The sequence below is a fragment of the Papaver somniferum genome, chromosome 7, assembly GCF_003573695.1.
Source record: "Papaver somniferum cultivar HN1 chromosome 7, ASM357369v1, whole genome shotgun sequence".
NCBI classification, from domain to species: Eukaryota; Viridiplantae; Streptophyta; class Magnoliopsida; order Ranunculales; family Papaveraceae; genus Papaver; species Papaver somniferum.
The window spans coordinates 237,740,146-237,803,325 of record NC_039364.1 but is presented as its reverse complement, the minus strand read 5'-3'; the positions used below and the strand labels follow the sequence as shown (position 1 = coordinate 237,803,325).

The 63,180-nt window shown below is 39.2% G+C and overlaps 1 protein-coding gene across 1 annotated transcript; it reads right to left on the bottom strand.

The window, feature by feature from the left end:
- Positions 1 to 9,409: 9,409 nt before the first annotated feature.
- LOC113296202 lies at positions 9,410 to 21,354 on the bottom strand. The gene is made up of 6 exons (XM_026544528.1): positions 21,296 to 21,354; positions 10,179 to 10,338; positions 10,001 to 10,072; positions 9,872 to 9,907; positions 9,677 to 9,760; positions 9,410 to 9,481 (listed from the first exon to the last, which is right to left on the bottom strand). The coding sequence occupies exons 1-6, from the start codon at positions 21,352 to 21,354 to the stop codon at positions 9,410 to 9,412; spliced, it is 483 nt and encodes a 160-aa protein (XP_026400313.1).
- Between the last annotated feature and the right edge of the window lie 41,826 nt (positions 21,355 to 63,180).

Sequence of the window (63,180 nt, the reverse complement as noted above, 5' to 3'; positions counted from 1 at the left end):
AAGTACAAAAATGAGCACTAAAAATATATAGAATCGAGACAAATTAGACACAAAAATGTGCCTATCAAATACCCCAAACCTATTATTGCTAGTCCTCGAGCAAAAATAAAATAAAATAAAATCCTAACTCACTAACGCAGGCATCGTCGATTGCATTTAGCGTATGCAATAAGCCTTTAAACCCCTAGGTGGCCCTAGTGGACGAGTTATAGTCTCGGGAGGGCTTACCAGAGGTATACCCACAAAACCTTTATACTCCAGACCCTAACTATCTACGCATAACCTTGGAAGGCACTAAAGAATCTCCTTGGTCGGCATACTTATTGACTACAAGAGGAAGTACCCTGATGCGAAATTCCAATTGATGTACACGTGTTTGCACTCAAGCATACTAAAATTCATATATAAGTGACAGATCTCTACTCAGATAGTCGCACTATGGACATCAATATCCGGAGTCAACAAATCACATGGATAGATTAAGAGATGGATATATAAAAATATAGATGGTTTTGATGTTTACTAGGTGAACGGTGTTTCCCAAATCTGTCTGAAGGCCACTACTAGGATGAACCTATCCTAATGGACTGAGATACCGGTCTGACTAATATCAACACAACTGGCATATACAAGAGAACCAGCTGGTGATAATCCTAACTCTAGGTCGACACAACTGGCATATACAAGGGTACCAGTGGTCGACTTTATTGAATTTATTCCAGTTGGTCTATGATAGACACATTTTTGTGTCTAATTTGTCCTCAATGTTCTGTATTGTTAGTACTCGATTTCGTACTTATTATGGTGTTTTATGTTTTTATAGATGTTTTTGGAAAAATAAGCTCTTGCGGCAACATTGACTCGAAAAGTGGTGTTTTACACCCCATGGTGAAGTACTAAAGGCACCCCCGAAATGTGTTAAAGGCACCCCAGAAATGCGCTGAAGGAATCCCAGAAAAATTACTATTTACGCCCAAAAATACTATTTACACCCCATGGCAAGTGCTAAAGGGACACCCGTACAGGATTAGGGGGAGGACATTTTCTTCCCAAAATTCAAAAATGAAAAAAGGCGGGAAAAATGGCAGCAACAATGGCAGAGATTTCGATCGGATTTTGGAGGAGTCTTTGTGTGATTCAATTGCTGAAACTTCATGGGTAGTTGTGATATGTCCTAACAAAGCTATTATGGGTGTTTGTTTCGATCGAATTTGGCTGAAAATCCGTGAGAAGAAAACAGGGCAGCACGTAGACGGAAGAAAATATTCACGGGATTACAACGAGTTAGACGTGTGCTGCTCGTGTTTGGAAGAACCTAACCACTATTTGGAGTATGAAGAAGTTAAATATGGCAATATGGAAGCTTCAGAACGCGTGAAAATCAACATCAGCGATAAAAATGAAAAGAAAATAATCCGAGTAAATGAATATTATTTGGAGTTAATGGAGGAGATTCAATATCGCAATCACGTATAAATATGTTCACAAGGTATCATAGAACAGGTGTCGAGAGTATGGGGGGCTGAGGAGAGCCAGAGAAGAAGAAATTCGAGTTTTCCCAAACTCGGTTTCTGCTGTTGCTGCTGCTGATGAATATGAGGAACACGAAGAACAGACTCTCCAGGACAGTCGTTTTCCAACAGTGAGAACGACACACAGGCGTGGGTCGTAGAGATACTGCATCTATGACCATTACTATTTATCGTTTATTCTGTAACGCCTTTTGTGCATCGCAGACTACAGTTTCACACCATTTTCTCTTTTTCTCTCCATTGTAAGCACCATTTGAGCTATAAATAAATCTTTTGAGCGTGTTTCATCATGATGAGCTAAACCCAACGCTGGGACGACGGAGGAAACCAAAATTCATCATGCGGTAAATTCATTTAATTCTTTATTTGACTATTTGCATTAAATCAAAATTAAAAAAAAAAATTCTTAATTAATTGTCATTTCGTTCGATGGTTTATGCTTAGGATTAATTCTTTTGATATGCCATGCTTAAGATTTACAACTAATATTTTAAGAATCTATCTTAGGCAAAGAAATATAGTCAAAATATTTGTTGAATGAGCTATAATGGTTTAGAATAAATAGGTGAATCGCATGAATTTGAATATTTGATGGAATCCTAGTCCCAGTACCTCTCGCCCACTTTGTTAACATTATTTGTATATTTATTGTTATTAAATTTAAAAATCGAACCTTCACAAGTCTTGAACGAACTTTACTACTACAACAACTTTGAAATCACATCAAATTTTTGGCGCCGCCGACGCGGATTAGTGCTTAGGTAGAATTTTTAGGTTTTTTTTATTTCATTTGTTCTTTTTACGTTTCTTTGGGTGTGTCTTTGTATACAGGTTTGAAGTTGGATACTAAAGACTTGGAATGAAAGCTTAAAGCTAAAAGAGAAGGAAAAAGACAAAGAAAAAAAAAAGCGAAAGAAAAAATTAGAAAAAAAAGAGAGAATTTATTTTATTTTTTTAGAGACCTTCCATTTTTTGTAATTGTTATTATTATTTATTTTATTTTTTTATTTCTTTTCTTTTGCACTTTATTTGGACTTTGGACTTGGACAATTATTATTTATTTTTATTTTTTTAAACCCTAAGGAAGGGTACATTAAATATAAAACTGTTTGCAGGGAAGGACGACGATTATAATGTCGTCTCGGCCCCTCGGGTTCGCACATGACATAGGAGTCGTGGCCCGAGTCGACTTCAGCGGTTCTGCGCCCTTCTGTTACGGGAGGTAATCTTTCGAAACACCCGCGAATTCCATGTCAGCGGTTTTATTGTATGCATTAAGGTGAATATATGCTGAGGATTTGAATACGGTTGTTTTGATTTCCTAGCAAAGGGCAAGGTCTGGCCAAATTAAGATAAGGACTCGGATTTCATCACCGTTTCCTTCTTGCCCGCCTTAGGAAAATGAAACCAAACGCGAACCTAAGCTTAAAATTTTGATTAGAACGAGACCTATAGGGTAACGAGCTTAATAGGAAAGTCGTTCGAAAAATATTGGTTACTCTTTTGAGCATACTTTAAAGTTCATGATGGTTTCTGCGAGTTGAATGCGTGACTGCGCCGCCTTATAATACCGGTGAGACCTTGGGTATCAAATCTCCTCGCAGCTTCCCTCGTCTCAATTCAACTTACTTAAACTCGGATTGATTCCAGAGAGGTTTGCTCAGATTATAACGAATTCCTTTTCGAAAGATTAGAAGCTGGTCTAGAAACAATCTAAGTGGAGCCATCATGCTTTTTGTTTGCTAGAAATCTTTAGGTTTGTTTTGGTGGAGTCAGCCTGTTGTGTGTTTGCTTAGAACCCCCCTTCCTTTAGGATTTTTTTTTTCTAGTGTATGCCCGAAAGGGCTTGGAAAATAAATACTTTTGGCCGTTTGATTAGTGACGAGCCTAGAAGTTCTTCTTGTGAAAGCGGGGAGCTCGAAGACTCTTCTTTTGAGAGCCCTGTTTTTGGAAACTTTAGTTTTGAGAATCCTTCTCTTCGTGAGGAAAGTACCCTAGTACTTCTGTTGTGCCAGTGATGGCAACTTTGAAAGATTACATGTTCCCTACTAGGTCTACCCGAGCCTCTTGCATTAAATTTCCAGCCATTACGTCTAATTTCGAGATAAAACCTAGTATTCTTCAGATGATCCCTATGTTCTTAGGGAAAGATGATGAGAACCCTTATTTTTATATTAGGGACTTTGAAGAAATTTGCGGGACAATTAGAATAAAAGACCTTACTGATGAAGTCTTGAAACTTAAGATATTTCCCTTTTCCTTGAGAGATAAAGCCAAGACCTGGCTGAACAACCTATCATTCGAATCCATTGAAACATGGCAGGAACTTGTTGCTGCTTTCTATATGAAATTCTACCCTAAGCATAAAACTGCAGTTGTTAGGCAGAAAATTAGTTCCAGTGTGCAACAAGAGGGAGAGTCTCTTTATAGGTTTTTAGAGAGATTCAATGATCTCCTATACCATTGCCCTCGCCATGGATTGGATAAGATGAAACTAGTAGAAATTGTTTATGATGGTTTAGACTATTCGACCAAAACCATGGTCAAGTCTATGTGCGCTGGTGAGTTCACTAGTAGAAATGCCGATGATGCTTTTACCTTCTTAGTAGTTATTGCTGAAAAATCCCAACAATGAGAGTCTTTTGTTGAACCCCCTAAAATACTCTTGGTCAATAGAAGTAGCACCAATGTGGTATATATAAGCTTCGGGTCAGATGCTAAGTTTGCTGCTTTGTCTAGAAGGTTAGAAGCATTGGAATTGAATCAGCCTAACATAGGTCTCTTGTTGAAACTGATGATAGTATTAGAGCCTCTCAAGTCTCTAGTTGTGGAGTAGAACACAATAACTCGTTTTGGGAAGGTCATGTTAGTGAAGTCCAAGCCCATGCTGTCTATAACAATGTTAGGTTCGAGAACCGTCAGAAGTTTGACCCATACTCAGAGACCTACAACCCTGGTTAGAGAAACCATCCTAATTTTTCTTGGTCCAAGGGCCAGAATCAAGGTCAGCCTAGTAATACTTAGCCTCCCCCATGTTTTGGTTATACTCAGAACCCTTCAGGTCAAACCCAGTTTCAGAACACTTCTGAGAAAAAGATCTCTACCTTAGAAGAAGCTCTTACTATGTTAGTAAAGAACCATGATATGTTATCAGCTAACCACCTTAGATTTCAACAAGAAACCATGCAGAACCATAAGGATAATTCCCAGACTCTTGCTAAATTAGAACTTCAAATCGGCCAAATAGCTAAGTATTTAAGTGAGAGAGAAGAAGGTAAGTTTCCTAGTCAAACTCAAGCCAATCCTAGGGGGGTCCATCAAATATCTTTAGTTGGTGAGGAATTATAAAACCATGTGAACTCGATAAAAACCCTCAGGAGCGGTAAAACAGTAGACAATAAGGTAGCCATGCCTAGTGAACATACTGTAGTTCCACCCTCTACTTCCCTAGAGGAACCCATAACTGAGGAAACTGAAACAATTTCTAAGGAGTCCCAAGAAATTCATGATAGGACTATCTTTGTGCCTACAGCCCCATATCCTCAGTTGTTAACCCCAACAAATAAGGAGTCAACTTTCAACGAGATAACAGAAATATTTAAGCAGGTCAACATCAACATTCCTTTATTAGAAGCAATTAGGCAGATGCCTGCTTATGCCAAATTCCTTAAAGATCTTTGTACAAGAAAGCGTAAGCTTAATGTTCATAAGAAAGCCTTTTTAGCTGGTCAAGTAAGTTCAATTCTTCTAAACCAAACACACCCTAAGTATAAGGACCCTGGATGCCCTACCATATCTTGTGCAATTGGTAACCACACTGTCGATAAGGGATTACTTGACTTAGGAGCTAGTGTTAACTTACTCTCGTATCATGTATACACCCATCTAGGTCTTGGTAAGTTGAAACCGACCAAAATGACACTACAATTAGCTGATAGGTTTGTCAAAGTCCCTCGTGGTGTCATAGAGGATGTTCTTATTGAGGTTGATAAGTTTATTTATCCGGTGGATTTTGTTGTTTTAGATACCCAGCCAGTTCAGGACCCAAGTGCTCAAATCCCGGTGATTTTAGGTCGCCCATTTTTAGCCACATCTAACGTTGTCATCAAATTAGAACCGGACTTATGAACATATCCTTTGGTAATATGACCACTGAACTAAATGTCTTTAATGTTACTAGAAAACCTTCTGAGAATGATGAATTAGAAGAAGTGAATATGATTAGCACTTTAGTTCAGGATTTAGTTCAGGATAATTGGCACGATACTCTATTGGGAGATTCTTTAGATGAATTTTAGGAAACCATTCTCTTAGACTAGATGTGTGATCAATCTTCAGAAGAAACCCTTGAGTATTTTAAAGACTCTACGGACCCTGAAATTCAGGAAATAGTGTTAGGTATTTTTGAGAGTAATGATAACCATAAGATTGGGGGTGGAGAATTGGAAGAATCTCTTGAGTATTTTAAGGATTCTAAAGATCCGGAAATTCAAGCAATAGTTAGAGGTTTGTCTGTGAGTAGTGAAAACCCTAAGTTTGGGGGTAGTGATGGTTCTTATGATTGTCACGTATCCCTAACTAGAGTCCCTAACTTGGGACTCGAGCTTTGTGCATCTGAGATATCACTTGAGTTTATTCATACTCCGCAACCCGATCCACCTAATACTGTCCAGGAGGTAACCCAGGTATTAGAGACTCGTTTTTTCGGATGAATCTATTTTTCGAGACACACATATGAAGTTCAATTACGCGCCGCAGATAAACCCAGTTGTCTTGACATAAACCTTAGATGAGGACGTGCTCCTTCTTTTCATTTTTCTAAACCAGTGCAGTTGTCTCATACTGGTGTCATCTCTATTTGGTCTTATGGACCCACAATTGTTTCGATTATTGATATATGACTTTGGAAGGTGAAAATCCTTTTTGAGGTATTTGATGTCTGGCTGAAGACTTTAAACTTAGCACTTCTTGGGAGGTAACCCAATATTCTTGCGACACGGTAATATATTTCCTTATCTCTTTTGCTTCAAGTGGTAACAGTTTCTCCTTGTTCATGCTTTTAATTTTATCTTTAGAACATTGAGGACAATGTTAGATTTAAGTTTGGGGGTATTTTAGTAGCATTTTTGAAACTTCAAGCGTCACATGGTATCCGGTTAGCTAAGTTTACATACTGTTTTTCACCGAAAAGATAGAAATTAGAATGCTAGAGATAACAATCTATTGAGACATTAGAGAAAAAGACATTGAGATCCTTGAAATTCATGAGAGAACTTGTTCCTTTTAGAGGGTAACCGTGATGGACCTAACATACATGATGGAAATGCAAGTAGGTCAGGAAATGCCAGAAAGACAAAGCAACCTCTCTCAGTAGAAACTTATCATCATCAACAAGCGGAGCGACATCAAAATCTATGAAGAAAGTTGAAGACGTTTTAGGTATTAGAAACAACAATAGAAAAGAATAATTCAAAAATCAAAGTTGAAGTTATAAGAGAAAATGATATAAGTTGTTAGAATCCATGATACCAAGACATCACAAGTTGCGAAGATCCAAGTTTTGAAAGTCCTTCTCTCATGGCCATGTAAATTGTTGTCTTGTAATTTTTGTTTCCAAAAAAAAAAAAAAAAGTGAAAAAAATCATCGTTACGTTTTGTTCAATAAGGCCAAAGGGAAGTAGAAATTTATAAGTCAAGGAAGAAATCGAAGAGAAAAGTTAATTGTCAAGGTTCTATAAGGTTCGATAGTTTATCATCAACAGTTGAAGACCGAAGAAGACATTGTTTCTACTGAGCACTATGAGAAAGTCGAAGAAAGATACATTTGGTTACTTTGTTAGTCCGCTTTCAATCTGGCACAAGATCTTTCTAGCACTGGTTTAACTCATCACACGTAATTATTCCAGCTGTGTAGCAGATGTCCCTCTCATCTTTATCTCTCTCCTAATCTTATCCAGCTATAAAGGAGCGGACGCATCTTACAATGTTTATCTAGCTGTGTAGCGGATATCTCTTTATCTAGCAGTGTTGCGGATGTGTCTCCCCTTTTCTTCAGTCAGCTTTAGAGCTGACACCTTTAATTTCTCTGGCATTCTAGTTACTTGGAGATAGGTTGAGAATATGTATGTCCTCATAGCTCTTTGGATACTTGTGACCAATTAGAAGTAATGGTTTTGTGGGTACACCTCTGGTAAACCCTCCCGAGATTAACTCGGTTTTATTTTTTTATTAGTTTTGCTCGAGGACTCACTACGGGAAAAATCATCATTGACGACACAATATAAGCGTTGCAGTACCCCTACGACAACTCCATTTCATGCATTGTGGAACGGGGGTATTGTAGAAAGTCCAAGTTTTTCTACAATGGTTGACAAGTGTTGTAAAGGGTGATGTGATTCATGGTTCGACAATAGTATGTCAATGTTGTGATTCTCTTTCGATTTTTTTTGATAACCTAACACAACTCTTGCTTGTATTGTAGAAAAATCGTGGACAACATAAGTAGCATATCGTAGAAATTTTTAACACAACACTTATTAGTATTGTGAATATTACAGTTAGTACACTTGTTAGCATTGTAGAAGTACCTTGATACAACTATACTATGTGTAGTAGGACTATCTTGGACAACACATAGTTATGATTGTAAATAAACTATTTTACAATACTTGTGAATAAGATCAAACCCATATTTCAGAATATATATTTCACTTTTGTCACTACTATTTGTGAAATGTAAAGAAACAACTAGATTAAACTGAAATGTAAATAAACAATTGGATTAAACTGAAAGACTCATTCAAATTAAACCAAACCCAGAATTAAATCATTCACATACCAATGTGATATACACAAAACATACCAAAAAGTGGCAGTGATATGTTTGTTACCAAAAGTTAAGTCTCCAAAAAGATCACAAAAGATTAAGAAGTCTATTGGTAGATTATTCTATCTTTGGGCCATGTGATAAAATTTGAAACAGCATCATGAACAGTTCTGACTTCTGAAGTAGCTTGGTAGACAAGAGCATCATCCACATAAGAAACCTTCACACATACAGTGTAGGCTCCAAAACCTTCACACATACAATTTCATAACCCTAATTTCTCCTCTTTCCCCACATAACAAACCTTCACACAAACCTTTTGTTACTGCTGCACCACATCCTTGAGATTTTGTGAAAAGTCATGCACTATCAGTTGACATTCCGTAGACAAACTAAGAATATCTCGGCACCAAGGCTCAACGACAGGCGGTGTCTGTATTGGAGCTGCATCTCTTGAACGCATAGGAGATTGTAAACCAGACCTCCAAGCCATGTTCATCCAGTTAAGATTATGGACTTTGAACTCGAGACCATGCCTGCTGGTGTTCTAAATCTCTAGCATGAATGGCATCCCTGCACAACCAGAAAAGGTCACGCTCAAACAAACATATCACAGTTTTAAAACCCATATTTGCACTTGACCAACCATTAACAAAGAAACTGCAACAGGGTTAAGGCATGCAATAATAAAAAAGTGAAGGAAAGAAAAAATATTCCACCAAAACTTTGTAATGTCATTGTCTCACACAAGCCATAAGCGAGAGCTGAAGTTGAAACAAACTCGAGCTTAAGCTATTAAGCTTACTAGAGCTGAAAATGTAACAGTTCTGTGCAAGTACTGCAAGGTTAATGTTTATAATCTTTAGCTACTCTAAAATATTTAGACTTAAATCTTCTTCTGAAACAAACAAATTTATTTTCTTTATAGATGACACACAGATGTTCATAGTATTTAACAAACGGCAGGGTAGAAAAGAGCAACTGCGCCTCAATTAAAAAACAGGCAGTGCCTCTCTCAATAGTTAGCAGATGTCAATACCATAGGCTATAATTATGGATTGTTAGACTCAATCCATGGACAATCAATAAAAAAGCCACATTCACTACTTAAGATCAAATGCACCTACAAAAAAAATAAAACATGGAACTCCTGTATGTGTGTGAACGAAGAACATAGTACAACTACAAATGATGTGATATACGACATTTTAAAATGCTGAAAAAAATCAACTGCACTGCCAAAATCTACTCAAAGAATTATACCAACTAACATAGCCAGTGAATACAAACAAAATAAGTATGTGGGAGAGCAACAAACATGCTTGTGCATCGGTGCTCCACCATATGCAACAACGACTTTAACACTAGTCTGATAAGGGAACTTTTTCGCTTCATCATGTATCTACAGGACCACAAAACCAAAAATGAGTAATTAGAAATTATAAAAGTGTATCTACATCACTAATAACAATCATTAAACAGAAACTCAAACAAAGAACTTAGCAATTTTCACCTGGCAAGACAACTCTCTAGATACCCTCCTCTCCTCCTTCAATTTCAGTAGCACTTAATTCAGCAAATTTGTCAGCAACATCAAATGGGTTTGGCTCATAAGTCCTTCTCCCACCACCACCACTACTACCACCACCACTAGCACTCCATCTACCTCCTCCTCTTCCACTAGCACCACCTCTAGGTCTAACTCAGGCGGTACCTGAAATTGCAAATCAAACACCATTATGTTAAAACAATGACAAAGAAAAAAAAAGTAAAAAACACAAAGTGAAAAATCCCAAACATTATACACAAATAATACTTACAATCCAAATATTGTCAACACCACCAAGTACAACAGCAGCAAGCTTTGATCTAAAAGGATTCCAGACTTTGTACCCAATCACTTTACTACCACCTTTCATTCCACCACTACCACGACCTCCTCCTTTGATGCCTCCTCTGCCTCTACCACCACCACGGCCTCTAATTTTTCAAATCAAACATTCCCATCTCTAATCCTTCCCTGAAACCTCAATTTCAATTTCAGTCACTTGATTCAATTACATCCAAGAACCCTAATATCTATTTTGGGAAAGAACAGAAACCCTAGCTTCTCTAATCTTCATTAAAACTCACACATCAATCACTAAAACTTCCTCATCATACTGTGTTCACAAAACCCATCTTTAATTTCTCCATTTCTAACTCAATTAACAATTCACTGAGAAAACCCTAGTTCTCGATTCATAACAGGACTCAATCTTCTTCTTCATAATTAGCAGAAACACCAACTCCTTCTTTTATACATCCTCACGGTTTAAATTTCCTCAAGCCATACCTCAATTTCACCTCTCGATTTTCAACTGAAGAAGAGCAGGGAAGAACGAACGAAAAAGAAAAAAGAAGAGAGAATAAGAAGAGAAAATGAGTTTCAAAGAAGCCATTGCAATTTGAAAGAAGCGATCTACAACTTCCGTAAGTTTTTTTACATAAGAGAGTGATCGAGAAATAGATTCCGTGGTGAGTTAGGGTTTTCTTTTGCAAGGGAGGCGGAAGATGAGGTTAGAGACGAAGATAAGAGAGGAAAATGAATAAACTGTGAGAAATTTTCTTGTGATCTTCTATATACTTATCTTTAAACGGCCAAGATTTGATTTAAATATGGTCATATGGATTAGGGATATCTTTGGACGGTGGAGATTTGATTTAAGACTGTCATACGGATCAAGGAAAGTGTGTTTTCTTTGTGCTTTTTCTATGTGCTTCCGGGTTGAATTTCGACTAGTCACATAAGTCGTGAAGTAATTTCTACTATCCATACATGTCATGAAGTATCTTTAGTTCACATTGGAAGACTCGGGTTCTCAGAATACACCATTGAAATCGATAAATATGAAGCTCTTCGTGTGTGTTTTTGTTATTTTTTTTTGTGCTTTCGATTTGTGTTTTTGTGCTTTCTTTTTTTGCTTTCGGTTTATTTCAACTAGGGTTAGCAAGATACATCATCGAAATTGATAAATATGAAGCTCAATGTCGATTCGAACTTCAAATATGGCATAATGGCATACGAACTATGAATCAGGAAGCTCCAGGAGGGTTCTGACTTCAAGCTTAGCATGATACATCATCGAAATTGATAAATATGAATCTCAATGTCGATTCGAACTTCAAATTAGGTATAACGACAAATAAAGTATGAATCATGAAGCTCCAGGAGGGTTCTGACTTCAAACTTGGCATGATACATCATAGAAATCAATAATAAATATAAATCTCAGAGTCGATTTAAATTTAAAATATGGTATAACGACATAGAAACTATGAATCATGAAGCTCCAGGAGAGTTCTGACTTTAAACGTAGCATGATATATCATCGAAATCGATAAATATGAAGCTTAGAGTCGATTCGAACTTCAATTATGGTATAACGACAGAGAAACTGTGAATCATGAAGTTCCGGGAGAGTTCTGACTTCTAACGTAGCATGATATATCATCGAAATCGATAAATATGAAGCTCAAAGTCGATTCGAACTTCAAATATGGTATAACGACATAGAAACTATGAACCAAGAAGCTCTGGGAGGGTTCTGACTTCAGACTTAGCATAATACATCATCGAAACCGATAAATATAAAGCTCGGTATCGATTTGAACTTCAAATATGGTATAACGACATAAAAACTATGAACCAAGAAGCCCTGAGAGGGTTATGACTTCAAACATGGCAAGATACATCATCGAAATCGATAATTATGAAGCTCAGTGTCGATTCGAACTTCAAATGTGGCATAATGGCATACACACAATGAATCAGGAAGCTACAGGAGGGTTTTGACTTCAAACTTAGCATTATACATCATCGAAATCGATAAATATGAATCTCAATGTCGATTCGAACTTCAAATTCGGTATAACGGCAAACAAACTATGAATCATGAAGCTTCAGGAGGGTTCTAACTTCAAACTTGGCATGATACATCATCGAAATCGATAAATATGAATCTCAGAGTCGATTCGAACTTCAAATATGGTATAACAACATAGAAACTATGAATCATGAAGCTCTGGGAGAGTTCTGACTTCAAACTTAGCATGATACATCATCGAATCGATAAATTTGAAGCTCAATGTCGGTTTGAACTTCCTAAGAACGATGAATTCATTCATCTACAGCTAAGATTCCATCGGAATATTCTCCGAAACCTTAAACACACCACAAATTTGTTAACTTCGACATTGAACCTGGCTACGAGCTCAAAACCTGGCCGCGAGTAGACTACAATAAGTCGGAAACTGCATAATAACGATGAATCCACCCATCTACAAGTAACATTTCATCGATATTCTCCGAAACCTTAAACACACCACAAATTAGACAGTGAACCAGGCTCTGAGCTCGATAGTTGGTCGTGAGTGGACTATTATAAGTCGAAAACTTTATAAGAACTATGAATTCACCAATCTACAGATAAGATTCCATCAGAATATTCCCCAAAACCTAAAATACACCATAAATTCGTCAACTTCGATACTGGACCTGGATCCGAGATTGAAACCTGGCTGCGAATGGAGTATTATAAGTTGGGAACTTCGTAATAACGATGCATTCACCCATCTACATGTAAGATTCTATCTGGATATTCCCCGAGACCTTATACACACCACAAATTCAACACTGAACCAGGCTCCGACCTCGAAAGATGGCCGCAAGTGGACTATTATAAGTCAGAAACTTCATAAGAACGATGAATTCACACATCTACGGATAAGATTCCATTAGAATATTCCCCCAAATCTAAAACACACCTCAAATTCGTCAACTTCGACACTGGACTTGGATCCGAGAACGAAATCTGGCCGCGAGTGGACTATTATAAGGCAAGAACTTGGTAAGAACGATGAATTCACCCATCTACAGGTAAGATTCCATCGGAATATCCCCCGAAACCTTAACCACAAATTCAACATTGAACCAGGCTCCGAGATCGAAACCTGGCCGCGAGTGGACCATTATAAGTCGGAAACTTCTACATATTGTATGCATACCGTGCTCAAAGATCGAAACCTGGCCGCGAGTTGACTACTATAAGTCAGAAACTTGGTAAGAACGACGAATTCATCCATTTACAGGTAAGATTCCTTCGAGATATTCTACGAAACATTAAAAAAATCCTATTTCTGCATATTGTATGCGTACCCGGATCCAAGATCAAAACCTGGCCGTCGAATCCCCCAAACCTCATTTTTTTCCCACATTCTATATTTTAACTTCAACAACACTTATAAGTGTTGTTATACGTTTCTATTAAAAAAAAAAAAAAAAACTAAACTTGTGAACTGTAAGGATGGTTGATGAGCTAGACATCCATGCATTAGGTTCATGTTCGAATCTCTCCTCTAACGTATTTTTCATTATCATATTTTTGTGTTCTTCAACAACACTTGTGAGAATTGTGATAGGCTAAGTCACTACACTTATGAAACAAAGTTGTTATACCTAAATGTCGTCACAACAGTTTTGCTAAAGGAGTTGTCGTTTGTTTTCTTAGCGCAACCCCTTGTTCCTAAGGGTTGGTAGTGATGATATACGACAACTCTTGCTTTGAAACCAGTTGTAAAACATAGGACTTTCTACGATGTATAGTGAAGTGTTGTAAATCTCCAGTTGTAGATGTATATTTTTCCCGTAGTGACTAGCAAATAATAAGTTTGGGGGTATTTGATAGACACATTTTTGTGTCTAATTTGTCCTCAATGTTCTGTATTGTTAGTACTCGATTTCGTACTTATTATGGTGTTTTATGTTTATGTAGATGTTTTTGGAAAAATAAGCTCTTGCGGCAAAATTGGCTCGAAAAGTGGTGTTTTACACCCCATGGTGAAGTACTAAAGGCACCCCAGAAATGCGATGAAGGAATCCCAGAAAAATTACTATTTACGCCCAAAAATACTATTTGCACCCCAGGGCAAGTGCTAAAGTGACACCCGTACAGGATTAGGGGGAGGACATTTTCTTCCCAAAATTCAAAAATGAAAAAAGGCGGGAAAAATGGCCGAGTTTTCGATCGGATTTTGGAGGAGTTTTTGTGTGATTCAATTGCTGAAACTTCATGGGTAGTTGTGATATGTCCTAACAAAGCTATTATGGGTGTTTGTTTCGATCGAATTTGGCTGAAAAATCCGTGAGAAGAAAACAGGGCAGCACGTACACGGAAGAAAATATTCACGGGATTACAACGAGTTAGACGTGTGTTGCTCGTGTTTGGAAGAACCTAACCAATATTTGGAGTGTGAAGAAGTTAAATATGTCAATATGGAAGCTTCAGAACGCGTGAAAATCAATATCAGTGATAAAAATGAAAAGAAAATAATCTGAGCAAATGAAGATTATTTGGAGTTAATGGAGGAGATTCAATATCTCAATCACGTATAAATATGTTCACAAGGTATCATTGAACAGGTGTCGAGAGTCTGGGGGGCTGAGGAGAGCCAGAGAAGAAGAAATTCGAGTTTTCCCAAACTCGGTTTCTGCTGTTGCTGCTGCTGATGAATATGAGGAACACGAAGAACAGACTCGCCAGGACAGTCGTTTTCCAACAGTGAGAATGACACATAGGCGTGGGTCGTAGAGATACTGCATCTGTGACCATTACTATTTATCGTTTATTCTGTGACGCCTTTTGTGCGTCGCAGATTACAGTTTCACACCATTTTCTCCTTTTCTCTCCATTGTAAACACCATTTGAGCTATAAATAAATCTTTTGAGATGTTTTCATCATGATGAGCTAAACCCAACGCTGGAACGACGGAGGAAACCAAAATTCATCATGCGGTAAATTCATTTAATTCTTTATTTGACAAAAAAAATTCTTAATTATTTGTCATTTCGTTTGATGCTTTATGCTTAGGATTAATTCTTTTGATATGCCATGTTTAAGATTTACAATTAATATTTTAAGAATCTATCTTAGGCAAAGAAATAGAGTCAAAATACTTGTTGAATGAGCTATAATGGTTTAGAATAAATAGGTGAATCGCATGAATTTGAATATTTGGTGGAATCCTAGTCCCATTACCTCTCGCCCACTTTGTTAACATTATTTGTATATTTATTGTTATTAAATTTAAAAATCGAACCTTCAAAATCTTGAACGAACTTTACTACTACAACAACTTTGAAATCACATCAGTCTAATGGTCTGGTCTCAAATTTTTTTTTGGTATCTCAATCACTCTATTTCACCCTAGCAAAGGTAATAACTTGAATCGTGTGCCCCACCAAATCACTTAGAAACATATTTAAAAGAAAAATCAAAAAGAAGTGAAAAGGACTCAACGAGATAAGGTGAAACTATCATGTTATTTCTAACACCTGAGCTCTGTGCTTTTATGAATAGACTCTTTTAGATGTTGCCATCTAATCAGATTGGTTCCTCAACTCCTACAACCAAAATGCTTCCATCCACTTAGATTGGTTAGTGCCATCCTTAATAAGTATAAATTTCTAGGCTCTAGAGTTTATTTATTGCCAACAAAAAGGTAACAAAAAGTTTCTACCCCACCCCCAAACTTAAATATAACATTGTTCTCAATGTTTCTAGTGAAAGAATAGTATCAAAAAGTATAAATAACATGAGGAAATAGTAAATAGAGAAGTCGGAAAGATAGTACCTGGGTGAAGTGTAACAAAAAAAAACTACAAAATATTGTACAACATACAAACCGCCTCGATGGTCAATCAAGGTAAACAGGGTCCTCCAGAGGTACCTCTTCAACATCACCTGTAGGAAAAGGCTCTAAAAAGGGCTTCAATCTCTGACCGTTAACCTTCGAAGAACTACTACCATCTGGTGTCTCAATTTCAATAGCCCCATGAGGAAAAACAGTACAGACCACAAAAGGACCTGTCCACCGATAGTGCAACTTCCCGGGAAATAGATGCAAACGAGTGTCATACAGAAGAACTTTTTGACATGGAGAAAATGACTTTCGTAAAATATTCTTATCATGCACAAGTTTCATTTTGTTCTTATACTCCTTAGCGCTATCGTATGCATCCCTACGAATCTCATCCAACTCATTGAGCTGGAGTTTTCTGTGAACTCCTGCCTTGTCAAGTGAAAAGTTTAAGTTCTTAACAGCCTAATAGGCTCTATGCTCTAACTCAACCGGAAGGTGACATGCCTTTCCAAATATTAGAAGGTAAGGTGACATTCTAATGGGTGCCTTAAACGCAATACGGTAAGCCCATAAGGCATCAGTAAGCCTCGACGACCAGTTTTTCCTATTGGGATTAACTTTTTTCTCTAAAATACGCTTAATTTCCATATTGGAGACCTCTACATGACCACTAGTCTGTGGGTGATACGGGGTAGCTACTTTGTGGGTAATACCATATTGTTTCATTAAAAGAGCAAACGGTCTATTACGAAAGTGTGAGCCTCCATCACTAATTATAGCTCGCGGTGTACCAAAACGTGTAAGTATATTCTCTTTCAAAAACTGGACTATGACCCTGTGGTCATTTGTTTTACACGGAACCGCCTCAACCCACTTAGACACATAGTGTACAGCGACAAGTATGTAAAGATAACCCAAATAATTAGGAAATGGGACCATAAAATCAATGCCCCACACATCAAAGACCTCAATCACTAAAATAGGGTTCAAGGGAATCATATTTCTACGGGAAATGGTCCCTAATATCTGGCAACGATCACAAGAAACACAATGATTATGAGAGTCCTTAAACAACGAAGGCCAATAAAAACCACACTGCAATATCTTGGCAGCGGTCTTCTTAGCACTAAAATGACCCCCACATGCATGTTCATGACAAAAGGAGATAATACTGGACTGGTCACTCTCAGGTATACATCTCCTAATAATCTGGTCTGGACAATACTTAAATAGATAAGGATCGTCCCAAGAGAAATGCTTAACCTCGGCTAAAAACCTAGAACAATCTTGTTTACCCCAATGTTGAGGTATTCGACCAGTAACAAGATAATTCACTATATTTGCATACCAAGGTGATTGGGAAACAGAGAACAATTGTTCATCAGGAAAGCTATCCCTTATAGGAAGGGAATCATTATGTGAACTTACAACTAGCCTAGACAAGTGGTATGCTACCACATTTTTTGCACCCTTTTTGTCTCTAATGTCTGGAGAAAATTCTTGTAACAATAGGATCCATCTAATCAATCTAGGTTTGGCATCCTTCTTAGACAAAAGGTATTTTAAAGCAGCATGATCAGTATAGATTACGATCTTAGAACCTAATAGGTAGGATCTAAACTTATCCAGGGAAAACACGATGGCTAAGAGTTCCTTCTCGGTAGTTGTGTAGTTCATTTGGGCATCATTCAGAGTTTTGCTAGCATAGTAAATCACATGGATTAATTTGTTTTCCCGTTGTCCTAACACAACGCCTATAGCATAATCTGAAGCATCACACATAATTTCAAAAGGTAAGTTCCAGTTAGGTGCCTGGACTATCGGGGCAGTAGTGAGTAAATTCTTAAGCTTCTCAAAAGCCTCTAAACAAGCATCATCAAATACAAACTTAACATCTTTTGCAAGTAAGTTGCAAATAGGTCTAGAAATCAAGCTAAAATCCTTAATCAATCGACGATAAAAACCTGCATGCCCTAGGAATGACCTAATATCTTTTACGGTTTTGGGAACATGTAAAGTCTTAATAAGGTCAACTTTGGCTTTATCTACCTCTATACCCTTTGAAGACACAATGTGCCCTAACACAATTCCTGATTTAACCATGAAATGGCATTTTTCCCAATTAAGCACTAAATTCTTTTCCTTACACCTAGTCAACACTAATGTCAAATGATGCAAGCACTCATAAAAAGATGAACCAAACACTGAAAAATCATCCATAAAGACCTCTAAAAACCGTTCTACCATATCAGAAAATATGCTCATCATACAACGCTGAAAAGTCGCAGGGGCATTACAAAGCCCAAAAGGCATGCGTCTATACGCAAAGGTACCAAAGGGACAGGTAAAAGTGGTTTTCTCCTGGTCTTCTAGGGAAATAACGATCTGATTATATCCGGAGTAGCCATCTAAGAAGCAATAATGACTATGTCCAACTAATCTCTCTAGCATTTGGTCGATAAAAGGAAGGGGAAAGTGATCCTTCCTTGTGACCTTGTTCAATTTCCTGTAGTCGATACAGACACGCCATCCCGTGGTCACTCGGGTTGGGATTAACTCATTGTTATCATTCTGGACTACAGTGATACTTGATTTCTTGGGAACAACCTGAACAGGACTGACCCACTTACTATCTGAAATTGGGTATATAATACCCACATCTAACAACTTACGCACCTCTTTTCGAACTATTTCTTTCATGTTGGGGTTCAATCGACGTTGCATATCCCTAGAAGGTTTGGAATCTTCCTCTAAATGAATCTGATGCATACACATAGTAGGACTTATACCCTTAATGTCTGCTATAGTCCACCCTAAAGCTTCCTTATTTTCTTGAAGAACATTTACTAGCCTACTTTCCTGATCACTATCCAAATCGGAAGCCACAATCATAGGTAAAGTTTCAGATGGGCCTAAAAACACATACTTAAGAGTATCGGGTAGTGGTTTAAGGTCCAACTTAGGAGGCTCTTCTAAAGAAGGAATTATGGTAGTCTCAGAAACTGGTAATGGTTCGAACCTAGCTTTCCATCTATCAGTGTCTAACACAGGGGTAGAATCTAATAGAGAATTCACTTGTTCAATGGTGTTATCATCGTCAAAATCTAAACCAAAATGGGATAGACAACTTTCTAATGGGTCTTCAGACAAGATGTTTGGTAATGACTCCTGAAATAAGGCTTCTATCATATTCACCTCTTCAACACACGTGTCATCTAGCTCAGCAGGTAGCTTACTGACATTAAAAATTTTCATTTCCATAGTCATATTACCATGGATAAATTCATCACACCATTTCGACAGTTTATGATCGCATTAGACGTAGCTAAGAATGGGCGACCTAAAATCACAGGTAACTGGTTCTCTGGGTCAGGGACAGGTTGGGTATCTAGCACAACAAAGTCATCTGGATAAATAAACTTGTCGACCTCAATGAGAACATCCTCGATCACACATCGAGGGATTTTAACAGACCTATCAGCTAACTGCAATGTCATCTGAGTAGGTTTCATTTCACCAAGTCCTATCTGTAAGTACACATGGTACGGTAGTAATTTCACACTGGCTCCTAAGTCAAGTAAAGCTTTTTCTACCCGAAAATTACCTATTGTGCAAGCAATGGTAGGTAAACCTGGGTCTTTGTACTTTGGAGTTGTGGTGTTCTGAATGATTGAACTTACGTGACTAGCTAAAAAGACTTTTTTATGGACGCTAAGTTTACGCTTTCGCGTACACATATCCTTAAGGAACTTGGCATAAGCAGGAATTTTCCTAATTGCATATAATAAAGGAAGGTTTATGGTAAATTGCTTAAAAACCTCCAATATGTCATTAAAGTTTGATTTCTTGTTTGTTGGTACTAACAGTTGAGGAAATGGGGCTCTAGGCACAGAATCAGACCTCTCAGGAACTGGATCATAAATTTTGTCAGTCCCTTCAGCTAGTGGTCCGGAGGAGTGAACTACAGTATGTTCACTATCGGGTATGCTTACCTGATTGTCTACTACTCTACCACTCCTAAGGGTTCTAATAGCATTCAACTGATTCGATGGTTTTGCACCTACTTCATGAACTCCTCTAGGATTGGGATTAGTCTGACTAGGGAAACTGCCGTTATCTCTCTCACTTAAGGTCTTATCTATTTGGACAATTTGAAGTTCTAACTTAGCAAGGGTCTGAGCATTAGTTTGAAAGTTCTGGTTGGTTTCCTGTTGAAAACTAGCTTGGATCTTAAACAACATTTCCTGGGTCTGTGTTAACATTTCCTGGCTCTTTTTCAATACACTAAAAGATTCCTCTAAGCTAGTCATTCTATTGTCTGAAGGAATCTGAAACTGTCCTGACGAGTTTTTACCAAAACCTGGAGGAACATTAGAATTACTAATCTGACCTTGACTCTGACCCTTAGACCATGAAAGGTTTGGATGGTTTCTCCAACCAGGATTATAGGTTTCTGAATATGGGTCAAACTTTTGATGATTATCAAATCTAGTGTTATTATAAAGAGCATTGGCTTGCTCTTCATTATTCTGGCCTTCCCAAACATGCTCCAATCTACCACTAGTGTGACCCACTTCTAAAGCTTCTAACCTCTTTGTTATAGCAGCAATTTTGGCATCTGATTCATAGCCTCCTTCTACCCTATTAACATTTCCTCTACCTAGAAGAATTGTTTTATGGGGTCCCCTATTATTTTCCCATTGTTGGGTTTTCTCGGCGATTTCACTCAAAAATGTCATCGCCTCATCAACTGTTTGGTTTTCAAACCCACCTGTACACATAGATTCTACTGTGGTTGTAGTGGAATAGTCTAAACCCTCATAAAGGATCTGTACTAGCCTAACCTTTTCTAAACCATGATGAGGACATTGGGCTAATAGATCATTGAACCTTTCCAAATACCTATACAAATATTCTCCCTCTTGTTGAGAAAACGTGCAGATTTGCGTCCTAATAGACGATGTTTTGTGCCTAGGGAAAAACTTGTTCAAAAAGGCAGAGGTAAGTTGTTCATATGTTTCAATTGAACCAGAAGCCAAACTATATAGCCACGATTTAGCTTTATCTTTCAGGGAAAAAGGAAATAACCTAAGTTTCAAAGCATCATCATCAAGGTTTCTAATCTTTAGGGTACTACAAATTTCCTCAAAGTCCCTAACATGGAAATAGGGGTTTTCATTTTCTTTCCCTAAGAAGATTGGGAGCAGTTGTAAGGTCCCAGGTTTAAGTTCATAATTTGCTTCTATTTCAGCTAACCTGATACACGAGGGACGAGTGTTCCTAGTCGGGTTCAACAAAGCTTTCAAAGTTTCCATTCCTGGCACTGGCGGAATATCAGGGATTGTCTCCTCAAACGGATGCTCAAAAACAGACTCTTCAAAAAATGTACTTTCTAAATTGAGGTAATCGAGACGCTTAGAACTACTAGGTTTCTCTTTAACAAATCTACCTAGGGCGTCTCTTTTACGTTCAGGCATGCAAAAGATCACGGAAGGGAATTCTATTCAATCACAAAACAAGGCTGACTCAACCAAATCAAACCTAATGATTTCTAGCAAACAAAAAGCATGATGACTCCACTTAGATTTTTTTTAGACCATCTCTTATTCTTTCGAAAAGGAATTCGTTACAATCTGATCAAACCTCTCTGGAATCAATCCGAGTTAAAGTAAGTTGAATAGAGACGAGGGAAGCTAGGAGTAGCTTTGATACCCAAGGTCTCACCGGCGTTTCTAGGCGGCGTATTCAACTTCCAGAATTTCATGAACTTTAAAGCATGCTCAAAAGAGTAACCAATATTCTTCGAACGACTGTCCTAGTAAGCTCGTTACCTTATCGGTCTTGTTCTATTCCAAATTTTAAGCTTAGGTTCGCGTTAACTTTCGTTTTCCTTAGGAGGGCAAGAAGAGAACGGTGATGAAATCCGAACCCTTATCTTGTACGGCCAGTCCTTTCCCTTTACTAGGAAATTAAAGCAGCCGTTTTCAGTTCCTCAACATATATGCAAACGAAGGAGTCCAGTAACTCGCTGACAGGGGATTTGCGAGTGTTCAGAATTTCACCTCCCGTTCCAGACGGGGGATGAACCGTTGTCGTCGACTCGGGACACGACTCCTATGTCATGTACGAACCCGAGGGGCTGAGTAGATATCGTAATCGACGTCCTTCTCTGCACACAGTTTATATTTAAACTACCCTTCCGTAGGGTTTAAAAATAATGTCCCAAAGTTTAAAGTCCAAAGTGCAAAAAGAAAAGAAAAATTACAAAAATAATACTAAACCCTAATACAATTTTTTTTTTGTTTTATTTTAATTAAAATAAAATTGTCTTCTTTTCCGTTCCTTTTGCTTTAATCTTTAGCTCCAAGTCTTTACGAAATCACCAACTCATTGGCTCAATTTTCTTTATGTTCCAAAACCTGTAGACAAAAGATAAATACCCAAAAACGTAAAATCTAAGAAAAATAGTAAAAACCTAAAAAGTAAAAAAAAAATTAATATAAAATCCTAAAAGCAAATCCGCGTCGGCGACGCCAAAAATTGATATAATTTTGAAAGTGGTTTTAAAAATGGTTCGATCCTCAGACTTGCGAAGGGTGAAATATAGACTTAAATTTTAAAACTTAAATAGAAATCACTGTAAAAGTTTAGCAAACACTATCAAGATGATATCAATATTAAAAGACAACTGAGGCTAAGATTCCACTATTTACCAAGTTCAAAGTGATTTAATCCGATCTTTATATTCATGCAATTTCTCATTCAAATTGATTCTTATTATTGCAACAAGCAGATTTTCAAAAGTAATAATTGTAAATACCAAGTATGAAGCATCAAAAGTCTTTAACTAAGCATACTCCATCAAAATAGATCACAATCACTCAAATAAAAATAGTTTTCAATGTTAGTTCAAGGCAAATAATCATAATAAAAATTTCAATAAATAGATAAAAGAGAATATACCACTTCTTGTTGGAAAAATAGCTTCCTCTACTGCCTCAGCAATGGGGTTTAGCTCCTCATAATCACCATGTTCTCAAAATATGTTTTTATAGCTCAAAAATGTACAAGGAGGTGAAAAAGTGATAACACAGTCGATTTGCAACAGTGTATATGTGTTGCAGAGTCGTTGTTACAAAGAGAAACAGTAGCTGAAGACTTAATGCAACACAGTTGAAAAACGATAGATGGGTTCTGCTGTTGAAAAGCGACAGTATTCTGCGACAGATGCTTGTGCGTCAAAGTTCTTCGTGTTCTTGATATTCCAGCAGCAGAAACAAACCTTCAACTTGTGATTTTAGCTCTCTGTTCTCTTCTAAACCTCTCCAAAAGTTGTGTACCACTTTTTCTGACTTGAAGCAACCTTTTTATAGCCAACAGAAACCCTAAAACTCGATTTAATTCTCTCTTTTCTTCGGCAGAAAGTCTCGGACTTTTCCACTTTCCAAATTCTTCTTTACGCGTTTTTGAGCTTTCCTTTTGATTCTAAACTCTTCCTTAGATAGATACCAATCTTTGGGAAGATTTGTAGCACTTTATTCTCCCTGGAATTCTAAAAATAAACTCAACAGGACCCGTGTAAACCCGTCACCTCTGTTTCCTTTTCCCGGTCTAACTAGCCAATTTGGGTGCGATTCAAAGACTCTACCAGGCATGTTTAGGTCTAAGGAAGATACCCATTCAATTTCATCCCTTTAGTCTCATTGTATCTCACCCAAAAATCGAATCAAAATATGCTCTCGCTGCTGCCGTTTTTCCGCCAATTTTTTTTTTCAAACAGAGAAGATGACCTCCCCCTATCCAATTCTGGTCTCCTTTTAGCAGTTGCCTGGAAATGGGTGCTGTGGACAAATTTGGGTGCTGAGGATAAATTTGGGCTATACATATCCTAGGTGCTCCTTAGCCAATTCTGGGGTCCGTTTAGCAACTGTCCTCCGGGTGCAACTTTTCGAGCCGATTTGTCCAAAAATGTTTATTTCCCAAAAATACCTACAAACACATAAAACACCATAATAAGTACAAAAATGAGCACTAAAAATATATAGAATCGAGACAAATTAGACACAAAAATGTGCCTATCAGTATCCCAAAATTTGGAGAGGGTTCAAGCTCAGTTATCGGGCCTATAGTTGGCACATGATCGGCAGAAGGCTAGTTGGAGCGACCACATAAAATATTTCCCCACCAATGAGTTCAACGAGCAACATTATAATGAGTTAACTGCTAAGATCTCGACCCTTGAGTGTAGTTTTCTTAAGTCCGAGGAAACCGTTAAAGTAGTTTTTCCCTTGCTTTAAGGTGTTGATGCCTGCGTTGGGTTATGTTTGTGTTTTGATGTTATGATGTTGTTGCCCTTATTACTAATCGTCTTTTCTCATCTGCAGTTGAACAAGGGAAGATGAAATCCTTCGAGGAAGAGACCATTCGACTAAGGGAGAGGGAAACCCAACTACTCAGGCATATAGCTACTGCTGAAGAGGCATCGACTCAGCTGACCCGGGATCTTACTGCCGAGAAGGAGAGTTTCAACAACGAGCTTTTCACCAAGGTTAAAGAAGGTGTGAAGGCGGTCATGGAGAAGAAGCGGTCCGATGCTGCTGCTAAGAATGCAGGCTTAGGATCAGTTCCTCCAAAGGCATAAGTAGACTTTTTGTAGTGTTGCGTCACTATTGTGCCCCTAACATTGGGCTGTAATTCGTTTGAACACCATTATCTTTCCCAACAATTTTTAAGGGGTGTTGCGTCGTCGATTGGTTGTTTTAGTTGTTTTCGGATATTTTCATTTGTGTTGCGTCGACCGTACTTTGTTGTTTTGATATGGCATGTTAATGTTGTTCTGCATAAAAAATGATTTACTGAGTTAGCATAAATTACATTTCTGTCGAACACACTCAACAGGGAGGGTCATTGGGCCCAATGCCATGTCTCGATTGAGGCATATCATCACCGTCATTTTGATCTAGTGGTAGGGTATTTGGTCATTCCTAAGTATTATTGGCTCGATATCCCAAGGAGTTATCAATTAATTGTCTTGGGAAAGTGATTTCGGCCACTTGCGATGGGAGCAATGTTGTATGATCGACTGTCGGGTACTCATGCTCTGACAATAGGCCACTGATTTCCAACCACCAGGGCCCTTAGACTACCTGGGCACTTTCCAATGCCACCGCCCCGAGTTCGAATAGCCCGTCGAGTGTAAGACACCTTGGCACTTGCACACTGCCATCACCTCGAGTATGAATGTCCATTCGAGTGTAAGTCACATCGGCACTTGCACACTGTCGTCGCCCCGAGTACGAATGACCATTAGACGCAACCGTCACATTCCCTACCCCACGTGGATTTTTGAGGAAATAAATGACAGTATATCATACTTGTTTACACACCTCTCATGGGTGGTATAGCTTCAGATTCCTAGCGTTCCATGGTCGTGGTTCGGGTGTTCCATCTGGCTTCAATATCTTATACGCCCCTTCACCAACCTTTTATTCAATGGTATAGGGCCCTTCCCATCGTGCCACTAGTTTCCCGCCCTTCTTGTCACGTTCGTAGATGGGTGGCTCTTTCAGTACCAATTTCCTGGGTTGAAATTCTCTTGGTCGAACTCGTTTGTTGTATTCACATTGTAATATTCTTTGGTAATTTTCCATTTTTTGTAAGTCCATTTTCCTGGTTTCTTCTAAGTCGTCGATCTTGGATAGAATAAGATCCACCGAGATATTTCGTCTCCACGCCTCGGTTCTTGTTGTAGGTATCATTGCCTCCGTTGGAAGAATAGCCTCTGTCCCATATGTTGGCGTGAAGGGTGATAAGCCGGTTTCTTCTCTTCGAGTAGTCCTGTAAGCCCACAGAACGTTGTAGAGCTCCTCACACCACTCGTCATATTCTCCATCCAGCTTCTTTTTTAGGTTGTCGGCTATGGTTTTGTTCGTGATCTCGTCCTGCCCGTTACTCTGGGGGTAAAGGGGTGTCGCCTTGATTTTCCGGATGTTGTAGGTGTTAAATAGCAGGTTAATGTTCTTGCCCTGTAACTGTTTTCCATTATCCGAGGCGATGGATGCTGGTACGCTAAAACGACAAATGATATGTTCCCAAATAAAACGAACAACGTCCTTATCCCGAATGTGCCGTAGTGGTGCAGCTTCCACCCATTTTGTGAAGTAGTCAGTAGCCACGATCAAATATTTTCTCTGCCCCGACCCGACATGTAAGGGTCCCACAATATCGATCCCCCATTTGGTGAAAGGCCAAGGGCTAATCACTGAGTTTAGAGTTACTGCAGGTGCGTGTATCTTTTTGCTAAAATTTTGGCATTCATCACAAATTAATGCCATATGTTTTTCATCTTCGTTCATGTAGGGCCAAAAATATCCCATGGTTTTAGCTCAGGTCGCCAAGCTCCGACCCAAGCTATGATTTCCCGCGACCCCATAATGTAGCTCATTTAGTATTGAGTGCCCCTCTTCTTTGCTTAGGCACTTTAACAGTGGCCCTAGGTAGGAATTTTTGTACTAAACACCGTATCTTAGTTCGTACGCCGTTGTTTTGCTTTTAATTTTGTTGATCTCAGGTCGTCCCTTGGGTAACTCTCCCGTCTCCAAGTACTGGTGAATGGGCTTTCGCCAATCGCCGACTTCATTTTTATCGGTCGTGGTTACCGCTAGATAGGCTTTTATGTCTACTGGCTCAGGTACATATGGCATCAGGATTCTCATGACTCTGATGCCTTCAATGCTCGGGTCTGTTAGCATGGAGGAAATGTATGCCAACGCGTCCGAATGTCGATTGTCTTTTTAGCAAATGTGTCGGAACTTGATGTTTGGTATTTGGCGATATAAAATTGGGTGAGTTCCCAATACTTCTGCAATATCGGGTCATGTATAGCGTACTGCCCGTTGATCTGCCTAATAACTAACTGAGAGTCACTAGTTAGCCTCACGTCGTGGATCCCCATTTCGATTATCGTCCGCAAAGCATGTATCAAAGCCTCGTACTCGATGACATTGTTTGATGCCTTGAATTCAAGCCTAAAGGAGTGAACCATATTATTCCCCTTTGGTGTGGTGAATACTAGGGACCCATCTTTATTGGACGACCCGTATACGAAGACTTCCCATCGCGTCAGACTGCAGGTTTCAAGGAGGTCGGATGTATCTTCTTGGTCTTCTTCCATCCCTGGAATGTCTTCGACTTCGTCCTCATCGTCTAAAGGGAAATCTTCCAGGAAGTCGGCTACTGCTTGTGCCTTTATTTCCGTTCTCATCCCATAGAAGATATCGAAGTGTTTGATTTGAGCACTCCATTTAGAGATTCGTCCCGACCTCGATGCATTGTCAAGCACTGATTCTATGGAAGACTTCGTAATTACTCGAATTCTGTGAGTTTGGAAATACGTTCGAGATTTTGTGTTGCAAATACTAAGGCTAGTATCAATTGCTCAATTCTGGTGTACTTCTTCTCCGCGTTGTTCATAGTTTTGCTTATGAAGTACACATGCTTCTCTTCCGCCCCCACATTTTTTACTAAGACCGCACTAATGGCATAAGTCGTTGCCCCGAGATATAGGGTAAGCACTTCGTCGGCCTCGGGTCTTTGTAACACTGGTAGGCTCGCGAGATGTTTCTTAATTTTTTGGAATGCCTCCTCACACCCCTCACTCCATTTGAACTTTTCCCCTTTTCTTAACATCCCGATGAAATCTTTACATTTATCTGACGATCATGAGATGAATCACCCTAGTGTTGCCAAGTTTCTGTTCAACCGCTGTACATCCTTTATGGTCACCGGAGACGGCATCTCCAATACAACTCTAATCTTTTCTGGGTCGGCTTCTATACCTTTATTGGTAATTACGTATCCCAGGAACTTACTCTAGGTAACCCAAAAAGTGCATTTGGCCGGGTTTACGCGCATCTTATGCTTTCTCATAGTTTGAAAGATTCCCCGAAGATCATCGATATGGTTGGATGCTACTATCCTTTTGACTAACATGTCGTCCACATAAACTTCAATGGTGTTGTGTATCTTGTCCTCAAACATATCTTCCACCAACCTTTGATATGTGGCGCCGACGTTTCTCAATCCAAATGGCATTTTGTCGGATCAACTTGAATTTGGGATCTATACTTAAATGGTGTGAGCATACCTCCGGATCGATCCCCTCCATATCATGCATTTGCCAGGAGAATACATCCATGTGTTCCTTCAATAGAGTTATTAACTGCTTTGTTTGTTCGTCCGATAGCAGGGTTCTAATTCTTACCATCTTCGGTTCTTCCTCGGTCCCTAAATTAACATGACGGGTATATTCTAAGGCCGAGAAATTGGGATTTGGCTCATTTGAATGCTCGATTTGCCCTTCAACCGATGTCGCTTCCTTTGATTGATATAAGATCTCTTTCTCTCCTGTTTCGTAAGCTGCGATGGCTTGTGAGAGCACCTTTTCCAATTTTTCTCCTTCTTTTATCTCCTTGGATTTGTTCTTTTCTCGGCGTTGTCTTGATCGTCTTTCTTCATTTTGCTGGTTATATAACTGCATGCACTGTCTCGCGGCTTGGGGGTTGCCTAACACTTCTACCACCCCTGGATAAGATGGGAATCTTAACCTTTGATGATATGCTGATGCCACCCCTTTGATGCCTGCAATACAAGGTCTACTGAGGATCGCCTCATAAGGCGATACGATATCTACCACACAGAAGGTGGTAAGCGTGTCCAAGTATCCCTCTCCATCTGAGACTCTGAAAGTGACTTCTCCATTTGGTATAGTCACTATACCATTGAAGCCATAGATTTGATAAGTGGAAGGGATTAAAATGTCATCATACAGCTTCATTCTTTTAAAACGTGTCGTAAAAGAGGACCTCAACTGAGCTCCCACTGTCCATCAGTATTCTTTTGACTCCCCATTCCTCGATGAGCAAGGTGATCACTAGGGGATCTCCATGTGATTGGCCATTCGAGGGAACATCCTTTGCTGAGAAGGTGATCGGCTGCATCATTCATGGTTCCATAGGTAAGGTTTTTGCCACACTGAAGATCTCTTTTCCAGCTCGATTCCTCTTGCAAATTCTAGAACTATTATTGGACCCTAAGTCGAACCATTGAATTGCCGAATGCGAGATGGTGTTTCAAAGGAAATGATTTCCGCGATCGATTCTTACTTGGTTCACAGGAATGTCGGGTTGGGTAGGCGTCGACGTTGTCTTAACAAAGTGTCGTAAGTATCCATCTCGGATTAGATGTTGAACGGTATCTTTTACCTCCCGACAATTGTTAGTTGAGTGACCTCGGTACTGATGGTAATGACAGAACTCAGGATGATTTTTTGTCTCGTCAAATTGGATGCCCCTAGTCTTGGGGTATCTAATGTCGCTTCTCTTTTCTACTTCCTTGAATATTTCTTCTAATGGTGCGTTTAGAGGCGTGTAAGTTCTTGGTTCATGACGAGGCTTATTTCCCTTTTCGACCCATTAGTTCTTGCCAGAGACTTGCTGTGGCGCCATCGGCCTTTTCTCTGACCGTTTTGGATCTTCCTGACGGACAGGCTTCACTGTCGTACAGGCTTCTTGTACTCCTCTATCCTGCACCTCCTCTTGTATTTCCTCCAATGCGATGTAGTGTTCTTGCATCTTCTCAGTGTTTGTGGTTTCTCATTATACATTAATATCCAAATAGGGTCGGATTTCCCTAATGAATTTTCAAACCCGAAGATTTGCTGGTCGACAGGGACCTTTTCGATATCGGTACACAACTTTCTCCATCTATCCGTTATATATCTTAAGGGCTCCCTGAACCTTAGTGCCATGTAAATAACTTATTTACCCGTGGCCGAGCAGTATTGTTGTGCATGTAAGTTTCAAGGAATGTTTCCACTAGGACGCCATAGTTGCCAATGGGCTCATTGGGTAAAGTATAGAACAAGTTCTTTGCCTCTCCTTCTAGGCTTGCTGGAAAAAACTTATACATAACCACGTCATAGTTCTTCCATTGTAATATGGACATGCTATACATCTTTATGTGCTCTCTTGTGTCACCAGTACCATCGAACCTAGAGGGAAAGGTCGGGAGTGTACATTTTGGGGGAAAAGGAGCTCGTTCAAGCTCCTTGTTGAATGGAGTTTTTTGTGCTTCGCTAATCACTTCTGCCAGTTTATCGTCCTCGCCATCTCTGGACAATTTCTTGACCATCTCCTCCAGTCGTTTGAGTTTGGACTCCATCGCCGATTCGGGTCTCATATTACGCATTTCCTCTTCGGTTGAAGAGTTATCGGGTGGACCATACTCGCCTCTCGTATGGTTGGGGTCGGGTATGCGGCCTCGGACAAGGGGTGGACCTCGGAAAAGGGGTGGGGTTCGGGTTTGCCTCGATCGGGTATGGTTGATGGAAGCTCCTCGGTTTGATGACCCTCGCGACCCAGACCTCTGGTTTCGAAGTTGATAGTTTTCATGCTCTAGTGTCAGGTTTCTTATGTGTAATTCCCTCATCATGTCTTCCTGCCTTCTCTGGTTGGCCAGAATTTCCAGCAATGTCGGGTCAGTACTCTCGTGACTAGAGTGACCATTTACATGGTTTCCCACCTTGTTGGGTGGTGGAAACGGTGGTGCCACGGGAGGAAAGGCTGCCACTGGTGGGATGTCTCTGGTAGGATTTCCCATCTCTAGATGCACCCCTCTAAGCCTCTCACCCTCTTGTTCCAAGGAAAATCGACATTCCGCGCGTTGCCTTGCTCGTTCACGGTCCTCTCGCATCATTTGCGCTTCCTCGTCGTCCTCTGTATCCGATGCAGTCATTCCATATATCATATTCTCTGGTTTCATTTGGCTTGGGTTGATCCTCAATATTCTCGGGGAAGGATCATCTTCTCGGCCTAGGTCGACTTCCTCATCGACAGTTACCATGCCGCCACCCGGTACCTGGGATTCTTCCTATTGGTGTTGTCGACTGTTTTGTTGTCGTGAGTCCGTTATTCCTTCCTGTGCGCTAGTTCCTGCTACGGTTCGATTCCTCAGAGTATTGCCCATCCTGGAAGTACTTTCCATCGGCTCGGATATGATTGATATTGTTTGGCTCGCCCTCCCCTACCTACGTCAGCAAAATAAACAACACGTCACTTTGGACTGTTTTCGAAAAGGTTAAGGATGAAGTAGATCAGTTATGAATTTCAGAAAAGGAAAAATTTCCAACAAGTACGATTCCTTTTTACTTCAACATGCTGAACTCAGCAAACCAAATGATTTTGACTGATAGGACGACTTTTTGAAATGTTATCTTGCTCGCTTTCGGTACTTTCCCTATGCATTAATCATTATTTTTCCTAACATTGTTTGTGCCAGAAATCATTAGTCATCCGTACGTTTGACCGAAAAATTTGTTTTGTGGCTGGGGTTTATAGTGGAGACTTCCGTCAATCATTTTGTCGGCATGTCAACCGCACTGGTCGCTAAGGTTTCTCGACCTTTTAGCCTTCTAATGATGTTGTAGGGATTTTTTTTTCGGGATTATAGTGAGACCATTATTAAATTGTTCATCGTACCCTTTCCAGCCATAGCTTTGGAAGCCCTAAATCAATGATTTTGAGTAGGTTTTGCCACTGCTACTATTATGTTCAACTAACCCACGACGAGATACGACCAGTGAGATGAAGTTTCTTTCTAGCTTCTACCAAGCATCAAAGATGATCCTTTTGGGAGATTTGAGTCTTTCTAAAATCTCTCCTTAGTCATAAAAAGAAACACGATTTACCACAACTCAAATCTGACATCTTATCCGTAACTATTTCAAAGGTTTTGACATAAAAAAAGAGTTTTTTTAAAAACAATAAGGATCACAAGTTTCTTTGACTCAACACCGTATGACAAGAAGACTTTTGTTTAACAGGCGACAAGGATCTTATTTAACGAGAGCAAAATAGCTCAGACTCACAATGAAAACTCTGCAAGCTTCCCATAGATTAGATAAAAATGAGTGTACCAGGTCCAACTTTCGAAGAAGAAGAAAAAAAATATTTAGAAAACTTATGTCTCAACCACCAGAGTGTTTCACTTAACGTCAACTAACATCAAAAGATGTTTTATGAGCTTTTGAATCTCTCTTTAATGGTTTTGATGCAAGGTATCAAAAGATGCTACACGTTCCCCGTAGTTGGCGCCAGAATGTAGATGTGGAAAATCATATTTCTACATTCAAGAAACATACTCACACACACAACGAAGTAAACAAGCAACAGATGCACAAGAACACAAGATATACGTGGTTCGGTATGATTATCTACGTCCGCGGGGGTGAAGGGATGATCTTATTTCTTGATTTCAAGGTTACAAGGGATATGAATCACACACAAGATCTCTTTTCTCACCACAAGCTCTTGGTGTTCTCTCTTCCCCCACTGATTACTTGGTCCTCTAGCTCTCTACATAGCTCTCTATTTATAGCCACATGTGATGATACATCCAAGTTACAGTGTGAGTTGCAGTATATCTTCCTTGATGTCCTTCTCAGCTAGCTCGTGATGTCTTTTCCGAGATATAGGGTCAAGTCTAGTGATGTCTTCTCCCGACATCCATTCATCCGGGGTCGGATGCTTAGTGAGTGTGGATGATGTCGCCCTTGATGTTCCTGGCCGAGTCTTACTTTGACCAGATTCTCCTTATCTTCTCAACTACTTAGTCAGTGCATTTATTGCTCTTGTACTCGATGGCTACCTCTTCCGTCACCTCCAACCCTTACACGTATTGTCTTCACGGGTTCCCTTTGGTGTCTTTTTTCTCGCGCCAAGGCCAGGTGGAATGATTTGGTGCTTCTCACTTCATTTGTTGTCGATGCCTCCCTACCTAGGATTGCTCCAACTGGACCTGTGGATTATTTACACCTACAGCTAGTGTCCGTATATCGATTAATCACACTGGATTTCTAAACATTTTTGTTTTCCTGAGTTTCTTTATCATCATCTTCAAGAATATCATTGAATCCTAACTTCAAACAAACTCTTGATTTGATCTTGCCTTTAAAATGATTTCCATGTGCATCTGGTACGTTAATCAACCAACCTGCATATTCACTTGATTAGGAACCAACCTTGCCGTCATCATTCATATAGAACTCGAATTTTACAGGAGCACCTCTAATTGTAACGGCATGTGCATATTTGTTTGTGCAAAAATGTAGTTATGAAATCCTTTCTTAGATGTACAAACTTTCATTATCATTGATCGATTATTTTAGACCGACGAGTTGTACGCAGTATACTTTCCTTTTTCTCAATAAGTCGCTTGACAGAAAAGTGGATAGTGTAAAGGTGGCTAAACAACTATAAGCTCAGTTTTTATTACTGAAGTCTGAAATTCCGATACCATGACGCTGTAAATTGAGCTGAGTCCCAACACTCCGATGCAACATTTGATTCTCAGGTTATTCACATTGGGTTTTACTGGTCCAAAACCTAACAGTAAAAGCATCAAGGTGGTTTTCTAAATACTAAACCCAAACATAAAGTGACTTTTTTTCCCTAATCCAAGATTACTTACGACTACATTTTAGCTTAGTCGAAGCCAACCTTTGTAAAATTACAGTTTTTATTTATTAAACCAAACCAACCTTAGGATAATTACGGTTGTTTATTTATTAAACCAAACTGTAAAAGGATCTTTTAGGTTTTGACATATATATATGAATCTGAATTTACGGTCGGAAATTTTTCAAACCCAACCGTAACACATTCATAAATTAAATTTATTGGGATGTTGGCGATCGATTGGGATGTTGTGGTTTGGGATCACTGTGTTCTTTATTAACCTTCTTATTCTTCCCCATCTTTAACATAGATATTAATGGAAAACTATAAGTTAGTCGAATCAATTGAAGATGAAAAAAAAGGAACGATTTTTTTCTACAGTTGATAAGACGGGGAGAAACAGGAAAAGATGTTGATTTGAATTAGGTTAGACTTTTGTCTAGTTATTAGGTTTTTCTTTTTATGAAGGGTAATTTAGACATTCAAAATTTGCTTAGGATATCCCCTAACAAATTTTTTAGCCACTACCAATCCGTGTGAAGTCCTTCTAATGGAATGTGACGCCTCAATAATAGGTTTGAATAGAATAGAATGTTACACGGGCCAGAAAAGTAGTGCACGTGTTTTGACACGCCACTTTGGTTTGGACTTGGCGTGGCTTCTGCTTGCGTGGTTTTAGGTAAAATGGCGTGGTTTTAGGTAGCTTATAGACACGCCTGTCATGCTATTTCTGCATGAAATAGACAAGCCAGAGCCATATAGGCGTTGCTATTTAGTGCCCCAAAAACTTAAGTACTGGTACTCTATAGACACACGATTTATTGTTTTGGCGTAGCTATTTGGTTCAGTATAGACACGCAAATTGCTTTTGGCATGGCTATTTGATTCACTATAGACACGCAAATTGTTTTTTGGCGTGACTATTTGGTTCCCTTTAGACACACAAATTGTTTTTTGGCGTAGCCATTGGTTATCCGATAGACACGCCATATAGGTTTAACGTGGTTATATGTTATGTTTTATCCACGCCAATTTCACTTACCTTCATCCACGTGGCTGTATTAGGAACCGTTGAATACCATCCACATGTAACGTTGTGAGCCGTTCATTGGATATCCTATAGACACGCCCCATGGAGCGTGGCTATATGTGATATTTAACCACGCCAATTTCCAATTACCTTGATCCACGTGGCCATATTAGGAATCGTTGGATCTCATTTAAGATGATGCAATATTGACCGTTAAATTATATGTATCCTTCACCGTCCACATGTAATGTTGTGAGCCGTTCGTTGGATATCCTATAGACACGCCCCATATAGCGTGGCTATATGTGATATTTAGCCACGCCAATTTACAATTACCTTGATCCATGTGGTCGTATTAGAAATCGTTGGATCTCATTTAAGATGATGCAATATTGACCGTTCAATTATATGCATCCTTCACCGTCCACATGTAACGTTGTGAGCCGTTCACTGGATATCCTATAGACACGCCCCAAGAGCGTGGCTATATGTGATATTTAGCCACACCAATTTACAATTACCTTGATCCACGTGGACGTATTAAGAATCGTTGGATCTCACTTTAGATGATGCAATATTGACCGTTATATTATATGCATCCTACACCGTCCACATGTAATGTTGTGATCCGTTCATTGAAAAACCTATAGACACGCCATATAGCGTGGCTATATGTGATATTTTGCCACGCCAATTTACAATTACCTTCATCCACGTGTATATATTAGGAACCATTGGATCTCGTTTAAGATGATGCAATATTGACCGTTCAGATGTAACGTTGACCGTCCACAGGTAACGTTGGGAGCCGTTCATCGGAGAACTTATAGACACGCCATATAGCGTGGCTTTATATGATATTTAGCCACGCCAATTTATATCTGCTTAATGTGTATTTATGTTATGTTTAGCCACGCCAATTAATCTCGAAGCGTGTGTATTACGCGTGTGACACCTCTAAGCCGTTCAGATATGACGCATTTAATCCATATAAATTGTGGTTAAATCTGAAATTCATACATGCCAAAAATTCATATTATTATTAATAACACAGTAAAAAATGTTGAGCATTGGTCTAACAGTTTGCAAAAAAAAATATTAAAGAGCATTTATCCAAAAGTCATGTGAATTCTCAACAAAAGACAGACAAAAGTCATTTTTCCAACAATGTAATAAAGCCAACTTCACTGAACGCCGCACCATTTTTCACAGCTGACGCCCATAATAAAATCCGTAACCAAATATCAATTTTCTAATTTACACTGGCATTCATGTTCCATTTAGGTGTTAATATATTTCTATCTCATACTTATTCTTTAATCAAGTAAGGATTTACATCCGCACAGATATTAACAGTGTAAAACAGAAAACCTATTCAAAGCATCTAATGTGACAAAATTACAGATTGGTGTAAGAGGAAACATCCCTATACCGTTATAAGTTTCTGCATATACGAGACATGCAACACGACATACAAAACAGAAGTATCTGATATTCCCGGTTTTACTGTGCAGTGTATAATAAATAAGACAACAGACTTACTAATTTTAGTTATAATCCCGAGTATCCTCCTCGTCCCGTCCTATGTGGAAACTTGGATTGTGATATTGCGTCTTTTCCCTTCTCCGAATTTTTCTTGCAGAGGAAATAAAAATAATTTCATTAGTATGCTGGGATAGACAATAAGAACGAAACACAAATTAGAAAAAGCAATGTGTATTCTATACCTTAAATATAGGGGATTCTAGTATATACTTAAGGTATTCGTCCTAGTCTTCTTGGTCTATTACCGTTTCGTACTTTTTGGGGAAAGTTTTTAGTTTGTCCGGTCTTTCCAGGAAGGGTTTTACATGATTATTGTACAATTTCCTTCTGAAGTCCCGCAGCTGAACAGCTAGACGTTTTATGACCGCTCGCTTATATTCATGGGGCACCTCATAAAGAAACTGCAATAACAACTACTGTATGTTCATCACAGACTCACAGTTCGACAACAAAACGACGAATTGATAACCGCATATGCATACCAGAATTTCCTCCCACATATTTTGTTTTGTTGTTGTAGGGACTTCCTTCCAACATAAATGTTTTATGCCAACCATATCACGAGCCAAATAGCCTAGGTAACTACTGAATTCAATTCTATGACCACCATCAGAATCCACCTCATCATCCCATTGGTCCTCCTCTGGGGGCACGTTGTAATCATCTTCTGCCATTACAAAAGTTGTGTAGGTACGTGCAATTCAGTTAAGAATTTGAGCTTATTTTGGAAAATATTAGATAAACCTAACAGGATAGGCAACATGTGTTACACCTATTTCCTATTATATGAAAAGAAAACAAACATGAACTCATTGATGCATGTAACTTGAGGCTAAAACATCACTGCAACACACAAAATATCCTCAAGTATATTGCGTTATCCGCAAAGCGAAAGGTACCAGTTAAACGGTCTTATATAACTTTTTGTTACAAAATCCAAGAGTACTAAAGCACCACATAATGATTATCCATTTTTCTCTTGAAGATGATAGTCAAATTGGCCAACCAGCAACATGGTATCATTAAAAGTGGCAACTTAAAATGCAAACATTACAGGCTCGCCAAGTAACAAAGACTCAAATGATTAAATCTTGAGAAGCCTTATATATATATATATATATATATGATTGACACAACATCGTCGAGCAAAGTAGAGTTATATCTAAATCCAACCCAAACAAAAACAAAAACCTGAGAAAACAATTAGCATCGTTAAGTTTGGTAAAACCTAATTAACTAGTAAAGCCTAACTAATTAACATGAAAGAAAGATCCTTACCTAAATCTTATAATAGTTCATGCATGTAACTTATGCCTAAAACAATATCGTTGTAACAAAATAAAATCACATCTCATCATACAACCCGTGATTGCCATTAACTTGTTCTTTGATACAGCCGAATAAAAACCCTAATCATGCTTTAACTAGTAAACCTATAAGATCTAACAAAAATATAACATCAATTTAATATTCATTCGATAATGGGTTGTAGAAATAATACCAAACACAAAAACCGAGTCTGAAGAGGTAGGTTTCGTGTAAATATTAGATATAGTAAAAATAGAATAAAATCCCTAATCATGCTTTAACTAGTAAACCTATAAGAAGTAACAGAATAAAAACCCTAATCATGCTTTAACTAGTAAATCTATAAGATCTAACATCTGATTCCATGATATCGAATAAAAAATCTAACATCAATTTAATATTCATTCGATAATGGGTTGTAGAAATATACCAACAACAAAGATCGATTCTGAAGAGGTAGGATCCTTGTAAAGATTAGAGACAGTAGAAGAATTATGATTTCATAGAGAGAATGAATCGAGTAATAAAAACTGAAAAAAGTAGATCGAACTCATCTTTCTTTTTCTTTTTGGAATTTAACCAAACCATCAGGCGTGAATTGATTTTCCTTTTGAAATCATCCTGCCCAGTAAAATTCATTTTCATCACCCGCCAAACAAAAGTTTTTTGGTGTTTTTCTTTTTTTATTTCCAAATTTTTGATGTGTAACCAATATGGTTAGTTTCCTTATTTTATGAGAGAATATATCGTAGACAGTTATGATAAAATTGTTTCCCAAAATTTTCGAAATTTAGTTTCCTATCTCTAACCAACTCGAGAAGGGGCCATGGAAAAAAATTACTTTATTTCGAATAATATTTTCCTTAATAATTTTAAGCTGGGTTGTCTCCTGTATTATTCTTGGTTTAGGGAGGAAACGTATGAATTATTAGTGGCACCTAAGTAGGAAACTTATTATTCTAAACTCATCCATTTTCATGTTCATCATTTCCAGAAAACATAAAAATTCAGCGTGAATCATTCATCACATAAATGTCAACCTATCTATCAGCATAAAAAGCATGCATCTAGTGCAGTACTTAAAAAATAAATACAACCACCACTGAAAACAAAATGGTCAGACGAAATGCTATATATTTAAAAATACGTAAACTAAAAGTTCACACATCAAAAACCTTGTTTAAAAAAGCAAAGAACTTGTTACATGAGTCAGGTTCTTTGTCAGATTAGTCAGGTTCTTTGACAGATTAGTCTGGTTCCTCATTCTCATCCAAATCCACGCAAAGATCATTATCATTAACATCGTGGTATAGCAGTACTTTACTTTCAATAGCACTTTAGTTGTTCAAACTCGTGTTTCTGTTAAAAGTATTGGCAAGGAGATAATAAGATCAGACCTAAAGTGATAAATTGATTCTTATTGTTTACAGAGGGGAACAACTGTATGTTTCTACATTTTCTCCGTTATTTCAGCTAATTATATTTAGCACACCTCATAAATAAATAAATTTGCAAGAGTATATTGCATTCTGTAAAGTCTGTGAACTTGTAAATAATTATTTGATTTATTTCATGATTCCAATACCTAAGTAATAAAAGAATTCTTAAACATCACCTTCTTCTAAATGACAAAATTAGCAAACGAAACAAGAAATGAAAACAACTTTCAAAGTTTCCGCAAAAAAATAATAATATTAAAGATCATTTATCCAAAAATCATCAATTTTTCTTCAACTTTTTTGATGGTGGTGTCTATGCATGCAATGGATCAGGTTGTGGCATTCTCGACGTGCCAAACCTTGTTTTCCTCTGTTGCCCATCTGAAAGTTGGTATGCCTTATGCACAGTTGGTGCATATAACCTTCTCTGCGCCTTTTTAGTCTTCTGAGAAAGCTTTTCATAGGCTGCATGACTCCCCGAATGTGGATTGACTGCTAGGTGCTCCTCATTCAGTTTATCACTTTCCAATTTCTTCTCAAAATCTAAAATTAGTTCCGGTTGCTTATGAGGTTTTCCATGCTGTGGAGTTTCCTGCAGCAAGAGATTAAATGTATTTTATATATATATTCTAAATCCAAGACGAATTCGTCTGTCTGTGAATTCTCAACAATAGACAGAAAAAAGTCATTTTTTCGACAATGTAATAAAGACAACTTCACTGAAGGCCGCGCCATTTTTCAAAGCTGACGCCCATAATAAAATCCGTAACCAAATATCAATTTTCTAATTTACACTGGCATTCATGTTCCATTTAGGTGTTAATATATTTTTGTCTCGTACTTATTCTTTAATCAAACTGAATACATGATTTATGTAAAACAATTTATATACTTGATTAACAAAGGAAAAGAGCTAAGAAACTAACCTTTTCATCAGAGATGGTACACTTATCTTTTATCCATGCCATAAAACCATATTCAGCTTCCCCTAATAACTTAAACTCACCACTTGGTTTCGTTAAAACGAATGATGGATCTACGACCTCCAGAATATTGGCAGCATAACAGTGTTTAGGAAGCTTTTGTCCATGTATTTTCTGGTTAGGCACCTGAGGTAAAATACTGCCTCTAGCAACGACGTTTCCCCTAGATCCATTCCAAAAGTCTTATTTTGCTTCCTGCGGAGATACAACATATGAACATCATATGAAAACAAGATGCTAGAATTAGCAATATATATTTACGAAGAAAAAAAATCAAAAAAAACATACTCCATTAGATGTCTTAGCCATAGGTTCTACCGTAGATGTGCACGACTTCTCTAGAGATATTGAAGGATTTGTTTGGGAATTACTAGTAGAGTTCTGCATAAGATTAGGAGACTGCTTCTTAGATCCATCATAAGGGTTGCTACGTGCAGGAGACTTCCGCAGAGAAGTAGTTGGTTGTGAATTACTGGTAGGGTTCTGCATAAGATTAAAAGAGTTATTAGTTACTTTTGAAAGTTATACATATTTCTATTTTTCTAGATTCTTTAATTTACACTTGGATTGGTGATTCATATAATTGATAGACTGGTTTATGTATATTCGACTTACAAATAAAACAAGCCAAGCAACTAACCTTCTTAGAAGGATCGGTAATATTAACACCATATTTTGGCCAAGGAATCGCTTTTCCAAGAGTTTTTCCTAATGTTTCCATACCATCAAATCATACGGGTAGACAGAACTTCGGTTTTATTACTTCCTCAATCAGGATTTTGTGGGAATCAACCTCCACCCCATCCTTTCCATGTAATTGTTGATTTCCTGCTAACAGAAAAGCTCTACCTCTAGCAAGGACATTCGCCTTAGACTCGTCAAAAAGGTAGCACCTTTTACTCTGCGGAAATATATGGCATATGAACATCTTCAAGCAAAAACTTCAAAGCAAATTTGAGATTTAAAATGCATGTAAAAATAAAACAGATACCGGATGAACTGCTGCAGTTTTCGTGATCTTAGATTTGCTCCGATTAAATGTATCTTTTGATGTCACATCCAGAGTATGTTTCTCCGAATTTTGTAGATTACTTGCAGCAGTAGAGTAATATTCCATATTCGGGTAACAAATATACCAAATTCCACCATGAATGAGAAGACACTGATGAATTGAATAGGTAACAAATATACAAGGTTCTCCAAAATATACCCTAGTATCCGTGATTCGTATAGTTGATAGCATATTTCATACTAATATGGTCTTAAGATCATGTAACTGGTTTAAAACACATACCTTCAGAACTTTTTCAGATATTGCGATACTAGATGGTCTTCCGTTAAGTAGAGCCGTTGATTTCACAACCTCGGAATGTTTTGGTTGACTTACCTGCATCAGAAAATTCAAATGAAAGATATACCTTCTTTTTGCAATGAAACCATTTAAGCACAATGCAGAACCGACTCACAATCAAATAGCTAAACACATATCTCGTTCTAAAATAGACACTAACATCCGTAATTCATATAGCTGATAACATATTAGTCTCTTATCTCAAACAAGATACATATATATAACTGGTTTGTGTAAAAACATATCCAATGAGTTAATAAAGAAAACAAGCAAAGTAACCAACCTTTTGATCCAAGATGGTTTGATTTGATGACCAACTAATTTCAGAATCACCAACATCTCTTAAAGTTTTTAACCCAGGTTTGCCGGAGGGTAATTTGAAGGTTTCATTTAGTACTTCACTAACCCGGATGCCATAGCATGTAGCTGAACCCGTCACTCCTGACTTCATTTTATAGAGTATCTTCTTTGTAGAGTAAGCTCTACCAAAGGAAGCAATGTTGTCCTTTTCTCGAGACCAAAGTTTGCATCATATGCCCTGCAGAAACACAAGGCGCATGAGAGATAGTGAATGGAAGATTAAAAATTTAAATGCGTTGGAAAACCATACATCAATGGTAACTTTTTCAGATGCCACATTCTGAGATTCCCCAATGGATCGAGGAGACTTCTTTTTTGATATTAAAGACACCGGGGATTCAGTAGAAACGTTCGGCGTTTTAGTACAAGGAGAGTCCCGCTTCGCGGACCCTTTGATGCTTTCAGATGACTTCTGCGGACCGGATTTCCCATGTTTTTTTGGAAGTTGCTTAACTGATTCTGGACCTATGTTATTCTTATATGGATTAGAGGCGTTGCTAGGTCCTGCATCCTGTGACTGTAGTTGAACATATTGTTTGAAAAAAAAATCAGATATTGTCTGCCAGTTTTTAAAAAAAAAACTAAACAATCTAATCAAAACTCAGTTCACTTACCTCTCCTCCAGACTTGCTGATATTGTTGCCCACAATTTTAGCAATGTCGTGACCTTGAGATAACAAGTTATCTGTTAATCTCTTATACGCATTTTTAGTAGACTCTAATTCTTTCTCCTTAGCTTTCAGCTTTTCACGCAGTTCATCATTCTCTTACGAGTGTCTTGGTTTTATTCCATTTGGAAAGTAAAGTCTTGCCTTCAGTCCAAAGCCATTCCCCTTGACGCGTCCACCCTTATCCGGGCCGATCACAACTGTTAGGGCATCCTCGTTATCCAACCTTTAGAGTTCCCTCTTGAATCATCTTCCGCTTCTCTACCTGTTCAAATAATGTGTTAAATTCTGATATAAACCTTGCGTACTTACTTTGGTTAAAAACATGAGGACTGTAAAGTTTCTGTTTTCTCACAACTTCAGTTGTCTTCTCCCTGACAAATTTGTCTGGTACAATTCCGTCTTTGTTTTCCCGTGATTTTGCCCACATGAAGCACCGGTCTTCAAGATCTTCTTCGTCAACCTTTCCATCTTTGACCTAGTAGTTACCAGAAACACGTAAGGATTTACATCCGCACGGATATTAACTGTGTAAAACAAAAAACCTATTCCAAAGCATCTAATGTGACAAGATTACAGATTGGTGTAAGAGGACACATCCCTATACCGTTATAAGTTTCTGGATATATGAGACACGCAACACGACATACAAAACAGAAGTATATGATATGCCCGGTTTTACTGTGCAGTGTATAATAAATAAGACAACATACTTACGAATTTTAGTTTTAATCCCGAGTATCCTCCTCGTCCCGTCCGATGTGGGAACTTGGATTGTGATATTGCCTCTTTTCCCTTCTTTGAATTTTTCTTGCAGAGGAAATAAAAATAATTTTATTAGTATGCTGGGATAGACAATAAGAACGAAACACAAATTATAAAAAGAAATGTGTAATCCATACCTTAATATATGCGATTCTAGTACATACTTAAGGTATTAGTCCCAGTCTTATTGGTCTATTACCGTTTCGTACTTTTTGAGGAAAGTTTTTAGTATGTCCTGTTTTTCTAGGAAGGGTTTTACATGATTATTGTACAATTTCCTTCTGAAGTCCCGCAGCTGAAAAGGTGGAGACTTCATGACCGCTCGCTTATATTCATGGGGCACCTCATAATGAAACTGCAATAACAACTAATGTATGTTCATCACAGACTCACAGTTCGACAACAAAAATGACGAATTGATAACCGCATATGCATACCAGAATTTTCTCCCACATATTTTGTCTTGTTGTTGCAGGGACTTCCTTCCAAAATAAATATTTTATGCCAACCATATCACGGGCCAAATAGCCTAGGTAACTACTGAATTCAATTCTGTGGCCACCAATAGGACGGAACATTTTGTCAAATTCAATATCCCTTTTTTTGGATTCTTTATCCGAGAAGTCTTTATGCAGCTTCAACATTCTTGTCATTCCTCTCTCTTTTCTGATCTCTTCTGCAGAGTCTCCCCTGTTGTGGCTGCTTTTCTGCTTCTGGAGCATTTTCCAATTCTTTTTCTTCTAACACTTCGAGATTTTCATTTTCAGAATCGTTTGACTCTGGAAATAACCGAGGAAAAATATGAAACCATGTGATATTTAAGTAGAAACAAGTAAGTACAAGATTTTGAACATTACATGTTAATTCTTCAAATCTATCAGTGGGGACCATATCTTCATCATCACCGCCATCTGATTGTACAATGTCATATTGACTCTCATCCAACTCCATTGTTTCTTCATCAGAATCCACCTCATCATACCATTGGTCCTCCTCTAGGGGCACGTTGTAATCATCATCTTCTCCCATGACAAAAGCGGGGTAGGTATGTGCATCTCAGTTAGGGATTTGAGCTTATTTTGGAAAATATTAGCTAAACCTAACAGGATAGGCAACATGTGTTACACCTATTTTCTATTATATGAAAAGAAAACAAACATGAACACATTGATGCATGTAACTTGAGGCTAAAACATCAATACAACACACAAAATATCCTCATGAATATTGTGTTATACACGAAGGGAAAGGTATTTTTTTGTTACAAAAGCCAAGAGTACTAAAGCACCACATAATAATTATCCATTTTTAGCTTGAAGATGATAGTCAAATTAGCCAACCAGCAATATGGTATCATTAAAAGTGGCAACTTAAAATGCAGACGTTACAGGCTCGCCAAGTAACAGAGACTCATTCGATAATGGGTTGTAGAAATAATACCAACTACAGAGATCGAGTCTGAAGAGGTAGGTTCCATGTAAAGATTAGAGATAGTAAAAATAGAATAAAAACCCTAATCATGCTTTAACTAGTAAACCTATAAGAAGTAATAGAATAAAAACCCTAATCATGATTTAACTAGTAAACCTATAACATCTAACATCTGATTCCATGAGATCGAATAAAAAATCTAACATCAATTTAATATTCATTCGATAATGGGTTGTAGAAATAATACCAACAACAAAGATCGAGTCTGAAGAGGCAGGTTCCTTGTAAACATTAGAGACAGTAGCAGAATTATAATTTCATAGAGAGAATGAATCGAGTAATAAAAACTGAAAAAAGTAGATCGAATTCATCTTTCTTTTTCTTTTTGGTATTTAACAAACCATCAGGCGGAAATTGATTTTTCTTTTGAAATCATCCCGCCCAGTAAAATTCATTTTCATCACCCGCCAAACAAAAGATTTTTGGTGTTTTTCTCTTTTTATTTCCAAATTTTTGATGTGTAACCAATATGATTAGTTTCCTTATTTTATGAAAGAATATAGCGTAGACAGTTATGATAAAATTGTTTCCCAAAATTTTCGAAATTTAGTTTACTATCTCTAACCAACTCGAGAAGCGTCCATAGAAAAAAATACTTTCCTATTTCGAATAATATTTTCCTTAAAAATTTTAAGCTGGGTTGTCTCCTATATTATTCTTGGTTTAGGGAGGAAACATATGAATTATTAGTGGAACCTATGTAGGAAACGTATTATTCTAATCATGCAGTAAGCTACTAAAGATAAATAAACTAAACCCATCAATTATCATGTTCATCGTTTTCAGAAAACATAAAAATTCAGCGTGAATCATTCATCACATAAATGTCAACCTATTTATCAGTGTAAGAAGCATGCATCTAGTGCACATCAAAAACCCTGTTTAAAAAAGCAAAGAACTTGTTAGATGAGTCAGGTTCTTTGTCAGATTAGTCTGGTTCTTTTTCAGATTAGTCTGGTTCCTCATTCTCATCCAAGTCCACGCAAAGATCATTATCATTAACATCGCCGTATAGCAGTACTTTACTTTCAATAGCACTTTACTTGTTCAAACTCGTATTTCTGTTAAAAGTATTGGCAAGGAGATAATAAGATCAGACCTAAAGTGATAAACTAATTCTTATTTTTTAAAGGGGGGAACAACTGTATGTTTCTACATTTCCTCCGTTATTTCAGCTAATTATATTTATTTTTCCTAAAGAATGCACACCTCATAAATAAATAAATTTGCAAGAGTATATTGCATTCTGTAAAGTCTGTGAACTTGTAAATAATTATCTGATTTATTTCATGATTCCAATACCTAAATAATAAAAGAATTTTTAAACATCACCTTCTTATAAATGACAAAATCAGCAAACGAAACAAGAAATAAAAACAACTTTCAAAGCGTCCACAAAAAGAAATCCATAAATCAAACCCTATCATCAAAAAAAAAAACATATCAAATGAACCATCCCCCATCTTCAAACAGTTCTTCTCGCAATGCTGAGGTGAACTTGATCACTCCGACCAGCAAGCTTGGGCGGCTTGTCATCCTCAGATTTGGAATTTTCTGCTTCATCAGGCTCCACATGCTTGTCAAGATCATGCTTGTTAACTTTTGGATCCTCTTCCATGTTCGGAACATCGGGATCTTCATCGATAATAGAAGCAGGAGCATCATCATTCACAGTAGGAACATCAGCATAAGCAGGAACATCGGCATTCTCAATACTACTGATTACAACATCCAGACGAACACCATGAATAACATCAACATAAATAGGAACATCATCAGTGTCAACACTACTGACAACAGAACTAATTACAGCGTCGAGAGGAACACCAGGAATAGTAGTTACTCCGTCCAAAGTAATGATAATCCTCAATTTACGAGGACCAACCATCAGTCGAGGATATTTTTGGATCCTCTCTTCAGTTTCATCTCTACAATCCCTCTTAGCAGAACTCATTTTCCACTTAATACTCTATTTTAATTTTTTTCTATGCTTGGTGGAATTTATATATATTTGTAAGGAAAACCCTAATTTTTTAGGTTTTCCATCATTATATTAAAACACCTATTCTTGGTATTTACACCGAATACTGTAATATGGAACGAATATTTTCATGTTTATCTAATTTCCTTTTTAATCTAATATACATTACGAACATAACAAATAATTGTTGATGGTGGTTTTTAGATTAGGGTTAAAATCGTAAAACTGTACATTTGGCATGACGCCGTTATGACCATTAGTGCATCTATTGAATCAATCAGCATGCCTACGTAAGAATTACAGGGGTAATGGGTCATGTTCCACGGCAGAACCCTTAACATTGACTGACATCGTCTATGCCAAACCCTAATTTTCATGCTACCGCGCCAAGGCATGCCAACCATGCCAGCCGCATCATCGCGCCAAGGCATGCCAACCATGCCAGCCGCACCACTGTACCAATGGCAAACCATGCCAGCCACGTCTCCACGCCAAGGCATGCCAACCATGCTAGTCGCACTATTGTACCAATGGCAAACCATGCAAGCCACGTCTTCGCGCCAAGGCATGCCAACCATGCCAGCCACGTTTTCGCGCCAAGGCATGCCAACCATGCTAGACACACCACATCTGCCAATGGCATGCCAGCCACCTTGCCGCGCCACACCATGTCGGCCTTCTGATAGACACATTTTTGTGTCTAATTTGATCTCAATACTATATATTGTTGGCACTCGATTTTGTACTAATTTTGTTATTTTATGTATTTGTAGGTATTTTTTGCAAAAAAATATTTTTGGAAAATTCGGCTCGAAAAGTTGATTTTGGCACCCGGAGGACAAGTGTTATTCGGACTCTCGCTTTTGGATAAGGGGTAACCTAATTACTAAGGGGCACCCCCAGGTCACCCCAAGGCAGCTGTTATTCGCACCCCAGTTCAGGATAGGGGGACACCCCTCTTCTTCATTTGAATATCGATTTTGGCGGGAAAAATGTTCACAGCACAGGAGAATTTTCGATCGAAGAAATGAAGTAGTGGCAGGACGATTCAATGGCTGAAACTCATTGGGTATCTTCGTATGGGCTAGAAAGGAAGGTTATGGGTCTTTAGATCGATCAAATTTGGCTAAATAACTCACAAGAAGAAATCAGGGCAGCACGAGCATAATAAGAACAGTTCACGGGATTACGTGATTTGGAGAAGATTTTTAGCGTGTTAAGTGCATGATTGATGTCCCGAGCAGTAGGAAGGAGTGTGTAGTTGTTAAACAAGGAAAGAAATACAGCTTATAACGCGTGGAGAATCATTTCAGAGAAGAAAATATTCGGAAGATATTTTCTTTAAACACCGAGTAATGAAGATTATATGGAGTAATTGAGGGAGATTCAACGAGCTGTAGGTGTATAAATATGTTCCCTTGGAGTACTAGAGAGGTGGTCGAGAGTTGGGGGTCGAGCAGAGCCTCTGAGGAGCAGAAACAATCGATATCCAGGAACGGGTTCTGTTGCTGCTGCTGCCATTAAAGAGCTTGAAGAACACGAAGAACAGACTATCCAGGACAGTCTTATTTTCAGCAGCACCAACAGAAGTAGGCTTGTGTCGTTGTTTACAACATCAAAGTATTGTCGTTGCTTTCTGGACGCTCAGCGTGGGTCGTAGATCCACTGTTTTTATCCCTTTTCAATCTTTTGAACACCTTGTGAGCTTGAATTATTATTTTGAGTGTGTGTTTGATATGAATAGCTAAACCCCAATACTGGGATGAAGGAGGAAGCCTTATTTCACACTTGGGTAATTATATTTAATTCTTTTCATGACTTTTGCATTAATTTTAATTGAAATTATGATTTAAATTAATTAGTTGTGATTTGATTTGATGGGTCATGCTTAGCTTAGATGATTTGATGTCCCATGCTTAACATTTACACCTAATATTTTGAGAACCAATCTTGGCAATAAATTAGAGTCGATATATTTAATATATTTTTCGAGCTATTATTGATAAAAGAATTATTATTTGAACCTTAAGAAATGAAATTGGCGGAATCCTAGTCCCAGTACCTCTCGCCCATTGTGACAAATATTGTGTATATATTTTTATTTTTAAATCTTTACAAGTCCGAGCAACGAACTTTTACTACCACTTTCAATATTACAACAAAATGGCGCCGTCGACGCGGACTTGTATATAGGTTTATTTTTATTATTTTTTTTTATTATTTGTTCCTTTTTACTTTGTCTTTTTTCTTTGATTTACAGGTTCGAAGTGGAGCACTAAGGACTTGGAGAGGAAAAAGCGTAAAGCGAAAAGCGAAAAGAGAAGAAAAAGGACAATTTTAGGATTTAATTTTTAATTTTTAATTTTTTTAGAGTGTGTGAGGAAAACTGTAATTTTTTTATTTATTTATTTTGGACTTTGGACTTTAAACAATTGGACTTTATTTTTTTTAACCCTACGGAAGGGTATTATTAAATACAAAAAAAAATTATATAAACTATGTGCAGGGAAGGACGACGATTACTATATCGTCTCGGCCCCTTGGGTTCGCACACGACATAGGAGTCGTGGCCCGAGTCGACGACAACGGTTCATCGCCCGTCTGGTACGGGAGGTAAGTCCAATCGAAACACCCGCGAATCTCCTGCAAGCGGGTTACTGTCTGCCTTAAGGTGATAATTGTTTGAGGACGAACCAGACTGTCTTTATTTTCCTAGTAAAGGGCAAGGCCTGGCCAATACAAGATAAGGGTTTGGATTTCATCACCGCTCCCTTCTTGACCGCCTTAGGAAAACGAAACCTAACGCGAACCCAAGCTTAAAATTTGGAATAGAACGAGACCGATAGGGTAACGAGCTTAATAGGAAACTCGTTCGAAAAATATTGGTTGCTCTTTAAGCACACTCCAAAGTTCATGATGGTTTCTGTGAGTTGAATGGGTGACTGCGCCGCCTTGTGATAGCGGTGAGGCCTTGGGTATCAAAGCTCCACTGAGCTTCCCTCGCCTCAATTCAACTTACTTTGACTCGGATTGATTCCAGAGGGATTTGCTCAAATTGTAACGAATTCCTTTTCGAAGGAATAGAAGCTGGTCTAGAAAACAATCTAAGTGGAGCCATCATGCTTTTTGTTTGCTAGAAATCTTTAGGTTTGCTTTGGTGGAGTCGAGTCGGCCTTGTTTGTGATTGTATAAAATCCCTCTGTAGTTTATATTTCTTCAGTGATGAATCCTTTTGAGGAGACGCCACCTGCGATGACGTTGCGAGAATATATGTCTAGAAATTCTCGTTATCAAGAGACGTCTTCGGAAATGACTCTTGGTGAATATATGCGTGGGCAGCGATATATGGATACTCCAACTTTTATTGAGGAATCACCTCTAACTATCTATGAGAAATATTATAAACATAGACCATGTAGTTGGGAACAAAGCTTGAGAATTCGTGAATATCAAAAATTATATTGTGATGATGATGAAGAGGGGGATGGTGATTATGATTATAATGATATTTCTAGTTCAAATCCAAATAATTTTAATAATTATTTACCTATTCAAAAGGACGAGGATTTGACTAGAAATACCCCCGTTTTAGACGATGATTACGAAACCGATGATGGTTTAGAGGAACCAGTTTATCTTGAGAGTACTGTTTTCGAGTCAAACGATTTAGAAAAAATAGTCTTAGAAGAACTCGTAGAGATTATCAGGGATGAACCTGACTTAGAAAAATCAATCCCCCACTTTCAAGAATCTGATGACCTAGAAATTAGGGAGATTATGACCAGTCTACCTAGAGACGCCGAAAACTCTAAGTTTGGGGGTGATTATCATTCTCCATGTTCTTTAACTCTTAAAAATATCACTCACTTGGGACTTGACATCAATGCCTCACCCATCCTACGAGACTATCTTCGTACTCGTTTTCCAGAACCTAATGATATTCAACAAGAGTCTCAACTGTTAGAAACCCATCCTCTGGTTGATGTGGTTAACCCAGGCACTAATACCAAGATTGATTTTGTTTTCCCACCAAATAGTTTTCTTCCAAATGTGGGAACATATAGATTTCAAATGTGTCGAATATTAAGTTGTGAGACTAAACCTAAATGCCTTAGGAAAATAGAATCGACACATTTGCTTAAGAATGACCACTACTCTCACTGTGGTCAATTATGTAAGTCAAACCTGATTGAATTAGAGGATCCTCAGTTATTTAGGTTATTATTATTTTGTGATTCTAAGTTCTTATTTGAGTTTTTCCAGACTCTAGGACCTAGTAATTTGGATCCAATCTATGAGGAAATGCATCCAAGGAAATTTTTTTATTTAGACCCTTTCATAGAACCTGAACCTGAACCACAATTAGATATAAATATCTTAATCAGGAAACTAGGTAAGGGCACGCTAGTCTTGTTCACTTTCTTGGTTTACTGCAATTTCCTTTGGTCAGATCTATTTGGTTTTAAAGACCCACAGCTATTCCGGCTACTGTTATACGATCCGAGTTGACTGATCCTTTCCTAAGTCTGGCTGAAGACTATAAACTTAGCACTTCTTGGGAGGTATCCCATGCTCATGCAACAAGGTAATATCTTCCCTTAACTCTTCCGCTTCAAATGGTAACAGTTTCTCCTTGTTCATGCTTTTAGTTTCATCTTTAGAACATTGAGGACAATGTTAGATTTAAGTTTGGGGGTATGGGAGAAACTTTTTAGTTGCAATAAATAAACTCCAGAGCCTAGAAATTTACGCCTATTAAGAATAGAACTAACCAATCTAAGTGGATGGAAACATTTTTGTTTTAGGAGTTGAGGAACCAATCTGACTAGATGGAAACATCTATAGAGTCTATTCATAAAAGCACAGAGCTCAGGTGTTAGAAATAACATGATAGTTTCGCCATATCTCGTCGAGTCCTTTTCACTTTCTATTTTTAGTTTTCTTTTATTTCAAGTGATTTGGTGGGACACACGATTCAAGTTGTTACCTTTGCTAGGGTGAAATAGAGTGACTGAGTTACCTTTTAAAAAAAAAAAAAAAAAAAAAATTTAGACCAGACCAGTAGACCAATCGGAATAAATACTAACACTTGGATAACAATATGTGTGTGTTCTCCCTGTTTCCGCCGCCTAAGCAAGCGTGGAATGCAGGACCCGTGGGAACTATCGTGTAATCTGCTGACAAGAAGCATGCGCTTGGATCAAAAAGATCTATTCATGCCGTTAAGTTAAAAAAAAAATGGTTATTGTTCTGTGTAGTCAACTGCTGGTTCCCTTGTATTTGCCAGTTTGTTGATCTAGATTTAAGTTATTGTCCGTTGGTTCCCTTGTATATGCCAGTGTGTTAATATTAGTCAGGCCGGTATCTCAGTCATTTAGGTTAGGTTCACCTTGGCAGAGGCCTTCAGACAGATATGGGAAACACCGTTCACTTTTCAACCATCTACATTTTTCTTTTTCCATCTTCTTAATCTTTTCATGTGATTAGCCTGACTCCGAGTATGATGTCCATCGTGAAACTATCTTAGTAGAGATCTGTCACTTATATGAATTTTAGTATTCTTGAGTGCAAACTCGTGTACAGCAATTGAAATTTCGCATCAGGGTTCTTCCTCTTAGAGTCAACAATTGTATGCCAACCAAGGAGGTTCTTTAGTGCTTTCCAAGGTTCTGCGTAGATAGCTAGGATCTGGAGTATTGGTTTTTGTGGGTACACCTCAGATAAACCCACCCGAGATTAACTCGGTCACTTTTCAAGAATAAATTTTGCTCGAGGACTAGCAAATAATAAGTTTGGGGGTATTTGATAGACACATTTTTGTGTCTAATTTGATCTCAATACTATATATTGTTGGCACTCGATTTTGTACTAATTTTGTTATTTTATGTATTTGTAGGCATTTTTTGGAAATAAATATTTTTGGAAAATTCGGCTCGAAAAGTTGATTTTGGCACCCGGAGGACAAGTGTTATTCGGACTCTCGCTTTTGGATAAGGGGTAACCTAATTACTAAGGGGCACCCCCAGGTCACCCCAAGGCAGCTGTTATTCGCACCCCAATTCAGGATAGGGGGACACCCCTCTTCTTCATTTGAATATCGATTTTGGCGGGAAAAATGTTCACAGCACAGGAGAATTTTCGATCGAAGAAATGAAGTAGTGGCAGGCCGATTCAATGGCTGAAACTCATTGGGTATCTTCTTATGGGCTAGAAAGGAAGGTTATGGGTCTTTAGATCGATCAAATTTGGCTAAATAACTCACAAGAAGAAATCAGGGCAGCACGAGCATAATAAGAACTGTTCACGGGATTACGTGATTTGGAGAAGATTTTTAGCGTGTTAAGTGCATGATTGATGTCCCGAGCAGTAGGAAGGAGTGTGTAGTTGTTAAACAAGGAAAGAAATACAGCTTATAACGCGTGGAGAATCATTTCAGAAAATAAAATATTCGGAAGATATTTTCTTTAAACACCGAGTAATGAAGATTATATGGAGTAATTGAGGGAGATTCAACGAGCTGTAGGTGTATAAATATGTTCCCTTGGAGTACTAGAGAGGTGGTCGAGAGTTGGGGGTCGAGCAGAGCCTCTGAGGAGCAGAAACAATCGATATCCAGGAACGGGTTCTGCTGCTGCTGCTGCCATTAAAGAGCTTGAAGAACACGAAGAACAGACTATCCAGGACAGTCTTATTTTCAGCAGCACCAACAGAAGTAGGCTTGTGTCGTTGTTTACAGCATCAAAGTATTGTCGTTGCTTTCTGGACACTCAGCGTGGGTCGTAGATCCACTGTTTTTATCCTTTTTCAATCTTTTGAACACCTTGTGAGCTTGAATTATTATTTTGAGTGTGTGTTTGATATGAATAGCTAAACCCCAATACTGGGATGAAGGAGGAAGCCTTATTTCACACTTGGGTAATTATATTTAATTCTTTTCATGACTTTTGCATTAATTTTAATTGAAATTATGATTTAAATTAATTAGTTGTGATTTGATTTGATGGGTCATGCTTAGCTTAGATGATTTGATGTCCCATGCTTAACATTTACACCTAATATTTTGAGAATCAATCTTGGCAATAAATTAGAGTCGATATATTTAATATATTTTTCGAGCTATTATTGATAAAAGAATTGTTATTTGAACCTTAAGAAATGAATTTGGCGGAATCCTAGTCCCAGTACCTCTCGCCCATTGTGACAAATATTGTGTATATATTTTTATTTTTAAATCTTTACAAGTCCGAGCAACGAACTTTTACTACCACTTTCAATATTACAACACCTTCCCTTCACGGATGTTAAAACGAAGGCGTGCGACAATCAACGGCCACCCTTCCATCTTAGATGCAAATCTTAGCCGTCCAAGGTCATCAACCAACGCATGGTAACCTTTGGTACAGAACCCTAGTTTGGTCGCGCCTAAACCGCGCCAAGGCAAGCCGCAACACATGTGCCAATGGCATGCCAGCCACCTTGCCGCGCCATACCATGCCGGCCTTCCTATCACGGCTGCTAAAACGAAGGCTTGCAACGATCAACGACCATCCTTCCATACAAGATGAAAATCTTAACCGTTCAAGGTCGCCAACCAATACATGCTAACCTTTGGCCCGATGCCAAAACCCTAGTTTTGGATGCGCCCAAACCGCGCCAAGGCATGCCGACCATGCAACATGTGCCAATGCATGCCATGCTATCCACCTTGCCGCGCCCAAGCCATACCATGCCGGCCTTCCCTTTACGGCTTCCAAAAAGAAGTCCTGCAACAATCAAGAGCCACTTTTCCATCTAAGATGCGGATCTTAGCCGTCCAAGGTCACCAATCAATGTATGGTAACCTTTGGTCCAAAATCCTAGTTTGGTCTCGCCTAAACCACGCCAAGGCAAGCCGCACCACATGTGCCAATGGCATGCCATCCACCTTGCCGCGCCATACCATGCCGGCCTTCCCTTCACGGCTGCTAAAATGAAGGCGTGCGACAATCAATGGCCCCCCTTCCATCTTAGATGCTAATCTTAGCTGTCTAAGGTCACCAACCGACGCATGGTAACCTTTGGTCCAAAACCCTAGTTTGGTCGCACCTAAACCGCGCCAAGGCAAGCCCCACCACATGTGCCAATGGCATGCCAGCCACCTTGCCGCGCCATACCATGCCGGTCTTCCCTTCACGGCTGATAAAACGAAGGCATGCGACAATCAACGACCACCCTTCCATCTTAGATGCAAATCTTAGCCGTCCAAGGTCACCAACCGACGCATGGTAACCTTTGGCCCAACGCCAAAACCCTAGTTTTGGCCACGCCTAAGACGCGCTAAGGCATGCCGGCCATGCCACATGTGCCAATGGCATGCCATCCACCTTGTCGCGCCATACCATGTCGGCCTTCCCTATGCGGCTACCAAAAACAAAGGATTGTGACGATCAACAACCATCCTTCCATCCAAGATGCAAATATTAGACGTCCAAGGTCGCCAACCAACGCATGGTAACATTTTGCCCAATGCCAAAACCCTAGTTTTGGCTATGCCCAAACCGCACCAACGCATGTCGACCATTCCACATGTGCCAATGGCATGCCATGCTAGACACCTTGCCCCGCCCAAGCCATACCATGTCGTCCTTCCCTTTACGGTGGCCAAAAGGAAGGCCTGCAACAATCAACGACCACTTTTCCATCTAAGATGCAGATCTTAGCCGTCCAAGGTTACCATCTAACGCATCGCAACCTATGGCCCGACGCCAAGCCCTAGTTTGGTCTCGCCCAAAGAAAGCCAAAACCCTAACTTTTGGCCGCGCCTAAACTAGGCCATATTAAAGCCATACCGGCCATGCTTTCATGCTACTGGCTACCAAACGAAGGGTTGCAATAATCAACGGCTACCATTCCTCTCAAGATGCAAAATCTCAACCGTCGAAGGTCACCACCGAGCCGTCAAGTCTCCTAAGCTCAACTTTCCAAACAACAACAACATGCTACATGTTTTCCACGAAAAAACTCGAGACATCAACACATGTCACAAACTGGGGGATGCTCATTGGGTATTGGTTTGGCGGTTTACAGCGTGCGGCGTATACTACGCCCGTTATAATACAGTGTCATAAGGATGAGGCAGTTAGTAAATACAAGGAGTAATGGTGAAACGATTTATTTTATGGAACATCAATTCCAGGCGTTACCGGGTTACCACCTCCTCCCATTTACTCATATGTTTTCCATTTCTTACGAGACCAGAGTACGTTTCACTTCGACTTGTATAAATAGGTCTTACCTATTTCCACCGAACAACAAGTTCTGGTCAGGAGCATACAACACTCGGAAAACATTTGCTAGATTTCCCATCTGTTAGCTTCCCGTTTTGTGATACAATTCGTAAAACAACTACTCTTCCAGAATCAACTATTCTGGTCTCAACACTCTCTTCGCTTACCTCCCCAAAACCAACCCTTCTCCTTCACTTTGTGACCGAAGCAAGTCTGGAACGGCCATTTCTTGGTTTAGGCCGGATTTGTAAAGATTGATCTCTCGAATCTAAAGTACTCCCTTGCAGTACATTGTTTAGGGTTTAAACTCGTTTCTCACCCACACACCCGAAATTACCAAAATCAGCAGAAACCATTTTCACCCTCAAACAATTGGCGACCGCAGTGGGAGATCAATCTCTCGGTTCCAATACCAATTTCAGAATACATTTCTCTAACTCAGGAAGCTGGTCGGCTTTAGGGCCGAATTTGTGTCCTCAAGTTCCACTCAGGCGAACGACAATGTTTCCTCCCCCAACACGACGCCCAACAACGCAATCGACGAAAGAATTCCAAGGCTGAATGACTTGGTGCGGATTCAGGAGATCCACACCAAGAACATGGGTCTGATGAAAGATGTGATTAACATCATATTGGACTTCCTCATCAACTTAACGGCAGAGCTGAACGATTCACTTGCCCCGGAAACTCCAGGACTAGGGACTGACATCCCAAACGATCACTCCCAGGTCAACAACTTCACTACTAATCAGAAACCAATAGGCCAGGAAGCGGCCTCGCTGGTGGAAAATTTATGTGAACTCTTACATCTTTCAAAAGATCAACGGATGGAGACGTTCACCGCCATCAATCGAATAGCGTTAGACGCATCCTTGATTCCTTCACGCTTGGAAACATCAAGAACGCCAGAGATGTCCATCAAAAATATCACGTTTAACGACGACGACATGATGGCAGAGGAAGGACATAACCGGGCCCTACACGTCACGGCCCGTATCAAGGACGTGGAATTCAAAAGGGCTCTCACCGACACGGGAGCATCCTCCAACGTTGTTACCCTCAGGACGCTCAGAACGGCCAGGGTACGTCCGAACGAAGTCGTGCGACAGTCCACTACAATGACCGATTTCGAAGGCAACCAAGCCAACACGTATGGGTACATCAACCTGAATCTATCAGTAGGACCCGTCCAGTCGAAAGTAAGGTTCGAGGTAATCGAAAAGGAGCCATATTACCACATGATACTGGGAAGACCATGGCTCCACGACAAAAGAATAATTCCTTCGAAGTATTACCAGTGCTTGAAAACCATGTTAAACGGAGAAGTCGCCCGCATCGCTGCATCATTATCTCCCTATGCGCCGATCTGTAGCATGGAGATTTTTGAGCCAAGAAAGGGCCCGCAAGCCACAGGAAACAAGGCTCACCACACTCCGCTGCCAAAGTGGACATCCATTGAAGAAAGCGATGGTCTTGCACCGCTTCACGGAGAAACCCGGTCTCACACCACCCCTTCGAAAGAGAGACACGCCAGCCTCCACCCGCCGAACCGTAGTTCGGCTTGCACCCATACCAAGCGAGGATGGGCTTTTATCATGGGTCATGATGAAAAAGGGAAAACCGTATATAAGCGCTGTTGTTAGCAATTAACAAGAGAGACTACCACACAGTCTCTCCGCCCAATGGAACGCAAACACAGCAACGAGCCGCAGGAGGAAGTACCTGATGCACCACAACAGATACAAGACGAGAACAACTCTACCATGGACGAACTTGAGGTTGTTAATATCGGGAGCGAAGAATCTCCGCGACCATCTCGATCAGCTCGACTCTGTGTGCGGACGAACACGTAAAGCTGGTAGACCTTCTTGATAGACACATTTTTGTGTCTAATTTGTCCTCAATGTTCTGTATTGTTAGACTCGATTAAATACTTATTGTGTTATTTTATGTTTTTGTAGATGTTTTTGGAAAAATAAGCTCTTGCGGCGAAATTGGCTCGAAAAGTGGTGTTTTACACCCCAGGATAGAGACTAAAAACACCCCAGAAATGCGCCGGAGGAACCCAGAAAAAATGCTGGAAACACCCCCAAAAAATTACTTAAGGCACCCCAAAGGACATGTGTTATTTGGACTCCAGCAACGGATAAGGGGAGATTACTGGATAAGGGGTGACCTTCTTCACAAATTCAAAAAAATATTTTGGTGGGAAAATATTTCTTTTCACAGGCAGATTTTTCGATCGGATTTTGGAGGAGTTTTTGTGCGATTCAATCGCCGAAACTTCATGGGTAGATGTGATATGTCATAGAAAAGCTGGTATGGGTGTTTATTTCGATCAAATTTGGCTGGATAACTTGGTTTAATCCAAACAGTGAGTTGGAGGATAAACACAAACTTACACGAGTTTAAACGTGTACTGCTCGTGATTGGAAGACTTAATCAATATTCTAGAGCGTGAAGAAGGTATAAAAGGAAAGAAACACAGCTGATAACGCGTGAAAATCATAAAACAAGGAAGAAAATCTTCCCGAAAATATTTTTTATCACCCGAGTAAAGAGAGGATTATCTCGAGTTATGGAGGAGATTTCTTGTGTTGTAGGTGTATAAAAAGGGTCTTGAGGTATCATAGAAGGGGTGTCGAGAGTCTGGGGTCTGAGGAGAGCCAGAGAAGAATAAATTCGAGTTTTCCCAAACTCGGTTTCTGCTGCTGCTGATGATGATGAACATGAAGAACACGAAGAACGGACCATCCAAGACCGTCGTTTTCCAACAGTAACAACGACTCACAGCCGTGGGTCGTACATCAGAGGCAGACTTATTTTCCAGCGTTTGCGACACAGAGCCGTGGGTCTTAGAGTAACAGTAACAGTGACAATCCTATGTATCGTCTTTTTTTTGTTTGTAACAAATATAATTGTTACAAAACCCGGTTTTGAATTATTTCTACATTTTCATCATTTGTAAACACCCTTTGAGCAATAATAATGATTTTTGAGCGTTTTTCCAACATGATGAGCGTCTAATTCTCCCACAACCAAGGCAATGAGGAAGGTATTTACGCATGAATAATTGGTAACTATTTTATTTTCTCTAATATTTAATTATAATTCACTCAATCACTGCTTTTGCAGAGTTTTAAATTGTTTGCGTAATTTTCCTAATCAGTTGTGATTCAATTAGATAGGTTATGCTTTGTTTAGATAATCTATGCTTAAGGGATACAATTGATGTTTGAGAATTTGCTTGATTATTAGTGAGTTAAGATATAAAGGACTTAAAAGATAATTAGAGTTTTGGATTATTTACCATCATTAATTCATGTGTAATAGTGGAATCAGTGTCTTGGTTATTTTCTCATACCTCTCGCCCACTTTGTTAATATTTTTGTATATAATTTTATTAAATCTTTAAATTTAATCTTCACAAGTCCGAGAGTTTGAACCTCATTACTACAACATCATTCAAAAATATTATCACTTCTCAAGGAATATCAAGATGTATTCGCATGGACATACGAGGAAATGCCTGGCTTGGACGAGAAGCTGGTCACTCATCATTTACACGTGATACCGGGATCCAAACCGGTCAAGAAAACCCCGAGAAAATTCCGGCACGATGTGGAAGAACGGATTAAGGTAGAGATTCAAAAGCTACTAGCGGCTGGTTTCATCAAACCGATTCACCACCCTACTTGGATGGCCAACGTAGTTCCGTTGAAAGAGAAGAATGGCCAGATCAGGTGTTGTGTCGATTTTTGAGATTTGAACAAATGTGTCCCTAAATTTACGCTCCCAAACATTGACATGCTAGTAGACGCCACCAGTGGACATGGTATGTTCTCTTTCATGGATGGATATAGCGGCTACAACCAAATAAAGATGTACGAACACGACGCAAGTAAGACGGCTTTTCGAACTCCTCTTGGAAACTTCTACTACACTGTGATGCCCTTCGGTTTGAAAAACGCTGGCGCCACATACCAACGCGCCATGACCACCATTTTTAACGATATGATTCACAAGCAAGTCGAAGATTATGTAGATGACATAGTGGTCAAGTCAAAAAATCGGGCATCCCATGCAGGAATTCTACGACAGGTGTTCGAAAGATGTCGCGAGTACAAAGTGAAGATGAATCCGTTGAAGTGTGCTTTTGGTGTCTCTTCGTGCAAGTTCCTAGGTTTCCAGGTGACTGCCGAAGGAATTAAAGTTGACCCAGTCAAAACACAAGCCATCCTCACGATGCCACTACCGGGAACCGTGAAAGAACTCCAGAGTTTCATGGGTAAAATAAACTACATTCGCCGCTTCATACCAGGATTGGCTCAACTTGTTGCTTCGTTTACCCCGTTGCTAAAGAAAGGAGCAAGTTTCGTCTGGACCATACTATAACATGAAGCATTCCGGAAGATTCAGCAAACATTATCTTCCCCAGCCATCATGAAATCTCCCATACGAGGAAGACCGCTACACCTATGCACTGCTTTTAGTGACATTGTTGTCGAAGCCCTCCTCGCCCAAGAAGATGACGAAGGAATTGGCCATCCCATCTACTACTTCAGTCGAACTTTAAGAGATGCCGAACTCAGATATACCAAAGCAGAAAAGGCGTGCTTAGCTTTGGTCCACTCCATCCAGAAATTTAGGCATTACCTACTTTCCAATAAAGTGGTGTTGATATCTAAGTCTGATCATGTGAAGTTCCTCCTCTCAAAACCGGCCCTGATTGGAAGACCGACCAAATGGATCCTCCAAATGTCAGAGTTCGACATAACATGCACTTCCCGTAGAGTCATCAAAGGGCAAGCAGTTGCGGATTTTCTGGCGGTGTTTTCGGGAGAGAATACCATGACTCTACACGAGGACCTCCCTGGAGACTTTCCGGAAATCTCTTTCATCCAAGAAGAAACATGGCTACTATTCTTCGACGGCTCCGCTACTCCTAACAACGAAACTGGAAGAGCAGGTGTGGTTCTAGTATCCCCAGCCGGTGAAGTATCCTCGTATTCCTTCAAGCTAGACTTCCCCTGCACCAAAAATTCAGCAAAATATGAAGCCTTTCTCGTCGGACTTTCCTTGGCTAAACGAGCTGGAGCCACACGTCTAATAAGAGGGGATTCTAAGTTACTTGTCAACCAGGTGAACAGAGTATACGCACTAAAGGAAGTAACCTTGGCCCCATACAGAGCCGAGGCACAAAAACTGCTAAATTACTTCGTTGACGTGACCATAACGCATATTGGCGCAGCGGCAACCAACACGCTGATTTCCTAGCCACGCTAGCATCAAAAACGGAAATTTGAAGGCTTTGAGGAAACCCTGACAGTGAACAGAGGAACCGTGGCTTCAATATGGCTTTCGCAACCCGAAGAGGATGAAGTCGGCGACTGGAGAACACCAATTATCCAAGATATTAACAGCTCGCTTTTCCAGGGAAAGGTCAGTCTCAAAACTTACAAAATTTCTTCATGCTCCGAGGGGTGCTATACCATCGAAATCCAGACGGTTCCTTGTCAAGGTGTCTTGGAGAGGGAGAAGCACAACAACAACTCAACCGCGTCCACGATGAAGTCTGCGGACAAGCATAAGTGGTAACACTCTATCGCCGTTTGCAACGCCTTGGATACTACTGGCCAGAAATGGAGGCCCAATCTCGGTTACTTCAAAGAACCTGTTCCAACTGTCAAGCGCTGCCGCATTAATTAGAAGTTTTCAATATTTGTCACGTTGGGGACTGGAAGGAGCCATACATCAGTTACTTTCGCGATGGCATACTCCCCACCAATAAGAAGGATGCAGCCAAGATAAAACAAAGGTTCGAGAGATTCGTATTACACGAAGGAATCTTATATCGTAAAAGCTTTGGAAGACGTTTGATACGATGTTTGAACGAAGAAGAAATCCCAATCATGTTGAAAGAGATGCACGAAGGAGAATATCAAGGAAAACACGAGAAATACTACTGGCCAACCATGGAGGATGATGCAGTTGTTTTCGTCCAGAAATGCAAAAAATGCCAAATTCACGGAAACCTTATCCATGTACCATCGACTCCCCTGCATTCGATAAGCATCCCATAGACCTTTCACAGTTGGGGACTCAACATCATTGGAAAGATCAATCCGCTGTCCTCAAAGCATCACGAGTACATAATAACAACAACCGAATATTTCAACAAATGGGTCGAAGCCATACCCTTACGAGGGACGAATGGAAACACAATCGCGGCATTCATTAAGGAGCACATTGTATGTCGATTTGGCGTTCCTAAACACATCATCACAGAAAACGACACTCCTTTCACAAACAAGCAAGTACGGGAGTTACTCGAAGAATATGGAATTAAGCAAGTCTTCTCCACCGTGTACTACCCCCAAGGGAACAGACAGGCTGAAAGTACCAACAAAACTCTGATCTGAATCCTCAGTCGGACAGTGCACGATAATCCTCGGACATGGCATGAGCAATTGCCAATGGCACTCTGGGCGTACCGGACATCGCCAAGAAGTTCCACCGGCGCCTCTCCTTACTCCCTCGTTTACGGCGCAGACGCCATCCACCCAGTAGAAGTTAAAATCCCATCGACTAGGATTTCCGAAGCAAGCGGAGTTCGACGGAATGAAGTTGAAGCATTGAGCACCAGAGTAGCAGAATTGGACATTGTAGATTCCAGAAGATCCAAGGCGGAAGAGCACGCACGAGCGTACAGAAATATGGTTTCCAGAGCATATAACAAAACCGTGAAGCCTCGGGTTTTTCAAGTGGGAGATTTGGTACTGAAGACTGCCAAACACATCCAGCAAGACGCGTCTGCACCAAAATTCTCCGAAAATTGGAAAGGGCCTTATATAGTCACGAAAGCATACAAAAGTAGGTACTACAAGGTCATTAAAGAACACGGAGGAAAACTGGAAGCAGTCATCAACGGAAAATGTCTTAAGGCATACTACGCCCGACTGCCACCTCGCGCCCCACCATATCACAAACACGGATAGACAGGCGCCTTTCCACTTTTCTTCCACATCTCAATTATCAAGTTTTTTTTCTTTGTTTGATTGAAGCAAATAAATAAAATTCTCTTATTCTTTCAAAAAAAACGATACAAAAAAAAAGCAAAACATGCTCAATACCCAGAAAAAAACCAAACATCTCGCAACTACATAACTCAGAAAAGCCCATCCAACAGATTGTAATCCCTCGAAAGCATCATCTTTAACCGGCTTTGATACCTTTCAGTCCTACTCTTCAAGTTCCGGATTGACTCTTCCACCTTCTGTGACTCCATGGCTAGAGATTTCTCTTCTTCCAGAATAGCTTTCGCAGCAGGGACCACACCAGCAAGAATACCGGCTCTGTCGACTTTCACAATATCAAGACGATGCCGCAAACAACTAACGTTGAACTTCAGAGATTCACAGGTAGACACCATGTTCTCCCA

Coding starts and splice junctions, on each gene's coding strand:
- LOC113296202 (XM_026544528.1), bottom strand. CDS start 21,354: ATGGAAACTTTGAAAGCTTTGTTGAACCCGACTAGGAACACTCGTCCC. Junction 9,908..10,000: donor ATGGAGTGCTAGTGGTGGTG/GTAGTAGTGGTG, acceptor CTGAAATTGAAG/GAGGAGAGGAGGGTATCTAG. Junction 9,761..9,871: donor CTAGAGAGTTGTCTTGCCAG/GTGAAAATTGCT, acceptor GTGGTCCTGTAG/ATACATGATGAAGCGAAAAA.